This window comes from Gymnodraco acuticeps, unplaced genomic scaffold (genome assembly GCF_902827175.1).
Source record: "Gymnodraco acuticeps unplaced genomic scaffold, fGymAcu1.1, whole genome shotgun sequence".
NCBI classification, from domain to species: Eukaryota; Metazoa; Chordata; class Actinopteri; order Perciformes; family Bathydraconidae; genus Gymnodraco; species Gymnodraco acuticeps.
The window spans coordinates 2,790,175-2,851,122 of NW_022989947.1; the positions used below are offsets into that span (position 1 = coordinate 2,790,175).

General features: G+C 40.6%; 6 protein-coding genes and 1 non-coding gene across 9 annotated transcripts; 5 read left to right on the top strand and 2 right to left on the bottom strand.

The window, feature by feature from the left end:
- Nucleotides 1-9,233: 9,233 nt before the first annotated feature.
- Nucleotides 9,234-14,188, top strand: LOC117542598 (transmembrane protein 42). The gene is made up of 3 exons (XM_034210361.1): nucleotides 9,234-9,667; nucleotides 10,244-10,390; nucleotides 10,649-14,188. The coding sequence occupies exons 1-3, from the start codon at nucleotides 9,491-9,493 to the stop codon at nucleotides 10,790-10,792; spliced, it is 468 nt and encodes a 155-aa protein (XP_034066252.1). The 5' UTR covers nucleotides 9,234-9,490; the 3' UTR covers nucleotides 10,793-14,188.
- Nucleotides 14,189-14,793: 605 nt separating this feature from the next.
- On the bottom strand, nucleotides 14,794-20,721 carry LOC117542597 (palmitoyltransferase ZDHHC3-like). Its single transcript, XM_034210359.1, is given in 7 exon segments — nucleotides 14,794-17,331; nucleotides 18,159-18,289; nucleotides 18,587-18,668; nucleotides 18,931-19,027; nucleotides 19,857-19,981; nucleotides 20,418-20,648; nucleotides 20,650-20,721. Coding segments are annotated over 7 exon segments (897 nt in total). The 3' UTR covers nucleotides 14,794-17,172.
- Nucleotides 20,722-27,867: 7,146 nt separating this feature from the next.
- Nucleotides 27,868-33,884, top strand: exosc7 (exosome component 7). The gene is made up of 8 exons (XM_034210412.1): nucleotides 27,868-28,004; nucleotides 30,871-30,972; nucleotides 31,200-31,294; nucleotides 32,304-32,469; nucleotides 33,029-33,099; nucleotides 33,245-33,368; nucleotides 33,460-33,615; nucleotides 33,718-33,884. Exons 1-8 carry the CDS (start codon nucleotides 27,948-27,950, stop codon nucleotides 33,820-33,822), a joined length of 876 nt encoding a protein of 291 aa, XP_034066303.1. The 5' UTR covers nucleotides 27,868-27,947; the 3' UTR covers nucleotides 33,823-33,884.
- Nucleotides 33,885-35,392: 1,508 nt separating this feature from the next.
- Nucleotides 35,393-47,737, bottom strand: cdcp1b (CUB domain containing protein 1b). 2 transcript variants are annotated; one of them, XM_034210266.1, is made up of 13 exons: nucleotides 47,653-47,737; nucleotides 45,440-45,664; nucleotides 44,546-44,887; nucleotides 43,258-43,470; nucleotides 42,456-42,797; nucleotides 41,589-41,804; nucleotides 40,774-41,130; nucleotides 39,507-39,866; nucleotides 38,800-38,997; nucleotides 38,195-38,551; nucleotides 37,302-37,658; nucleotides 37,123-37,204; nucleotides 35,393-36,594 (listed from the first exon to the last, which is right to left on the bottom strand). In XM_034210266.1, exons 3-13 carry the CDS (start codon nucleotides 44,745-44,747, stop codon nucleotides 36,087-36,089), a joined length of 3,192 nt encoding a protein of 1,063 aa, XP_034066157.1. In that variant the 5' UTR covers nucleotides 44,748-44,887; nucleotides 45,440-45,664; nucleotides 47,653-47,737; the 3' UTR covers nucleotides 35,393-36,086. The 2 variants fall into 2 exon arrangements, with proteins under 2 accessions (XP_034066157.1, XP_034066156.1); XM_034210265.1 differs by lacking the exon at nucleotides 47,653-47,737 and adding an exon at nucleotides 47,426-47,646.
- Nucleotides 47,738-50,076: 2,339 nt separating this feature from the next.
- limd1b (LIM domains containing 1b) lies at nucleotides 50,077-52,058 on the top strand. Of its 2 annotated transcripts, none has more exons than XM_034210242.1 (7): nucleotides 50,077-50,219; nucleotides 50,398-50,499; nucleotides 50,681-50,748; nucleotides 50,874-50,936; nucleotides 51,420-51,550; nucleotides 51,718-51,769; nucleotides 51,886-52,058. In XM_034210242.1, exons 1-7 carry the CDS (start codon nucleotides 50,186-50,188, stop codon nucleotides 51,967-51,969), a joined length of 534 nt encoding a protein of 177 aa, XP_034066133.1. In that variant the 5' UTR covers nucleotides 50,077-50,185; the 3' UTR covers nucleotides 51,970-52,058. The 2 variants fall into 2 exon arrangements, with proteins under 2 accessions (XP_034066133.1, XP_034066135.1); XM_034210244.1 differs by having other exon boundaries at nucleotides 51,429-51,550.
- A 414-nt stretch (nucleotides 52,059-52,472) lies between these two features.
- nrm (nurim) lies at nucleotides 52,473-55,376 on the top strand. The gene is made up of 4 exons (XM_034210441.1): nucleotides 52,473-52,638; nucleotides 53,239-53,432; nucleotides 53,573-53,749; nucleotides 54,382-55,376. Exons 1-4 carry the CDS (start codon nucleotides 52,488-52,490, stop codon nucleotides 54,682-54,684), a joined length of 825 nt encoding a protein of 274 aa, XP_034066332.1. The 5' UTR covers nucleotides 52,473-52,487; the 3' UTR covers nucleotides 54,685-55,376.
- On the top strand, nucleotides 52,919-52,991 carry trnak-cuu. Its single transcript has one exon. It is a non-coding gene; the product is annotated as a tRNA-Lys (tRNA).
- Nucleotides 55,377-60,948: the final 5,572 nt, after the last annotated feature.

A 60,948-nucleotide genomic window follows, 5' to 3' on the forward strand; every position in this document is an offset into this window, starting at 1 on the left:
CGTGACGGACATCCCAGTTTCCAGGGCTTTTCTCCACGAGCCTTTCCACCAGAGGAGGTTTTCCAGCCAGCGGATTCGGTCCGTTGGAGGACAGCACCTCCGCCTGATGCAGATAAACCCATGCAGTTGGGAAGGACCAGGCTTTCCATGGAGGAGAGACAGCGCCGGCTACGAGAAGGGTGTTGTTTCTACTGTGGCCAGCCGGGTCACCAACTTGCGTCATGTCCGGGAAAAGAGCAAGCTTACCAGCCAAGAGGAGGGCGCTGGTGAGCAAGTTTCCCACAGACTTTCCTCCTCGTCCAGTTACCAAGGTAAACATTTTTATTAATGATCAGGTCATTACCCAAGGAGTGCTAATAGACTCAGGAGCGGACGAAAGTCTTATGGATTGGGGCATAGTCAAACAGCTTGGTATAAAGACTGTTCCTCTATCTTCCCCCATTAACGCCAGTGCTTTAGACGGACGTTTGTTGTTTACAGTCACCCACTGCACCTATCCAGAACCTATCCAGATCACTGTAAATAATGACCACACTGAAGTTATGCAGTTTTACATTTTTGAATCGGCTCAGCATCCGATTATTTTGGGTTTTCCGTGGTTAAAAATCCACAACCCACACATTGACTGGCGCTCAGGAAAGGTTAAGGAGTGGGGAGAGGATTGCATTAACAGGTGTAAACATTCACGCTCTGTTAAAGCACCAACAGACCCTAGTAGGATCGTCATAGATCACCCAGACTATCCTGACCTACAAAAAGTACCGTCATGTTATCATGATCTAAAGGAAGCCTTTAACAAATCAAAAGCCATGTCGTTACCTCCTCACCGACCTTTTGATTGCCCCATTAATCTCTTACCGGGGGCTCCCATTCCCAAGGGAAAACTGTATTCGATCTCAAGGCCAGAGAGAGCGGCAATGGACGACTACATTTCCTCTTCTCTTAAATCAGGGATTATCGTCCTTCATCTTCCCCAGCTGGAGCGGGGTTTTTCTTCGTAGGAAAAAAGGACGGTTCTCTGAGACCTTGCATAGACTACAGCCCTCTTAATGACATTACGGTGAAAAACCGCTATCCTCTGCCACTCATGTCCTCTGCTTTCGAGCTACTTCAGACTGCCAAGATTTTTACCAAGCTGGACTTAAGAAATGCATATCACTTGGTTAGAATAAGGGAAGGGGATGAGTGGAAAACAGGGTTTAACACTCAGAGCGGTCACTATGAATACCTTGTGATGCCTTTTGGACTGTGTAATGCACCGGCTGTGTTTCAAGGTTTTGTGAATGAGGTTTTGCGGGAATTTTTGAATGTTTGTGTACCTTGATGACATTTTGATTTTCTCACCAGACTCTAAGTCCCATGTTCACCATGTCCGTCGGGTTCTGCAGAAACTACTCGAAAATCAATTATATGTCAAGGCAGAGAAGTGTGAGTTTCACGTAGAAAAGGTGGCCTTTCTAGGATATATAATCTCACCAAACCAGATGCAGATGGAACCTGCTAAAGTCAGTGCAGTTTCCAAGTGGCCAACACCAGACTCCAGGAAGAAGGTTCAGCAGTTCTTAGGGTTTGCAAACTTCTACAGAAAGTTTATAAGAAACTTCAGTTCTGTAGCTGCTCCTCTGCATGTTCTGACTTCTTCCAAAGTTCCCTTCAAGTGGACTCCCCAGGCTGACTGCGCTTTCCAGCTCCTCAGGGAGAGGTTCACCACAGCTCCAATTCTCACCATTCCGGATCCCCAGCGCCAGTTTTTGGTCGAGGTCGATGCTTCCAATGAGGGAATTGGAGGCATTTTGTCCCAAAAATCCTTGAAGGACAACAGGATACACCCATGTGCCTTCCTGTCGCGGAAGCTGACGACGGCAGAGAAGAACTACGATGTGGGAAATAAGGAACTGTTAGCTGTAAAAGCTGCTCTTGAGGAATGGAGACACTGGTTGGAGGGGGCAGAACAGCTGTTCTTAGTTTGGACAGACCATAAGAACCTGGAGTATATCAGAAAGGCTAAACGCCTCAACTCTCGGCAGGCCAGGTGGACTCTATTTTTCAGTAGGTTCAACTTCACTCTCTCTTTCCGCCCCGGATCTCAGAATCAGAAGCCTGATGCCTTGTCTCGCCTTTTCGAACCAGAACCCTTTTCTGTAGAGCCCAAGACCATCCTTCCATTAAACCGTATGGTCGGAGCTTTTCCTGGCAACTAGAGTTGGACCGTTAAACAGGCTAACACATTAAACCCAGTACCTAGCAAGTGTCCAAACCACCTGCTCTTTGTTCCTGTGTCTCTCCACTCCAAGGTCATCCACTGGGCCCACACGTCGGTGATCTCGTGCCACCCTGGAGTTAAAAGGACTATGTACAGGATTAAGCAGCGTTTCTGGTGGCCAGCCATGAAGAAGGATGTGCAGGAGTACGTAGCGGCTTGTCCGGTGTGTGCCTGCAATAAAACCCTCGTCCCAGGTCAAGATGGGTTTGCTCCAACCACTGCCGATTCCTCAACGTCCCTGGTCACATATATCTATGGACTTTGTGACAGGTCTCCCCTTGTCCAGAGGCAAAACTACAGTTCTGACAGTGGTGGACCGGTTCTCCAAGATGGTTCATTTCATTCCGCTAACCAAGATCCCCTCTGCCAAGAGTACCGCAGAGGTCATGATGAACCAGATATTCAGGATCACGGATTTCCAAATGACATTGTTTCCGACGGGGGTCCACAATTCATTTCAGCCTTCTGGAAGGAGTTTTGCAGACTCATAGGCGCTACTGTCAGCTTGTCTTCAGGTTACCACCCTCAATCAAATGGACAGTCGGAGCGCCTGAATCAGGAACTGGAGACTGCACTACGCTGTCTCGTTTTCCAGAACCAGACCAACTGGAGCGACCACCTCACTTGGGTGGAGTTGGCCCACAATACTCTTCCCACGGCGGCCACAGGTCTCTCGCCTTTCCATTGTGCCAATGGTTATCAACCGCCGCTGTTCTCAACCGACGAAGGGGAAGTTACGGTACCATCAGCTCACGCCTTTATTAGACGCTGTCGCCGAGTTTGGGCTGGAGCTCGCCAATCTCTGCTTCGAAGTTCGACTCGGATGAAGGCTGTAGCAGACGTCCACCGCAGGGCCGCTCCCATCTACAAACCGGGTCAAAAGGTGTGGCTTTCCACCAAGGACCTACCACTTCAGGTGGCTTCCAAGAAGTTGACTCCAAGGTTTGTGGGGCCTTTTCCGGTGTCAAGAGTCATCAATCCGGTGTCTGTGCGCCTAAGACTTCCCAGACCCATGGGGGTACATCCTACATTCCACGTCAGCAAGATAAAGCCAGTTCATGAGAGCACGCTTATTCCCGCCTCCAAGCCCCCTCCACCACCCCAGTTCTTCGAAGGTGGCCTAACGTACAAGGTCCGCAAGTTGCTGGAGGTCCGCAATAGGGGTCGAGGAAAACAATTCCTGGTGGATTGGGTGGGTTATGGTCTCGAAGCAAGATGCTGGGTCCCTGCGAGGTTTATTGTGGATAAAACCCTGATTCAGGATTTTTATGATGGGCCGTCAGGAGTCGGCCCTAGAGGGGGGGTACTGTTGTGCACCGTCAAAAGTGCTAGTCAATCATGTTTCATGTTTATTTTGTATTGTTTTTCACTTCCTGTTTTGTTTTTGTCACGTCTCATTTCAGGTCCCTTGACTCCATTTCCTCATGTGTTCTCCCGCCCTCATCAGTATCAGCCCCGCCCCTGATTGTGTTCACCTGTGTCTTGTTGTTGAGTGTTTAAATTCCCCAGTCTCCCAGCGTTCAGTGTCAGTTCGTCTTGTCCTGTCCTCATGACAGAGCTATGCTTTTCAGCTCGTTTTGATTCAAAGCCTATGTTGGCTCCTGAAACTTATTATAAGTTTAGTTCCTCACGTTGTGAGTGATTTTCTGTTTTGCCTTGCTCAAACCTTTTTTGTCATCTCTTAAGAGTGATCTTCTTTTGTTACCTTTTTTGTGGCTCCCGGGTCGTGCATTTGAGTCCTTATCCTTGTGTAACCAAGTTCATAACAGGTACTAAATAAATAAAAAATGGTTTTATACATAAATTGCAATTTATTTAAAATGCCAAGTTCAAGGAACTGCCTTGTCACTTTGATCACATGGAAGTGGAGCATATAGTTTTAATTAAAAAAAAAAAAATTTCAATAAATAAATCTAATTTACATAACATTACAAGCATTAAATATAACACTGAAATGGTAAAAAAACGCAAATTATTATTAATCATATCAAATAAATGTCAGTCACCCAAAATTACGTCATTGGTGTTGTACTGCTACACAAAACGCTTTTATTTTTGAAATAATGTATATGTCTCTGAAGTGCCTCCTGTAACAAGAGATCATTTGAGGCAGTGCAGTGGACAAAGACATAAGGAACGTCAGATACTTCTTACTTTGTTTGTTAAAGGTGTCATTTTATCTTCAAATTTTACATGCGTCTTTCAAGTCTGTCATTAGTGTTACTAATTTCATAGCCCATAGGGCAGGGGTGGCCAACCAGTCAGAGGTTAAGAGTCACATTTTTTCTATGGTACTGCAAAGAGCCACATCAAACACACAGTCACTGATACCGCTTGTTTCAGTTTTTTGTTTTCTGGAGACAAGATTTCAACCACGTCACTGATGCATTTTTGTGGCATTGGGATATTTTTTTTTAAAATCCTCTGGAGCAGAGAGAGGAGCTGTGGATTATTGTTATTGATTAATGCATCAGTGTTTCTTAGGGTCAAAAACACTAAACTCACAACTTCAAATGAAAGCGTTTAGTTTATTTAATAAAAGAGCACATGTTCAATGTGAAAAGTGACAGTAGTTATAGATTATTTGCAATTCGGTGCGATATATATATTTTTTTTAAAATTATATATATTTTTTAAACACCTTGAATTTCAGGGGGGGGGCGCGGGGCTCCGTTGGCGGGGTGCAGCGCCCTTCCAAGACAATGGTAGGGGAAACACTGGATAGTAGTGTTTAATCAACGATAGGTTTTCCCCCCCTCAAAAAGTGATTGGTTCACTGCATCGCAGGTATTATTGTGATTGGCTCTTGGGCCACATCAAAATTAGACGCGCTGTCATCCTCTCATACTGACACCTGACACCACACATACACACGTAGGGAGAGCCGGGACGAAAGTAACACGGGACGAAAGTAACACGGAACGAAAGTAACGGAGCAATTTGATCCGAGCCCAAACAACTTTGACCGGCCAAATTACGTCAGAATTATCAGCATTCAATACTTAACAGACCTACTAAATATCAGGTTTAACTGTCGTGTTGTCACGATACCAACATTTTGGTTTCGATACCAAGTCAAGAATTGCGATTCCGATTATTTTTCGATACTTTTCTTAAAAAAAGGGAAACAGTCTTAAATGTAATTATTGTGCTTTATTTCAGACCAGAACCAGAACATAACACAACCTTTAAACAATGAGAACAATAAATACAATAAATGACAAGAATTCGTATTAAATACAATTAATACATTTCTTACAGACAGGCCTCGTGGTGTCCGTAGGCTTGCCCTCACTGTCAGAGATATAGCTAAAATACTTCCACATTTCGCTTCTGGCGTCTTTTTTGTCAACAAGCCGAGGGGCAGCGGCAGTTGCACTCCCACTTGCAGCCATGCTTCTCGTTTTCTCACATGCTCTGGCAGCTAGCGCGTGCACGAGAGCGGGGAGGCACTTGAGCGTGCTTTAGAGGGGCGGGACTGCAGGCACGGCTGCAGAGCAGGGAGTGGAAGCAGAGCGCTGAACACACACGGCTCTTATTTAAACGGCGCTTTCTCACCGGAGTACTTTCCGCCGTCATTCTTAAACGGAGGAATCGTAACGTTTTTAACGGCAGGGTATCGCGGTATACCTTTCAAGTATCGGTACACCGTGCACCACTAGTCAGGAGTCAGTGTCTCTCCCCCAAACTCACACATATAAAATTCAATATGAACTGAAGAGCCGCATGAAACTAGGCAAAGAGCCGCATGCGGCTCGAGAGCCGCAGGTTGGCCACCCCTGCCATAGGGTGAACATTGAATTGGGAAAATGTATTGTATTGAAGAGTTAAACGATTTTGATATTGAGTGAAGCCATATTTGGTCTGACACATTGCAGCCATTTTGTTAAAATGGTAGTGTTTTCTCCAAATTGTCACTGGTGTTACTCTTCTTCCTGGTAACACGTAACACCAGTGACATTCCTATACAAATAAGCTTTGTATAAAGTATAACAATAATCAAAATAATAAAAATACTTTAAGCTCTACTTGTTGTGGATTCATCAAGGTAAGAGTTAGTTATTGTTATTTAACAGGTTTTAGATGTGTTTAGAAGGAATATATTTCAGCAGATTTGTATCACCCAGATTCCACCTTTTCTGTAGAATGACTCTACTACTCTGAAGCACTTTAGAGACATCTACTGGCCAGAAAACGAATTGATTGAGAAATTGATGAGATCAGAGTCAAAACACAATACTGGATTCAATATAATGTTTTTGCACCCCTACAGTGCATGATACAAACCACATGTAAACTGAAAATTAGCGATTAAAAACCCCCCAAAAAGAATAAAAAAATAACAATCAGACAGAGACCATAAAATACATTAAATCATGTTCAAGTATGAAGAAAAGTAGACGTGAGCTAAATAATAAAAATAGCAGCCTGATATTTTCACAGTATTAGGTTTACATCTTTGATTTTCCTACTATGAAAAGTCAAAAGGTTGCTTTTTTTTATTGGAAGTTAAAAAGCCTAAATTATATATTTGTATAGTAACAATGTAAACATTTTGACAATGTCAAAAGTACAACACCCTGTTCAGTGAATTTAAGTCCTGGATGAGTTCAGTCGTATATGTGGTGATGGATGACTTGCCAAAGGCTTTCACATCACAGCCTCAGGTGTCAAAGAAAAATCTATTAAATTGACTTTTCACAACCTCAACAGCACCAAACCACCCAAACACACACACACACACACACACACACACACACACACACACACACACACACACACACACACACACACACACACACACCACACACACACACACACACACACACACACAGTTTCGGAGCATTTAGCAGCTAAAGGAGTTAGTATAGACGGAGATGTCCAGATTCACGCACTGACTTGGAAGAAAGGTCTTTATGTCCATCATTCATCTACCCTGCCGAGTCTGATGAAGAGACGGACGTCTGCCTCTGATGAATGTCTTTATTACAATGTTCAGATGAGTACAGTCATTACAGGCCCATACATTCATGACCATGACTCTTTCTGCCTCTCTGACAGGGGCCCTTCTTTCTGCAAAGGACACCAAGGAGATGACTTAAGTCCTGCACGCACGCACGCACGCACGCACGCACACACACACACACACACACACACACACACACACACACACACACACACATACACACACACACACACACACACACACACACACACACACACACACACACACACACACACACACACATGAACATGCACACGCACATGAACACACACTCTTACCTCACCAGCCCACTTATACCTGGTGTGTTTTAACACCTATGGTTTGCAGGGACGTGCACAGGTACGGGCTACTGTTGCCCGGGCAACGGCCCTTTTGCAATTTTTAGCTGACCTGCCCCTCTGGAGAGAGCAAGAGGTTTATGTTTTTTCTGTTGTGGCCGAATAAACATGATAAGCCCACAATTAGTATTGTACCGTCTCGCTGCGATAAAACACACCTTGTCAGTGCTGTCATCTGCCCCCAGTCACGTGACTTTGTTTACAATCTGACAGCTGAAAGCAAAGGACAGCCCTCCGGCCTCATATGGCTATGGTGATCATACCAAATGCCCACCATGGCTTTGGTGGCAAATCCCCGGGTAAATCTGTCCCCGGAAATGTCCCCGTTTTTAAATATACTTAAATTGATTTTGAGTTTTCTCATGGCAGTTAGAGTAGGGGACAAACCAGGGGACTTTACTTCCTCTTGACACGGTCGGTTATTTACACCCAAAAATCTAAATAGGCTATAGGCCTACTTGTTATTGTGCTTCTGTCTTTCTGTGTATTTTACACTGCTCCGTAAACTCCCACAGCTCTCTCTCTTTTCTTGATCGCCCTCTCACGGGTGAACAGTTCACTGCCCCACTTCATTCTAGGATTTCTACCATGTCTCTACTTCAGTTTGACCATCTCTGTTACTAAGTTATGGAATACTAAATAAATAAGTAATTAGATACCTTACCGTTACTGCGCTCATAGAGAATGATAAGAATAAGAATAATGCTTATTGAACTGGTTTCATTAATTAGTGAGTCTAAGGCAATTATAGAAGCCCTATTTTATCAGTATGTCTGCACAGCAGTTACAATGATCAAACTACATTAAAACATAATTGTCCCCATTTTTTCTTTAATAGTTAGTAACATTAGACATTTTAATGAGATATGGACCTGGATTTCATTTAGAAACAAATTCAAAAGGTCTTGGGGGTGGGGGGGCTTTTTCTAGTTTAGAGCAATAGCCCCTCCAAATGTCTGTGCACTTCCCTGGTTTATCGTAATGAGCCTTCATGATGCAGCTCATCAGTATGCTGAAGGGAACAGAGGTCTTGTTCAACTGAAGTAAAATTGAACATTAAATTAGCATTGATTGTCCTCTATGCCACCCAGTATTTATAGCACAGAAAAGTATGGGGGACTTCAGTTTACTGTCTATTAATGATCTGCTTAATTTACTTCACTCAAAATGCCTGATTGAAATACAAATATGCATATCTATCTATCATTATGTAATGTAATAAGAAAAACCTATTTAATTCCCATTGTAATAGCCACTTTAAACAAAGCCAACTTTCATTGATTTGACGCAGATTTGCTTACTTGCTCTTATTCATTTGTGATATTGTGTGTTTGTAATGTCATATTGTCTTTTATGAGTCTATGTATTCTTGTTTTTGGTGAGGCAATAAGCTAAGACATTTGTTTCTATATGTATGCGATTGACAATCAATTATTTGAATCGTAAATAATTTTGTTTATAATGCTGTCAGTATTTGGAGTCACAGCTAATGCATCAAAGTCATCATTCTCTCAGCTAAGGTTATGAAATTATAGAACCACAACTCCCAGAATGCAACAGGGGATTTGCAATCCAACCCCAGCGCTGCTCCGGTCGATCATGTGTTGTTCATGTGTTGTGTGACTGCCACCGGACGGCTGTGTGTAGGCAGTGCAGGGAAACGTGCCACACGGTGACACACACACACACACACACACACACACACACACACACACACACACACACACACACACACACACACACACACACACACACACACACACACACACACACACACACACACACACACAATGCAGCAGGCAGCTCAACAAGAACCGGCAGCAGCAGCAGAAACGTAAAAGATGGACTGAAAATTATGTGCCTCCGCCTCGGATCATCATCAACATGCTCCCGGGAGTTGTCTATGCACTGCTGGCGGGTTTCCTCGGAGCCGTGGCGTCGTCGTCTGCCAAACTGTCCCTCGGAGCCGACTACCTGAAGGGAGTCTGTGAAACCGGACTCCGGACGTGGGGAGAGCAGCGGAAATTTAGACAAGCGGACGAAACTACCGCCTGCGACCGGGTGAGGCATGGCTGAGATTAATTATTAACACAGTGAGGCTGGCTGTGAATAATACAGCGTGCATGCCTGCAAGCAGGGTGGTTTCTAACGGAGGAAGTTGGGGGGTTATCCCCGCCCGCCTCTCCTCTCTGACTCCCCTCAGCATTAGCACCACCACTCACCATCACTAAGGGGGAGCCCATGCAGCTGCTGCGCCCTCGTGCTGTATCCTCGTGCTGAATGACATTGCAGCTTGTACGAGTGTGTGTGCGTGTATTGCGTTGTTGTGCAATTGTCTTACAGTGGTTGATGTGTTGAAGGTTGTGGAGAAGAGGCTGGTTTCTGTAAAGGGGGATCAGGTTTCTGTGTGACCTTCACGCTCTCTGCACACGTCACAAGATGATGTCAGAAACATCTGCAGGCAGCTGTCTGGAAACAGTGACCTTTAAACTGATGGCTATTTGAAATTGCAAATTAGGTATGCAGCCCTGGTGAATGCAAAACATATGATTTTGTTATGGACCATGAGGTTTGATGCGTCATAAGACTTTCAGACATAGTGTCTTTGCTTATAACACTCATGCTGTTTGTTTTCAGCTCCATATCCCTCTGAGGCTGCTGTGTGGGGGGCTGCTTTTCACCTGCAATGCTGTGATGTGGACCTTTCTTGCCAAAGCACTTAGGTACTCCTCTTCCTCCACCCAAACCACTGTGACCACCACGGCCTCTAACTTTATATCTTCCGTAAGTAACCGTTTATTTTACAGGATCTAGCCTACCACTTGTCCTCTAATCATAATACTTGCTGTAGTGGAGTATGTTATTTTCAAAGTGACCTTTCGTCCTTATACTGTAAAAGCTGCTTTATTTTAGAAACTAGGCTAGGAATATTTTCAGAAATAACTAAGTTCACCTCCTTGTTTGACATATCCCCTCAAGGCATCATTAAAGAGACTGATTTACTTTGTTAAAAAATAAACCCTAATTTGTTTCTCCCTGCAGGCTTTCCTGGGCCAGCTGATCTTTGGTGAAGCCCAGATAACGTTGTGGTGGGTTGGGATCTCCCTGACCTTCTCTGGTCTGTTGGTACTGCAGAGGGTTTCACCGCAGGATGCACAACATGACGCAGGACACAAGGACGAATGATATGACTGGTCTCCACTAGAGTTGGGCCTGGCTCCAACTGGCCTATTACTGTGGTAATAGGAGTGTTTTGGTTGGCATCTCCTCTGATTTGATCTAGCCAAAGAAAATGTCATTTAAAAAAACATGCTGTCTTCCCTCCCTCAAAGTTTTATTAGAGAAATTGTATTCGGAATAACTAAATGCCACTCAAAATGAATTATTCTTTATGAAAAGCAAATGCTTTATTTGTATTGTTAATATTTATCCTTTAGGTTGCCGTTTGGCTGAGGAACAGCATTGTTTAGGTCTGTTTTAAAATCAGAGGAGGCGTTGGCCTTTAGTCAGTCTGGCCATGCCCAGCTACAATCTGGCTAGTGGAGACAAGATAATGGATGTCTGTGCCCAGTTTCCCAGATGCTCTAAAATTATCTTTGCAGACGAGCTTATAATAAAGCAAAAATGATACTAGATTTATGCTACTTTTGGGAAATCTTTCTGTCAACAGCAGCAAAAAAAGCGTGTGAGCTAACAGAAAAGGTGTGAGGCAATGGAAAAGGCTACAAATAATTTGACATTTTGGGAAATGCACTTCCGACAGAGAGTTAGATGAAAACATTGACACCATGCACTCCTATGTTTGCAGTAAGCTTAGCATAACAAGTGGCAGAGGGTAACAGAGAGCCTGGTTCTTCTTGAACTTAAGAAGATCTGCCTACTAGTATCATCAAATCTCTGTTGTTAACATGTTATACCTATTTTTTTACTCATTCGGTAAAACCACAAAGTCTTTGTTTTTCAATATGGTATTGTATGGATTGAAAAACAAGTCAGATATTGTTAGTTTTGTACAGAGCCAGGCTAGCTATTTTCCCTTTTACTGTCTTTGTGCTAAGCTAAAGTTCTTTAGCTGCAGCTTTGTATTTGACAGACAATTGAGAGTTACAATCTTCACGAATCTTCATCTAACTCTCTGCAATAAGGAAGTCATTGCATTCAAAACTATTTCATTAAAGGAATAGACACAAAATTATTAACAGATATGTAGCCTATGTATACTTTGAAAACCTGTGGCCATATGGTCAGACTGATCTCTCGTCAATCTTTGGTGTTGTGTTCATGAGAAATGGACAAATAGCATAATTGGCCATGCTCACAATGTCACTATTAATCAGCCAGTGCATTATGTATCGTAGCCGTCAAATCACCAAAGCTTTCTTAATTCTGACATTTCCTTAAATAACTAAGACAGTCACTGTAAACATCTTACACTGACGTTGCATTTTATGCATGCTTGAGGCAGGTTAATAGGGAAGCACTTAGCTGAATAAATCTTATTTTCACAAGAAATAATACTTATGTAGCTTTGAAAGTTTCATCCTTTGGTTCTTTAACAAACATATGATTTGCCTTTCTTGACAGCTTGAACCTCAAGATAGGAGCATGACACATTTTATGATTCAGAGGAAGATGCTCTTCCACTTTATGTTGGACGTTGCATGTTTCTACTGAAAATGTAACTAAAATCTCTCACACCAAAGCATCCTGGAGCGTCAGTCCACATCAGAGGGAAGTCCCTGTGAGCTGAATAATGTTATTAAATTCACAATCATGTGACTAAAGTGTCCAAACCGTCTCTTAAGCATCAGAGACATCACATGGCCTCTTTAATTGCCTGTTGAGCTTTATGCGTGCGCCATGCATTTACAATCTTATATTTTCCTGTCCATAGATAGACCATCATCACTCTGGGTTTAACCTGGCTTTATTAAAAGCTCCCTCTACATCCCTGGAGTTGTCAGTGAGAGTGCAATAACATTATTCACCTTTAAATCTCATAACACTGTGATGTGTATAAAAGTGAATGATGCTTTGAGTATTCATGATGTAATGTAGAAAATGATACATGTAAAAAATTCTGCCTGCTAGAGGGACGTTTCGGTAAGCGTAAATCAGCCAAGTACAGGGGTTGGACTGAATATGACATGAAAGGTTGCTTTATTGAACTGTTTTAAGATCACACTTTGCTGTTGTCTAGATACATATCATAATATAAATGCAGAATGGTAGCTCTAATACCTGTATGTAATGTTCCACAGCAGCAATGCACAAATATATCCTTCCAGCTGCTGCTGTGTAGGGTTTGTATCATGTGATTTACATGCATCTCTATTAATGTGACTGCAGTGACAATGTGATTATGAAGCTCTAAAGTTAAAGATTGGCTGAGTGTTGTTATATTTCTTAAACAGTGGAGATAACTCACAGCCACAGAGAAGTGAATTTGCTTTCTTGTAGAGAGTTAGATAAGATTGATACAACTCTTATGTCTGGTCTCACAATATAAACTGTAGATGTTAGCAAGTTAGCTTAGCTTATCATCAAGACTGAAAACAGGGGAAACAGCTAGCCTGTCTCTATTTAAGGGGAATAGGAGGCCTTCCAGTACTACCAGTAGGGTGTAATTTGGCATTTGAACAGAGAGACAGGCAGTTTAAATAGTCTATGCTAAGCTAACCAGTCTAGCTTCCTATTTACTTGACAGTAGGGCTTAATGGGAGGTTATCTGCCAGACTATTTCTCACTACTTGACAATTTGACAGTTTATTTTGTATTTGTGGACTACCGGATTGCTGCATATAACTTGTGAATATATGAGTTTAGGAGGTGCTGTTTGGTATGTTACCACAGGCTAGCTCTTTACAGTTGTTCTGATAAGCTAGGCTGCTAGCTGTATAGCATCAAAGTAACAGAAAGACATGAGAGATCTTCTCATCAAACTCTCAGCAAGAAAGGAAATAATTGCATTTCCAAAAATGTCAAACTATTTCTTTAACACACCTTTGATATCTGTAATATTTTTCTTTACATTCTGAAGGGTTATAATGTGCCTGGCTTTTCCTCCAGTTATTGGCATGATATGATGTTAAACCATCTACCTGTGAATCCACTCCCACTGTAATATAACCAGCTGGAGCTTGGCAGTTGCCACATTTAAAGCTCCATGACAGCCGCATGGCCCTGGGTGTGATGTATTTATGTGCACTTAAACTGTAGATTGGGTTGTACAGAGAGATTAGAAAATCACTGAGTTATAACGTGGACCTCACACGGTGTGTGTCGCATTGATGAGTTAATGTGCTGCACTGCTATAAAACAGTAAATGTATGAGTCCTTTTTCTGATTCAGTAAAGTTTTGACTCATCTCATGGTAGAATAAATGGAAAGACACCGATTTTGCAGTAGTTTGTTGGTACAACTTAGATATAAAGATTAGGTATCAATTTATTCTGAAGGTTTGTAAAAGGGTAAATATATTCTCTTCATAGGAAACACTTTAAAGAACGTATCAATTGCCATCCTCACTGAGAGAAGAAATACTGTTGAATTATTAAATAAAACATCTTATCTGACTATCAAGATTCTCGTCTCCATCACTCAGATATTATTGGCTGTGAGAAGATGTTAAGTACGTCTTCAAGACAGCTTTCGTCTTTAAATAGAGTAGCTTTATAGAGCCATTCTACTTTCCAAGGTTGAATAAGTAAATGGCCTGACTGTTTTTCTACAACAAACAGGGACATTATACTCATTGGGCTCAATTTCCTAAGTAATGTATGAAATGTGTTCTCACTTTATAGGGCTGGATGTGATGTTAGCCCTGAGCTAGTCTACCTGTATTCACACGGTGATGCTTCATTAGACCAGCCATTTCTTTAAATACCTCTTGGAAAAATGGCAGATGAAACTTAAATCCCTTTATAGCCTTTTCAAATGCCTTGCACCCCAGTAACATGGCAGATAACAGCTTGGACAGAATTGTATAATGTATGTGTTTGAATATAGTTATTTGACAATAGTGTCAAGTATAATGTTTTATTCCATCCCTGTAATAAGCAAGCCAATTATCTCAAAAAGGAATACCTTTCTCTCTTTTTTTTTTTAAAACACCCGAATTAGTCAAAAATGTTCTGCCAAAATATAAAGAAAACGGATGGCAACAATCATTAACCATAACATTTGAAGAAAGTTGTGTCACATACCATTTTATTTCATTCCCCTTTAAACAAATACCAGTCAAAAATAAAATGTGGTCCACAGTAAGTACTAAAAAAGGCTATTCATACCTGACCACAAAGGACATATTAAACAATTCTAGAAGAAAGCTGGTGTACAGTATGTGTAAACTAGACAGCAACCATAGCATCTCCATATGATCAAATGTTTGCATTTCATAAAACCTGTTTGTTTTTTTAAATCGTGAGAATATCTCGATCTTGAAATGGTTACTTCAATAAGCATTCAATTTGGCAACATGTATGTTCAAATGTGTCCTTTCATCACCCTTAAAACACTTGTTTTAAATACAGTAAGGCTTTCGAACACATTTCAGCAAAGGCATTTTTAGTGTTAAATGCTTTGAAGTGAACTATTTCCTATCTGCACCAAATTATTCCCAACAAAAGTGAAACATCCTCCTCACACTGGATGCTCCAGTGCTGTTAAAACGTGCATTCCTAATATGATCTTTCAGGCCTCGGTGAACATTTTACACTGGCCTAAATTCAAACCAACATTTTATCCTGCAGGCTTTTCCCCTCTAGTCAGCCTCACAACTACAATCTATGACAAACTGGATTATCGAAAAGCAAATTCCATCAATTGCTGGTGACCGATTTAAACTGGTACGAAGCCAAGAGGTCGACTAGATTCGCTACATAAGAGTTGTCAAATAATCAAAAAGACACTGGTCAAAACAAACTACTGGATTATAAATACGATCGACATTTAAAAGCTGCAGCGCTTCTTGGACTAGACACAACTGCTTACCTTCCAAGTGATTTAAAAATTATAATTCATAGGATTTCTATGAATTTCAGCTCAAGATTTATACCAAGTAACCATTTGATGTAAATTAATTCAGTTATTACCTCTCCGTATAGTGTTTTTCTTTGTCAGAGGCAAGTCTGCCTTTCTTGCCACAAATTGAAATGACCAATAAGCGACTCAAAGCCTTTAATCTTATTTCATTAATAGTCACAGTGTGTTTCGATAAAAAATTCAAGGAGGAAAAAATATATTGCTGCAGATTAAAACTCAGGAGTAGTCTGAGGAAGGCTTAAGTAGGGGTGCAGGAAACGCTGAAGGGGCCAAAGTTAGCCCTACTTTACGCCCCTGATCCGATTTGGCAGTGTGGCTGCTGTGATCTGAATCACCAGATGGTTCCTAGTTAAACTTTAATTATGTTATCATGTTGCCTGCTCTCATCTTCTCATCCACTCCTCCTGAAGGACAAGCCCCACACACTGTTTATCTTAATTCGCTTGAGGTCCAAACATAAAATCAGAGCACAGCTGATTATGGTGCTGATTGTTCATTTTGTTTGGTAGCTACTGCTGCTTGTTTTGGTCGTATTTCTGACAAAATAGCTGCTCAGCGAGGGTTCACTGTAGTATTATAAATTGTGCTATGGAAACCATTGACTGTTGCCATATCAACCAGAGTATAACTTTAACTAAGGCAGTGAACTGTCCTACAGCCTTTGGATGTCCTTCACAGCTCCGGTTTTGGCTGGAAATTAGCTAATGGCCCGTCCAAACAACAAAAAACAAAAAACACATACCTAACCTGTTTGTATATGATAAGCCAGAAAGGCGGGATAAAGTGCAGACTAAAAGTATGTAAATCAAAACATAAATTTGATCAAATGTAGTGTCAAGTTACAGTTCCTAAAATACCTGGATTTATCCACCTATCTGGCATCAAAGAACAACAAGACAATCTCATTTAATAAAATATGTAACTAATAAGATCCTGTCTCACCCTGAATGTCTTGATAAGGCAAAAATAATAAACATTTCTTTAAACAAAAAAGCAGAGGCCAACGTTCACTAATGCACTGTTCTAAGGCAAATTACCCGCAGCATTTAGCAAAAGACTATTGCAACAACAGGAATACAGCATATAAAGAAGAGACAGGATTACAATGTTTACAGGAAGACAAACTCCGGAGTCCATTTTGTCACACGGACAGTGAAACTTTCTGGACTTCGGTTTCGAGTTCACATTATTGTCTAGTTTTGGAAGCAGGAAATGATCAGACATACTGCAGGAAGAACTCCGCCTCTGGCTGTGGTTTAAGTGCTTCTTGTCAAGTTGTTGCAACAACTCTCAGTCAGCACCAGCCAAACAAAAATAAAAAGAGGGTGAATGTTTTAAAAACCAAAAGATGTTTGACAACGGAACTCACAACAGAACACCCTGATAATATTGATCAACAAAATATCCATAAATGAAAGAAAATGTAGAAGTGGTAAAGAGGAGTTCATGCTCGTTGAGGTCCAGCCAATAGGAAGGGATATCGGGGAAGTCCACAGCAGCAGAGCTCAGCCAGGCTTCAGTTTTCACACAATGTACTGGTACAAGTTTGCCTTGCCGTGGTCGGGTGTTGCAAAGGGGCTCAGCCAGGCTATAGAGAACGGATGGCCAAACACCACCTTCAAATTCATCCATTTGGACCTTTTGGCCCATCGTCTCTCCTCCTTCTTAAGCTGTTCGATACCCTGCAGGTAAAGAAGTGACAAACATCATAATCTGACAATCTCCAGAACTGATTAAAGCTGAATATATAGCTGTGTATCCAAATGTTAAATGAACCATTATAAAGTAACCAGTGACAGGGATGTTTTGTATTTGTACTTTTTTTTGTGGTCTGGTTCAGCCATCAGTAACTCCCCGTGTTACCTTGAACGCGTAATTGAAATTCTTGGATGCCTCCACGGTGAACGTAGAATCAGAAAAGCAGAAAAAAAAATACTTTGCTCAACCCTTAGAGATTGTATTCATCGGAGCCATTGGATGAAAAAAGTTTTCTTCAAGAGTTACAGATAAAACAGGGTGAGTAATATATTTTAAAATAATCAACAAGTATTCCTTTAAGTATGATTATGGTGACTCACTGTCAGCATTCCCTGGTGTCAAAGAACAGCACACAGGTACAAAATGGACTGAAGTAGATGATCTTTGTATAGAAGATCAAGCCGCCGTGAGTCATTGTTGTGGGTGGTTGAGCCGACACAGTATGGGAAATAATCTCACCTACCTGGAGGCTGCAGAGTAAGCAAATGACCTGCTCCTGCTATCATCTGTGCTATGATTTAGTAAACAACACACAGGATGAATTCATGACTTATTTTAAAAAGTCAGAGCGGCAGAAAGGAACCTACATGTGTGTCAGGATAACTTGCTGCCTAAACTCAACCAGCCCAACACATACTTATACAAAAACAGATTTGGTTGTAAGGGATGCACCAGGTGTAATTTCCTTGGCTGATTCCAATTTGGATTTTTTAAAGTCTGACTATTTAATGACTTTTAAGTTTTTACTCACCGTCTCATCGGAGCAGATGGAGTGGACCTGGGTCCCAAACATGACTGCAGTGAAGATCAGGAAGAGGAGAGCCTCAAAGCAGAGGAGGATGAGGAGGATGACGGTAGCCGGTGGAGAGAAGTTACTGCACTCTGGAAAAGAAGAGTGAAGAAAGATTTGTCAAGTTGTAAAGGAGTATTTTATCCATGTGAAAATGCATAGCAACAAAATGGAGTCAAGCTCTTTCCTAAAATCTCTCACAGGACATAAGAATATAACTACTAATGGTACATTCTGGATATGGTTGGTTAGAATGTATTATACGTTTGCAGCTTTGCCTCTTTAAAATTCTCCGTTGGATATAATCAGCTATATTTGCACATTAATGGTGGTAAAACAATAAAGTCCCTGTGTACACTGAGCAGCTGCTACATCAGTTCATCACGTACTTGTCCAGTCTTCTTCAAAGCAGAAAACAAAATGGAAGGCCACCAAGATCAGGGCATGGAAAGATATGAGTGAAATATACATCTGTCGAGAGAAAAAGAGCAAAACAAAGCATAAGATAATCATAATATCAAGACATGTATCTAATCTATATTTCATACCAATGTTATTTACATAGGGGTTGCATATAAGTTGAGATAAAAACAGTAAATATAGAATGAAGGCGGCAGGTACTTGTTGCATTTCTGCTCCTCCTCAATATTTTTGCTTACATATTTAGCCATGCAATACAGCCAACCCTATTACTTGTGTAAAAGCATATTGGTTCAAGTGTTTTAAGACTCACTGTGAAGAGCACAAAGTATTTCTGATTGCTCTCTCCGACACAGTTATTCACCCAGGGACAGTGGTGGTCCATCTTTTTGATGCAGCGTTTACACACACTGTGGGCACACAGACACACAAAGATAAAGTTGATGAAAATGAATACAAACATTGCAGGCAAAATACCAATCTGAAAACAGAGTGTATTTTTCTAATAACAGTAAGATAAGGACACAATCAAAGTGAAGTGAGAGACAGGATCGTTGTGCTCTCAATCATGGTGGCTGGACTATGTCCGTTTGTGTGTGTGCGTGCGAGTGCTTATTTATCTCGCAGAATTACATTTCTTATGCATCTCAAGTAAGGTCTGACAATTCAGAAGTTGTCATCTGACGAATCAGAAAATCCTGCTAGATTTATTCATGTGCCTTGTTTACACGCTCTCTAAGCTAAATCTATATTTACAAAGCTGCAATCTTGTGTGTAATATATTTTCATCCTATTGGTCACTAGAGACAAGGGTATCATTACAACTACCCACAGGAATGACTCATAAGAAGAAGATATCATCTTCTTAATTTAAACTGACACCCATTTTTCTCTCAGACAGAATGAGTCACTGGCTTTACAATTCAGTTACGCTGAAGTGTTTTTGTGCTTTTCATGCCTGAAGATCCCAGGGTACCACTGAGCTTCCTCGGAGGGAACTCCTTAACATCCACCTGCAAAGCCTGCAGGGAAATGCTACGCTCAAAGAAAAACACACACAGTAGAGGCCGGCGATTCATCAGTGGAACAGATGAGTAAAGAAGTGAAGACACGCATGAGGACTTTCCTCTGCAATGTGCAGACTTCAGCAGAAAACTCTAATCGCCCAGACCCACATCTTAGAAGTTGTCAAGTTTGTAATCTTCCCTACAATCTGCACTATCACAGGGAGTGCCGTACCTGCAGTGGTGAGCTCGGTCAGGCTTTATGCTGCAGCACTTGGGACACTTGTAGACCACCTGTCCGGGTTTGAGCTGCAGGCTTTCGATGAACTCTTTGGTAGCGTTCCCTTTAGGCACGGCTCCCTGAAGAAAACAGAGGCATTGACAAGGAATACAATTGTAGTTTCTGTACCTGTGGATGTTTTACAGGGTTTTCCTGTCATTGATTTAGCTGGAGACGTTCCATAAACATAGGAATTACCCTTTAAAAAGGAAACATATCAATGGGGCAGGATAATGTCAGTAAGTGGTCCCAGGTAATATGTAAGCAGTGGGTCCAAAACCAAACTCTACACTGGAATACCACAGAGTTACCACAAGTTAGCTGTGTCTCATTAAAGTCTGTCATAATTACATTAAAACATATGTACCATAAAGGATCAACGCAAATATTATAGTGACATTAAAACTAGATCTAAAAACATGCATCTGCAAACGCTACAACCATTTTGTATCTACAATCTGTGTGTTATTAGAGTACTGGGTGACAGTAAAGTAACCAGATGAGAGTGTGACTGACCGGGTCTGTGCACATGGCCTTAGCATGAGAGGCGAGGGCGAGGACCCCGAGGGCGTTGAAGATCAGCCCGTTGAAGAGGCTGTAGATCACGCTCTTGGCAGGCAGCAACACGACGAACACCACCACAAACTCGGCGTAAAAGACCAGGAACCAGGTGATGACGCCGCACACGATGCCGCAGCCGTCGTGGATGAACCACATGGTGTCGGAGCCGTAGCGCAGCGGGGGGGGGGGCGCAGTGCTCGGGCCTCAGGTAGCCAGCTTGCCTCTCGATGTCCCTGGTGCGGTGCGCCGGGCTCTTCATTCTACAAAACCTGCGGCTCCCACCACATGCTGCGAGGAGAGACGGAGGACAGATGGAGAGGAAGTAGGGGGGCAGAGAGATGTGGAGAACATAAAAAGAAAGAAAGAAGAGAATTAGATAGTAGATAGGGGCTGAAATTAACTATTATTTTTCACTTAACTGATTGTTGACTTTCTGGTGTAAATCTACAGTTCTCCAGAGTCTTAAGCGATACATTTCTTATATTTTTCTGACCAGCAAACCAAACTAATACTCAGGGTCAAATATTGATATTATATCAGAAAAGTGATACGAGACTGGATATCATCTTAGAGTTCTGATATCGAAATTTGTGTTGTCTTTTCCTGGTTTTAAAGCTGCATTATAGTAAAGTTATTCAATGTTCTGTTCTAGAAGGTCTATTTTTCTTTATCCGCCTAGTCGTTAAATCTTCATTACTGATGATTATGTATCATCTCATTGTGGAAATATCTTGTATAAATTAAATATTGTCATATAGGATTTTCTTTACATCGACCAGCTGTTATCCAACACCTTAAAATCATAGATTTGCTGTCATGTAAGACAAATAAAATACTAATTCTGAAAGAACAAAGCTGAAAGAAAATATGTTTGGTATTTTGAATGATCTAAAAAAGTCAATTCTCAAAATGAATGCAAATAACTTTGATCTACAAATTGATGAATTTCCCAAGCTGTATAGAACTGCCCTGTCTTCATTAAAGCAATATCAATGTGTATGAGTGTGGTACCAAAGCAATTCAGAGTCCGAGTACATTTTCCTAAAAAAGTGCTCTATTTCCTCAAGGAATATAAACAAAGATAAGGGGTTTATAAGTCCGCAGAGTGAATCAGCAAATATCAGCAGAAAGCATAAACTGAAGGAGAAAAAACAGTGACTGGCCTAATCCCAACAGGCCAAACAACCTCACCAAATTCTCTCAGAGAAACGAAGAAGCTGCTGAAGGATTAGGAAATGGCAATTTTGGCTTTAAAAGTGAAACAAACAAAGCTTCAACAGAGACGCCTCCAGTAGCCTGAGCCGCACGGGGCCTGAGTGTGTGCCAGAGCCTCATGAATAAGCAATGGAGGAGGTCTGAGTGTGTGTTGATAAAGATGTTTGGACTTCAAAGGGCATCAAATGTCAGAAAACCAAAAGAAGGCCTCACTATTTTAAGCAGATAACACAGACTGAGTACAAATGCAAATTCCCGGAGGACGGCTGATGGACCTCGGCGCCGTCTCCTCACTAAAACCTGAGCTTATAGGAGGAGCAGCCAAATTGGTAATTCCTGAGGATTCCATCTATCCATTAGGCTTAACTGAGCAATGACCTAATCTTTACTTTTACGTCTGTATTAAAAAGATGTGGCATTCCTACAGCGCTTCTGGGATTAAATTAGTAAACGGCCGCCATCTCTGGTTTGAATTTAAACACCTCAGTTAATTAGAGCCCGACTCCAGATCACTAACCAAACCCTCTTTGTATGCTTCGTATTATCCAGCCCATCCTACTGCACACAGCACCACACCCATCTGGCCTCTCACTCACAACACATTTAAAGATCAATCATGTTGAAGAAATCATCTGAGCATTTGTGTTTAATGATTGTATTTTGTATCCGTTTTGTCATCCTCTATTAACTGGTGTGCCGTCTTTGCCAAGTCACCCCTCCCTGTCTCGAGGCACTTCCTGTATGAATAAGGCTTAGGAGGACCAATCCCAAGGAGTTTGCCAATCCTTTAAACTTTTCCTCTACTGCCCATTCCAGGTAAATGTGTGATATAGTGCATGTATGAATCACCATGCAATTTGGAACCAGTAAATTGTGTTTACTGCTAAAAAGCAAATGTAAGCCTGCTAACAAGCCGTACTAAGACAATGGTTACGGCACATTATACTTACTGAACATCAGCATGTTAGCCTTTTCATTGTGAGCATATTAGCTCAAAGCACTGCTGTGTAAAGCCAAGTAAACCCATCTAAACACAATCCTTCAAGTGTGACTTGGATGGACTTTTTGACAATTAAATGTATTATTTTGACATAGCTGCCGTCTCAACCTATCTATCTACCAATCTTTTGAAACACAAACCTTTTTGTCTGACAAATATGAGGAGAACATTATCTACTATTCTGATATTGAAGGCATTTGGGATACTTTCTTGGGGAAAAAATGTACTTTCTGTATTTTAAAATAATGTATGCCCGAACACAAACCAACCCTCTTTACCCTTTTCACCAGCCGTGTCATCGCGCAGATGAGTCAGGCGCAGAGGGAGGTCAGGTTAGACGTCTGGTGTGTCTGCGAGTATCACTTTCACCAGGAGTCTGGGATTACTGAAGCATGCGTCTCTGCTCCGGTGGTAGTAAACAGAAACAATAAGTACGTTTTAACACATGCTGTACTGTCATTTTAGGGTGCTGGTACTTAACTAAAAATACTTTCAGGAAAATTCCAACAAAAACTGATTCATCATCACATTACTTGTTGTAAATGTTTATAAATCTCTGAACGTTTTCAGATTATAAAACGGACTGTCTTTTACCTATCATCAGGTCAGCCATCAGCCCTCATCATTCAAACTAAGAGACCTGGAGGAGCAGGATTTAGTTACCATGCCTTGACTTTGGCCAACTTTAAGTTCAGGTTACAGATCTCCATTTTACTGAAATTTAACAGGCATTAAAATGTTGCCAACATGTAAATGCTTTAGATATAGTAATCAGATAAAACCACATCTTAAAAAGGGGAAATCATTATTCATTGCTAGGGACAACTGTAAGACCTTTGAGAAAATGTGTACATAAGTACTTCCCTTTACTTGTCGGTAAATCACTAAGTTTAATTTCAATATCTTGGATGGAGTATCTTTGTTAAACAGGTTCCTAAACGTATAGTTATGCATGTTACCAGTGTATATCTAATTCAGCTTGAAGAGCAGACCATTTCAAGAAAAACTTGTTTCAGTGAGGGGGACAAGAGACATTTGTTAAAGGTTGGTATGGTAATGTGTTTGTCATGTGGACTGTTTTTTTAATGTTTCAGGCCATTAATAACAAAGACCCTTAGATGGCTCTAAAAACGGTGTCTTGTGAAAGACCTGGAGTGAAACTCGCTGCAAAACCAGAGTTTATTAACAGAAACTAAATCAATAGCTTATTTTTTGTAACACGGAGAACGAGTCAATAGATTTCTCTCAGTGAATTGCTGCTTCTTTTCTTTTTACAATGGGAATTAGTAAATTACTTGATTGTCACAGAAACAACTCAAAGAAACAACAGTTAGTAGTTTCTGTACTGAAATGCCACTATCAGCATTCCGATGCCACTGCAGTACTGATATATTAGATACAGTATGTGAAAAGGCCTGATGTATCCTGTATTGGTGACTCAGGGACTCAAAATATATGCATGGCAGAGTCAGATACTAAATCAATGATGTATGGGGTAGGTTTGATAGTCTGCTGCTAGAATGAATTTCAAAGTAAGAGACTGATGGTGGAAAATAATGCAGACAGGCTGGATGAGGAATGTGATGTAGAGAGGAGAGGCAGCTCATTTGACCTCCTGTTGAGATAATTAACACTCTAATGGATTTTCTTTTTTACCAAAAAATAAAAAAACACATTTTTCAAAGACTAAAGAATTATATTTATATTCAGGTTTACTAGCAAAGCTTGATTCAATAGTGTAGAGATTGATGTGACCCTCCCGACGCTGTGAAATTGGAGGATTAACTACATGAAGTTAATAACTATAGTGAAGTGTGAAGCAGATATTGATTGAAATGTGGGCTGTAAATAGTGCTCTACAGAGGGATCAATACCATCAGCTTTTCCCATCAGAATTTGATGAAGAAAAAGCTGAAATTCTTCAGAACCCGTTTTTGGTAACCAGTGAAGTTATCGTAAAAAAAAAGGTAAAAGTAGTATCGACATGGTGCATCTCTCTGTTAAGCACACACATTAACTTCCTATTGAAAATGTGTCTTTGGTGACATGACACATTTTAATGCCAAAAAGAAATATCTTTTAACTCAAACCTGGTCCCCAGCCTCCTCCTCTAAAACAATATCTGGGTTTTGGTTTTGCTAAATGCTTGGCTTTCTAATAATTTCAGCTGTAAATAAGTGCTATAACAATGCCAAACACTGTAATCACGTGTATAGACCATGGTATAGACCAGGGGTGCCCAACCAGTCGATCGCGATCGACCGGTCGATCGCGGGGAGATTCTCAGTCGATCGCGAGATGTGTCTAAAAATAGAACAACAATATTCAGTTTTATCGTTAACGTCCTATAACATAATCTTCCTGTGCCAGAACAATGCACTTGAACGCATCAAAGCTTTGTGATTGGCCAGCGTGACCTCATGTGTGGGGGCGTGGCTGGTGGGCAGTGCACTAGTTCGCTGACATTGTCCGTGTCAACAGGAGTGACAGTCCGCACACATACAAGACCGCAATTATGGCAGAAGCAAAAAACCCCAAAATATATCATTTTCACTCCGAGTGGGAGGATGATTATTTTTGTATCTATTCCAATTCAAAGTCCATCTGTCTCTCATCTGCAATGCGAGCGTGGCTTTATCGAAGAAGGGTAATTGAGGAGCGGCATTTCAAAACAGTGCACAAACGCGACGAGACGGAATTCCCTCCTAATTCTGCCCTACGCTCCAAAAGGGGAGGGGCCTGAAAGGACAGCTAAATGCACAGCAGTCCATTTTCTCCAGGCCCAACATCAAGAGCAAGGCTGCTACCAGAGCATCTTATCGTGTCAGTCACGTTCTTGAGAAACATATGAAGTCTTTCAAAGACGGCGAAATTGTGAAAGAAGCTTTCCTGGAGGCTGCCGACGCGCTTTTGGGGGACAATAAAAATAACAGTAGCATTTCAACAGGTTTTTGATATAATAAAAACTCAAGTTAGATACCGTTATTAATCAGCTGTAAGTTTTAGTTTGTTTGAACTTATTCATTATAATTATTGTACAAAATTGTATAAGAATGCAAACTTAAATTGATTATAGTCTATTATCAATTCAGGTTAAGAAACTAGTGTTGCTTGCATCCTATTTTAAAAAAGGCATTTATTTTTATAATCTACTAAAATGCAACAAAAAAAGGGTTTGATTCTATTAATTTTGTCTTTTTTATTGCACTTTGGCAGCAGATTCCTGTGTAGCTTCAGATCTGAGTTGTCTTATTAGTAAGCCTAATTTTAATGGCAAAGAAAGGGTTCAGAGTCTTTTCTTTTCCCCTGTGTTATATGTGGCAGCACTGTTCAATGTTTCTTGAAAACATTACCCACTGTAGTATGTGACGTGTCGTGTGAATAAACTCAAACTCTGTATCAACAACATTGTTGTGTAACTTCAGTTAAATACTTGTATGTAGATTAGGAAGAGGTAAGATAAAGCATCTGCAGTATTTTATGAAGTATTAATCGTACAAAGGTCAGTTTTATACAAGTAGAAGTGTGTATTTACCTGATAGTAGGCTGTCAGTAATGGCTATGCCTCTCTATTTGGACTGGTAGATCTCGGCAGACTGGCAACTTTAAAAGTAGCTCTCGGTTCAAAAAAGGTTGGGCACCCCTGGTATAGACCTTCCGCCTTGCACTACTTATGAGCAACTCATGTTGGAAATCTTAAAGGTAATAACTAGGGAGTCAACATTTCTGAAGTGCCCTTGAGCAAGACTCTAGCTACATCAACCTCTGACCTCCCAAAAGATGGGTGAGTAAAAAGGGGAAGTATGTTGTCATAACCAATGGGGTCTTTCCAGTTAGTGATCAGTGATCCACGATTAATTAAATAACTTCCCAATATGATAATGCAATTAACGCGAACAGGAAGTAGCTCTGGCACCTGGAGCAGCATATGGATAGCTGATTGTAACCGCCTTAAAGCGTTATCCACGTTACAGTAAAATAGCATTATTTAACGTCCGCTGTTTTTCACAAACATACCTCACACTCTCCAGGTATATCTCCAAAAGTTTCTTGTAATTCTTCGTCTGAAGCCTGATAGATAAAAACACGGAACTGAGTCCCCTCCTCCTGTTAGCGCAATCCCAGCTAACCTCACTGCTCTGCGGACAGATGCTCTCCGCAGCTCGCCTCGGTGTCGAAGAGGTGTTAATTCACCTTTTAAGTACGCTACTTACAGCAGGGGACTGAGCCTTAAAACAGGCCGTAACCTAGCTAGAGCTTCCCCCTCTCCAGGCAGCTTTACAGGAGGAGCAGAGCAACAGAGGCGACCAGGAAAGTCCGATACTATCTTCCTGGGCGTTCGTGCCCTGCGCTGAGTCTGTCAGGCGGAAGATTCACCCAGCCTACTGATACACTGCCCTGCACTATAAACTGTTTCACATTGTTTCTTATGTTGTTCATGTTGTTTGATTCATCATACACCAAAGCAAATTCCTTGTATGTGTAAACCTCTGGCAATAAACTTGATTCTGATTATTTGTATATATAACATATTGTCATAATAGGCTGATTATGTGCTAAATTAAATGTTAACAAATGTAGATTGTATTAGTGCTGTTTTGAAATGCAAAGCGTTTAATTGCCATTTAGAGGCAGGGGTGGATTAATGCACATCCTGTCAATGCTGCTGCCTAGAGAGGTTCCATTAGTGCAAGGGTCATCATGGATTATCCAGATTATGTTGTACTGATTAAAAACAAGAATTCAGAGAAAGAAACAAACTTGACCCCTATCAGCCCATGACAAATATTTAACAACAATTTGGTGTGGGACCCTGGCCACTTTAATCTGCCACTGATCAGTGTACAGGTGCCTGATAAGGACACTTTGTCTATCTTGGATAAAGCTCATTCTGAATGTATTAGAATAGCTATTTCCCCAAAGGTAAAATAAACTAATATACTGCTAGTCATACTAAACAAAAAAAGTGACTCCTTTGCATGATTTACAAATGATTTCAAATCATTTTTTTCACAAATGAAAACATTGAACTCACTTTTTTATTGTTTTGATTTGTATCACAAGCCATGCTTATTTAATACATAATGTTATTTCATTTAGTTTGATAACGTATGAATTAAACTAATTGTTTATGTATGTATTTCTGCAAGATCTATGTTCCCAACTGTGTTCAGTTGTTCATAGAAGGAAAAAAACTCGAACTGCGTCGTCTCTTGATGACGTAGAAGAAGAGCGACCGACACACACATGCTAGCAGTGTTTTTCACATAATGGCAACAGTACAAGTTAGCGAGGCTGAAAAGGTGTATATCCTTCATGGTATACGGGTAAGTTGGTATCATCTATATTTCAGACTTTAACTCCTGTTAACCCCAAAACATCGACACATGCCACGAGGGTGATGTGCTCTGCAGCGGTAGGAACTGTGTAGCATTAGCTCACTAGCAATTGACCATTGACTGTATATGGGCCATTCGACCGAATTGGTGCAAAGTCAGGTTGGAAATGTTTTGTATCTAAATTACACATATCTAGTAAAATAACCGTACATTTGTACATCGTATTTTCAGACTGTATTGGAATGTTCTTCCTCTACCAAAAATGGTCACTACCGAAACGTAGTTAAATACACTGTAGTAAAAAAGTATTATATTCAGGGGTGCACATAACTTTTTTGCCCTGGTTCTCAAAGGAGCACCTGGAGATGTTGCTTGGTGCTCATCCTTAAAATGAAATAAACCGTAACTTTTGAGGGGGTCTTCACTTTATTTGCCAGACACACGGCACTGAACACACTTGCAGAGGTGAACACAGAACATGCAGAGGTGAACACTGAACACACATGCAGAGGTGAACACAAGACAACATTAGCACGACCAGTAATCCTACAAGCTGTCATCACTACCCTCCTGACTGTTCTCCTCACTGTCTTCCTCTCTGTCAGACATGGTAGCTGATGATGTAGGCCTACTACTTTCTCTCTGGTTGAGTCTGCGATTAGCTGCTTGCATCCACAAGTCAACAGCTGGGTTTGAGTCGAAAGTCTCTGTTGTCATCTTAGACAAGTGGATGTAATCAAATAAGTATGTGAACATAACCAATAGCCTACCATAGCCAATAACAAATTAATGTAACTTATTTTATTTGTGTTCATTCATATCTTATTTTACTTTAACATTTATTTATTTATGCATTTTTTTTGTATCTCTCCAGTTTTAAAGGATATTTTTGGTTACTGTCCTATAGTATACATTGGAATGATTTAAAACCTGTTTATCCCAATAATTACAAAGGAGTGCCTTGGAAATATGTGTTTACATAAATTGTGACCAAACCGTTTGAACTTAGACTAAGAGTCCTTTACCTCACTGAGCTGTAGTTAACTCATCAGCCTCTCAGTCTGACTGGAGAGGACTCTCCCTCCACATTATTGAAGAAACATCTTCTTATTATCTCCGTTAGAGCAGCTAGCACGGCACCAGATTATAATAACAACAGCGCTGGTACCACCCTCCCTCTCTCCCTCGCTCACTCGCATTTTGTCTGTGAGCTGCGGGCGCCAGATAAGCCAACATCCCCCATTTTCATCACTTACAGCGCCCATCGTACATGGCAAATGAAAGGTGGAACCGGGGTGAAAAGGGTGTTACATTTACTTAATTGTGAATATTGTTACATCAAGTCCGAAAATTAGGATGAGCCCCAACGGTCAAAATGGTTTTTTCCCTCCCAGAACTGCCAACGCAGCGACTCCCCAGATCTGGCGCCCTAGGCGAACATCTAGCCAGCGCTACGGGCCGGCCCTGAGTTCATATCATGGTTCATATGCAACTCGCAAATCTCTCTCTCTCTCTCTCTCTCTCTCTCTCTCTCTCTCACCTCACATCTCACATCTCTCCTCTATTTTCTCTCTCCCTCTCTCAATGTTGGTACGCAAATGCGCTTTGTTTCAAATGACCCGGTGCTTTTTTTTGGCGGAGGTGCGCATGCGCACCTGCGCACCAGTTATGTGCAGCCCTGATTATATTAACCTGTTAAGATTGTTTTACCTTCCCTTCTCTAAATAGTATTTTAACAAATATTTCTTGAGGGTTTTCTCAATTAAATCAATGCAATGCATTTTTTTTATCAAATTTCAAAGTTCAATTTATACAATTCATAAAAATCATAATGCAAACTTTCTTTGTGAAATGCATAATACTGATCATATTGATTCCAGAGTTGATGATTGTTGGAATTGAACATACATTAAACCAATCAGTATCATATCATTTTAGTTGATAACTCAATATACTTAATTTTTTACAAAACATCCAGTGTTTCGTTAGTGACCACAGTATTTTGTTCTCAAGCTTGTATCATATTCCCTCAACCTTATTGCTTAATCTTAAATCATAACATGCCTTATGTTGAAGTGTGAATATTTGAAAGCTACTGACCCAGAATCAGCCCTTTAGTAACAGGCTGAAATAGAGGGGAATGAGGATAGAATGCATGATCTGTTTGGTATTTTGAGCAAAACACTTCATAGACATGTTTTTTATATATCTGAGACCTATAATATATGCCTACAAATAGTATAATAAGAGACCTTTAAATTAACACACTGATTTTCAGACTTTAAAACACATTTATTTCAAAACTATGGGATTTACCTGCTTACTATTCAATTTTGTCACTACCGAAACGATCATGTAAATTGCCGAAACGTAACCATATGTTTCGGTAGTGACTGTTTCAGTAGTGACGATTCTAGCTAAAAATTGAGCATAACTAAAGAATGCTAGCAAGTACATGGCTAGCATACACGTCTTTGAAGAGGTTTACACACTTAAAAACATAATACTTTGCATGAAACCCCAAAAAAGTTTACTTAATTGAAGATAATATGTGTTCGGTAGTGACAATTCTTAAGGTTACACGCCGATTTTCTGATTTTGGAAATTGAAATGTAGATGTCCGGGTTGGGGACAGCTACTTCCCAATAGAAAGTACCCTATAAATGATGTTTTTGTATATATTAAGCTTATCACTATATAATTGAATGCCTTGTGTTTAAATAGACCATAACATATTCTTAGTAAATATCTATGTCTGAATACTTAATTGTTTTGTTAAATAGTTTTTCTTGTTGTGCTTTGTACTAATTCGGTAGAATGCCCCATATACAATAATGTGCATTATTTTATTCAGGATGACTTGCGAGTGGACGGAAGAGGCTGTGAGGACTACAGACACATGGAAATAGAGACTGATGTGGTGTCTAACACAGACGGATCAGCCAAAGTCACACTGGTAATGTCTCATAATATTTATTATTAATCATAATAATAATAATAATAATGGGGTCATAATGTCACCCCAACAATGAAACTAATGGTATTAAAGACCATCAAACTATGGGCCAGAAAACAGTTTAGATTGGCTGGAGAGAAGGAGCGTCTCACCCAGGAGATATTATCCAAATTGCCCAAGACTTATTGATTATTTTACTACTTTCTGATGTTCTGTTTGTCTTTCAGGGGGACACGGCGGTTCTAGTCGGGGTTAAAGCTGACATTGGAAAACCGAGGCCCAAGGTGCCAAATGAAGGCTACGTGGAGTTCTTTGTTGACTGGTAGGTTTGGTGCATGTTGTCATGAGTGAAGTAAGACTTTGGCTTGTTAGAATGAGGTTTACTTTTAAAGTGTTGGCTTCCAAGCCAATCAGTTATTATAGCAATTCTAATTACAACCTTTTAGGAGGCATCAAAGTATTTTATACCATAGTATAACATATCATGATATAATAATGTTTCTGGAAAGTCACATGGAAATGTGACTTTCTATAATAAGCCTATATAATCTCTCCATATTTATTTGATAGTTCACTCTATATTATTACTGCCCACAATAAATAAATAAAAAGGTATCATGGCATGAACACTAAAAAGTGTCCCAAAAAGACAGACATTTTATCTGATCCGGAAAACCAGATCAGGAGTCGAAGCTTTGCATTACCAAGCTCCCTTGCTTTGGAACCGACATTCTCTTTTTATTAGGGAAGCAGACAATGTCCAACATTTTAAGAGCTTGTTTAAGACTTTCCTTTTTAATAAACTCAGCTAGAGCCGGTTTTAAATGTCCCTGTGTTTGTCCTCCCAAGTCCTACATTTTATTGTATTGTTTTTACTGTCATACATTTTATTTCATGGTCTATCATGATTGTTTTTGTTTCTTCTTGTAATTTTAACTATATTTTACACTCTCATTCATGCTTGTTAATCTGTAAAGCCCACTGAGACAAACGTGTTTTGTGATATTGGGCTAAATCAATAAACGTTGATTTGATTTACCAACAGGAATGGATAAAGAGACATTTCTTCTTTTGTAATATGCGAACAGTTTTTGGGACTATTTTGTATGCAAATCCTTCCACCAGGGTGTGGTGTTGTAACATATGTTCATGCATCTCCAACACATCCCAAGACAAAAAACACATTAGTAGGGAAAATACGATCATATTTATAACAACACGTGTGCAGAAAGCTAGTGGGTCAGCAGGTTTCCACCTTCTCAAGTTAGAATAAATCATATCGGACTTAGAGATATTCTGTTGGCTCATGTTTCTTGTCTCCCCATCTCTAGCTCAGCCAATGCAACCCCTGAGTTTGAGGGCAGAGGAGGCGAGGAGCTAGGCACGGAGCTGAGTAACACACTCTACAAAGTCTTCAACAACAAACACAGTGTGGACCTGAAGAGCCTGTGTATCAGCGCAGGAGAGCACTGCTGGGTCCTTTACGTGGACGTACTGGTGAGTAGCATCTGATAAGGTCTTTCAGTATCCCTCATGGCAATTCAGCATTAAGCCCCCATAGCTCGGCTAATGGCCAGGTGTGCCTCTCTCTATCTCTCTTTTATCATTCTTCACATCAAAATCAGAAATCCTGACTACCTATGCCATTCATTTTGATACAAATATTTGGTAATTAGCTTGAAAGTGAGAGCAATGTTCTGTTCTTTTTTTGTGAAAGTTTAATAACATATTGTTGCTAAAATCATTTAATCTCAATGTTAATAATTGAGCAGCACTAATGTGTCCTAAAACATATCTAGAAATCCTCTGTTTTTTTAAAAATCATATTTGCTTTACTTTTTTTCCAATTGCTATTTGTATGACACAATGATAACTAGTTATTGCATGTCAAATACTGTTTGATAAACCATGCAGAGCAGCAGCGCTTCTTTCCTTGTTTCAGTGGAGGAATAATCAAATTTGCATAATTGACCTCAGAACAGCTAATTTTGTCAATGTATATTTAGTTCCCATGATCGTATCTAAGATGAAATCTCACACTGGCATGTTTCCACAGCTTTTGCAGTGTGATGGAAACCTTTACGATGCCATCTCAGTAGCCATCAAGGCTGCTCTCTTCAACACAAAGTAAGAAAAATGTTATCCTGTTGTTTTTTAGGGGTCTTTGTTGATCAGACTGCGAAATAATATGATGTCTTACAGCTGTTGTGCGTCTAATTCTTATACAGTAAAGTGATATAACATATATATCTTCTGATTACCTTACTGACAGAATTCCCAGAGTGCACATATCGGCCGACGAGGAAGGAGGGAAGGAAATTGAGCTGTCAGACGACCCTTATGATTGCGTGAGACTCAATGTAGAAAACGTTCCTTGCATCGTGACGTTGTGCAAGGTGAGCTACCCTGCTGATACTCAGGAGAAAAATATTTTTAAAGACCATCATCACACAAACAGTGACCTTGACATTGGCTGTTTTCCTGCAGGTGGGCCACAGGCATGTGGTGGATGCGACTCTGCAGGAGAAGGCCTGCTCTGTGGCCAGCCTGATAATATCTGTCACACACAAGGGCACGATCACCTGCACCAGGAAGGTGGGCGGAGGCAGCCTGGATCCGGAGAGCATCTTTGAAATGACAGAGGTGAGTGTGGCCCTCCTCTTCGACTCTTCCAGGTTCTGAATATGTTTATGTTTGAATGAGGATGTGTGGTAGAAATGTTCTAAAAGGTTGTGTTGTCTGCAGGCAGGTAAACGTGTCGGGAAGGCCCTCCATGCTCCGCTCATGAAGCTGCTGCAGCAGGAGGAGAGTTTGGGGAAAGCACGACAGAAAGTTGGCTTCCTTGGTTAACATCATTTACATTTTATGTACATGTATTTAGATTTTTCTAATAAAAATTCATTTCTACTGCCTTTCCTCTTTGTACTTGAATTATAATACCTTTTTATATGGTATTTAATATTTTAGGATTTTAATCCCTGTACAAGGGACTATGTTGCAAGTGGCTGTGGCAACAGTATATCTTTCACAAAAACGTTTATAAACTCTTATTCCCTCCTATCAAGCCTAAGTTCAGTTTTGTTTAGTAATGAAACAAAGATCACAGTCTAACTCCAAAAATAAAGTCCAGTCTGTCTATGTCCTTTTGTTCCCGCCACGTGTCGGTCTTCCAGAAGGACCAGATGTGACTCTGGATCACTTCCACTCAGACTGTTGTGGGGTGTGTGTGCTGGCTGAGAGCAGACACGTCCTAAACAAACTCCTATGGGCAGAGGTCCTGCAGCAGATTGGGCAATATAACATGTATACAGAGAATAGTTCATAAAGTTACACAACATTTAAAGGTCCCCTATTGTGCAAAATCCACTTTTTCATGTCTTTTATGCATAAACATGTATAAAGAGATTCGCTCTCTTTTTGTCCCGATCCATTTATATAAAAACCTGTCTGAAAATGAGCTGATCAGATTTTGCCCACTTTATATATATATATATTATATAGGATTTGTTCCAAATGAGGCCATACCTAAAGACTTCCAAAAATATTTTGGCCAACAAAGTTGTATTCCCATCCTTTTATTCAGGTTTTAACTACTCTTTAAAGCCAAGGAATTGTAACCAGATTTTTAAGGATTTATGCAGCACATGAGTCAGGATTTGTTTACTTATTTTATATATACACTTTGATGAAAGTTGTCTGCCAGCCTCCACATGCTTTCCAGGCATGGTTCTGGTTTGTATTGGCTTTCCATTTGAAGGGTTTGGAGCCAGCTGAGATGCATGCACGCCATCCTTTAATGCTCCTGAGGTCAGTTTGTTATTCCTGCAAATGGCAGTTTTTGACATCAGTATTTTTCCTTGTTTGGAGAGATGAGAAGGAGGGTGTGAGAAAGAAGAGAGAGAGGAGGTGAATCAATTCTAAGCATCCACTGGAACAGCCTCATTTAACAGGTCTCATCATGGACATTGTTAAATTGAACAACTGCAGCTGCAATAAATGTGGTACAACTATGTAATCCTGGCTCCTCATTTGTTGTCAGATCCTGCATTTTAGCCATGCCTCATTTCGCTCTACATGCTCTTTCCAGCGCTGTTTTTGCAGGGGGCTGATTCTGTGAGCTGCAGCTGACCACGCCCCCCTGCAGGAGAGGGGAGCGTGCTTTGAGATCAGCTGCTGGGCTGCAGCGGAGAAGAGGGACAAAAAGAAGCGAAGCGTAGAAAATAATTCAAATCTGGATCAGTCTGTATCAGATCCGTTGCAGCCCCGTTTTTAGAGATTTGGGTATGGAGGAAAAGAGAGAGGGTTATGTTTTCTGACACTTGGTGAGTTCCCTGACACACCGGGGAAACATATTCATGTATAAAAGACGTACAAACGTGCATTTTTAATGATAGGTCACCTTTAAGTAAACAGTTTCAGACCATTTTTCTAGAATTTATTGCAAAAAAAATTACATTATATTTACAGGTACAGAAAATCTCTTTAAAAGTCAAGTAAACAATATAAAAACACTAACAAAACAAGGACCAGAGGTACTTGCACATTTGGCACTGTCCCTGCTCCTGAATCCATGCCACATAGGCAAAGATGTAATAAAACTAAACAAATCAAACATTAAAAAGGAATAGTCTCTCATTTTTTACTAACTTACTGAAAGTTGGATGAGAAGTTACATTTTGACTCCTTTTATCTATGACATCTTAATTGTATCTATATATCTCCCACTTACCAACACCTCTAAAGCCCACGGATTATAACATTATATCTTGTTTGTTGAATCCGTATAAATCATTAAGAGCTTTAGAGGTGTCTTTGTAAGGTATATTTACTGGGCAGACTTGAAAATGGAATCGATTTTCTTGTTCACATTTCTGCAAAAAATCTAAAAGGTATCTCCCAAAATGCCTAACTTTCTTTAAAGAAGAGGGCTTCACTTGAAGCTTTAGAAATAGCGGACAAAGAGGAGATATTCATCACATTCAGAAACTCATCGATCTCAGATTCCCTGAGTGTGATCGAGGCACGGAGTTCACATCAGTACAGTCTAAAGATACTCGGCACTCTGAGGATGATTCAGTAACAGCGGTCCGGCAGGCAGCTACAGTCCTGACACACTACAAGGAGTCCTCTAATATAATGGGGGGCTGTGAATCCATGTCGACACCAGACAGCCGGATGGTGGTTATGTCCCCTGTGCTCTTGAATGTGTACAGTTCATTGTCCACCATCCTGCGGTCCTCGAAGCCGATGCTGTCCTGCCGGTTGATGGGAGTACGTGGACGGGGCGGGAGGAAGGACTGGGACGGGTCCAGGAACGAATTGAACTGATCCATCTCAGGCTCGTGGTCCGGCTCTTTGATGACAGGCAGCTGTGCATCAGTGGGACCGGTGAATGTCTGATAGGAGTCTGTCTGCACCCCGTTGTAGTGGTCCTGCATGCTGTCCGCGTAGCTGACGTCGCCCAGCAGGTGGCCGTACACCCTCGAATCGTCTATGGAGTCGTAGACGTGGGACTCGTTATCAGACCGAGTTTTGGTGAAGTGCCTGTCACTAGGGCGGAACATGTTCCCTTTGCCCATGTAGATGGACGACTCTATGTTCATTTTGTCCTGTTTCTTTTTCCTGTTTGACAAGATAAATGCAGACCATAAACAATGAGAAAGAATCAAAAGACGTAGGTGGTTACAGACTAATCTTACAGAATATAGACAAAAATATCACTACACACCTAAGAATGCAATCAAAAATATGAAAAAATACATAAATAACATTTAAAAGTGCTTTTTTGAGGGGTATTAAACTATTAATAAGTGTATAATTTCTTTATTTTGTTCCATTTCTGTATTTGTTAATATTTTTGACTGACAGAGCCAATTAGAATTTAACTCCTTTTATAACTAGGATTTAACCAGTTTTGGGTTTTTCTACAAACCAAATGAGATTGAAATGTTCTATAGTTGTATATGTGCAAAACCTTCCTCTGTACTGTATCCATATGGGGTGTATTTATTTCCAAAGTTACAAGAATACTCAAAAGTTTTTATTCTTCAGTTTGTGATGTAGGATTAAAATGGTAGGTTTGCTACTTTTATATTTAAGAATTTGGAAAATACAGCGCCGCGATGTTAACAAAGCTACCGGTGTACTCACTTTGTGATGAAGCAATAAAGGCCCAGCACTAAGAGCAGCAACAGAAGAGCTCCTGCTATCCCAAGGAAGATGGCCAAGAGATCTGTAATAAAATAAAATAACAATAAATAAATTAAATCCTTTACTTTAGCCTAATGGAATATTTTTGTAAAAGGCCTGAATGTGTCCTGCTTTCTTACTGGATTTATTCTGCAGAACGATTTTGGTCAGTAAAGCAAATTCCCCTTCCTCAGGTATACAGTTGGACATGTTGAGATAGAAACTTTGCGGCACGGTCAGCTTGTCCTCCGCCTGCTCATCCTCCCTGCGGCTCATCATCTCCTCCTCCGCCCCCAGCATCCTCACCTTGATGGAGGTGTGCCTGTCTTTGCATTTGGGCTGGCTGATGTTGACAAATTGCACGTGTGCCTCGTACCCACTCGGTACCGTGACGATCCAGGCCACGGTGGACATAGGCTTCATACCCTGAGGCCAGTTGGGGGTGGCCAGCAGGGTGGGAGACAACTCCTTTGGACTGACTCTGTAAATGATGCTCTCTAAAAAAAAAACAGATGGCCTTATTGCTGAGTGTCAGGACTGTATTCACCAGGATCTGTGGAACAATAGTGCCCCTGTGTGGAACTTTGAAGTAAAAGGAATGTGCTCTATTAATTACACTGGAAAAACACAACATATAGCAGCATTACAAATGTCAGAAGAGTGCAGATAGAAAGCTACATTTATTATTTTGGTAAATAAAAATCCACTCAACTTGATTAACATGTTAGCACTTTCTTATTTCAAATCCAGCCATAAATAAAAAGGACAACATTGTAGAGCTCGAGCTAAAATGCCCACAATTCTCAGATTCAGGCTTTTTTAAATAAACAATTTGTTGCCTTTAATATATATGATATTAAATGACATATCTCTGGTTTTGGATTGTTGGTCCAATAAGACATTTAATCAAAAAGGTGCAGTAGCTGTAAAGAAAGATACATAAGAAAAACAACTCATTAACCCATTGGCCAAAAAAATAACCTGCAGATGAATCCATATATAAATAAATATAAGGAGTGTATTCATGATGTACCTGGGATATCCTGACTGTAGCTGACATTGAGAAACTGCCCCCCGGTCTTGCTGAAGTCCCGGCCCGTGGCTGTGACAGAAACATTGCCTTGCACCTGGACTTTCTGGATAATTCCTTGAGCACAGAAATCTCCAACAGGAAACCCATCGCCCTCTGCCACGTGCAGGGAGACGGACTTATTACACTCCTGGCCGGGCAGCGACTGTCTGAGGCTTCCTGTGGGCGACTTCAGCTCCACGGTCCTGTCCTGAGGGGCGGACAGGTGCCAGGTGAAGCTGTGGAGGGGCATCGGTAGACAGGAGTCCAGTTTGGGTACAGTGAGGAGGGTCGTAGGGCAGGAAGTCACATTTTGGCACCCTGTTATTGAAACAGAAAAACAAAATGATATTACTTTTCTGCCTGTCTCCAGTTTTCATGCTAAGCTATGCTAATGTTCTTAAAGCTCTGGCTCATATTCATACAAACATGAGTGTTTAGAGATGCCATTATGAACGTTATACCTTTAATATTTCTTTAACAAGGAAACTATGATAGACATGACTTAAAAAAAAAAAGTTACAAGAAAAACTAAAAAAGCATAAACATGTAAAATAAAATCATCTTACCAATAACTGTACTGGCAGTCAGGCGTACATCTTCAGTGGGACAGTCGAGGAAGGAGAGGCTGGCTTTAGTGCCTGCAGCCACGGTTATCTTATTTTCTACCTTAGAGTTAACGCTCATCTCACAGTAGGGATCAGAACCCACTTTCTCGATCTGCAGGGACACTCCTGTGTGTTTGGTAAGATCCACTGCACACAGAACTGTAAGAAAGACAATATTTAAAAGGAGTCTTTTATTGGGAAAACTGTATACAAAATCATGTTAAAACAACACTTGGTGGGATTTATTTTTGTCCATTTTCTGCACATATTAGATGTATTTAAATGCAATTCATAAGAGAAATAAGTACTCAAATATGACTAAAGTTAAAGTAGAAATACCATAAAAAACACGTGAAAAAAGTGAATGAAGTAAAAAGTACAAAAGTAGTATCAGAAACATGTACCTTAAGTGTTAAAAGTAAAAGTACATATAATATAAAAGCATGCATTGTGTTCTAACCATCTAACAGATATTCTGTCTGCTGCATTTACCTGTTTCTCAAGCAGCCACTGCATTTACCAATAAAAAGTTGCCGGAACATTACAGTATATCTATTACATACATATCATATCCTTTCCTTGCCTTTTTTGTAAGACACAAGCACACTTCTCATCACGTTTCTCTGAGTTAAATAACTCTCAGAGGGTCGGAAGTTTAAACACTCTACCTGGATGTCCACTCCTCATCACAGACACCCTGTAGTTCAGGCTGAGTCCCTCCAGCGTCTGGTTGGTTTCACAGTTCTTCAGCACCATGTTGAAGTTGCCCTGCTGGTGCTGCGGCTGAGGATCCGTCAGACTCACTTTGGTCCCCTTCTTGCCCTCTTTCTGGTACACCACCTCCACTTCATTGTTGAGGCACTCTGGAGCTGTGTGATCAGTGATATGCATGGTGTAGTTGTGCATGCCGGGCACCGTGAAGTCCCACTGCATCTGCTGTTCATCAGGGAAGTCCCGCGGATAGTTAGCAGAGATGAAGTTTGTCTCTGACGCACCTCGCGGTAGGTTGACCTTCACTATGGCCACCACTGGAGAGAAAAAAGGAGAGAATAGTGTTAAAAAGAAAAAGGCTTTAGTGTTTATTATGTCAGCTATTTCTTTATTTAGTCTAAGTCCTGTGTGAAATGTCCTTACGTTTTTATTATATTTAGTCAATTTATTTCTTGTCATGCTTTATTTGACTGAAAAAAAGCTTGGTATTTTAGACTTCTATCTTAGTCAAATAAAAACGTTTTCATTATAATAAAGTTTTTGTCAATAAAAACTGTTGCAGTTTACTTTCTTTTTAATTTACATTAATTATGTCAAGCTCTGCTGTTAACGTAGGTAAGTAAGTTACTCCAAGGATAAAAGGCAGGCTGTATCAGTGGATTCTTTCAAAGCTAACCTTGAAACATACTTCTTAGTACACTCCCTACCCTGATTTCACCAGACTCTAGTTTTTATTTATGTTTTAAGAATTCTTCCTTTTTTAAGTTGTATGTTTTTCAGTTCTTATTTTGCTATTGCTGTACCTTTTCTTCGTTTTCTTTTCTTCATGTAAGCACGTATGGATTGTTTTGATAAGGATTTATAAAATAAGATATTATTTGTATTCTTCTTATTAATATTATTATAATTGCTCTGAGTTCTCCTGACTCATTGTGTGCTGTGTCTGAAGTCCCAATAAGGACACACAACATAAAAACATTTAATATTTAGTTTCTTATTTTCTGTGGTATCATTTGTAGAAGTCTACATTACTTAAAACTATATTTAAGTTTTGTGTTTTTTGGTGCCAACTTGCTGCTTGTGTAAAACAGAATGAAGACTGGATGTCTTGTAACATGATGGATGATGATTGATATGAAGTGATGTCTTCCATGTGGGGTGGGATGGACCAAACATTTGGCAGGGTACAGAAATATCATCCAACCAAGAAATCTTCTAACTTACTGCTGGTCTCAGGTCCAACATTGAGTTTGAAATCAATGGGATTCAGCTTCCTGTCTCCAGGCACCTGCAGAGACATGCGGCCCTTATAGCGAGCCAGGACGGTCGTCACAGTTCCTCCTTTGCAGAAGGTACCAATGGTTGCTGGCCCCTTGCGCAGATATGTGACGAGAGAGTATGTGTGCTCATCTGGGCAGGTCTCCTCGTTGGGAATCTGTCGCATTCCCGGTTCGGGAAAATCCAGTTGGAAAGCCTTAGTGGCAACAACTTTCAGATCCCAGGTAAAGGTCCGGTTGAAGTCGGGGAACAGAGAGGATTCGGCCTGAACGATGTTTCCAGAACAAGCGGCCTCTGTGCAGTCTGGATTCGTAGGAAAGAGAATATAAGGGAGTAAGTATTGTCCCAACCAGATAACTGTGTTCTTAATACATGCAAACAAGTAACTTATCATTGAGTGAAGGAGATTATTAAAACATATAATCTACAATAATATACTATGCCATGTGAAAGTGTCTCGAAAAGAGCAAAACATAGTTCAAAACTGAATGGATTTTATTGTCAAACTTCCATAAAGACAAACAACATTTAAATAATTAAAGAAAGTGAATCAAACTAACTTAAGTTGGATGTTGATTAAGTGAAATGTGAAGAGACCTAACAGGAATGAAGGTTGCAGTTTTCTACATTGAAAGTGAACGTGATAGCAAAATGGTTCGCTATACTTTGACCTACATGTTTGCTTGATTACCCTTATTTTTTGCTTCCTCGTTGCTCGGAAATATACTTTGAAAAGTATTAAAACATTTCTACATTCATACCAATTTCTCTGTTGATCTCCACAGTGAAGACATCCTGAGGTTGAGGGCAGGTGAACTCTACTGTGGTGTCGCCAGGATCTCTGAGTGTAAGGACATTTGGTTTGCATTTCTGTTTGGGCCCCTTGTTCTCACACACACTGCAGTCTGGCTCTGTGGTCACCCTGCTGATGATGATGATGGTGTTGGGATCGGGCACAACGGACATCATTCTGCTACCTAAAGAAAAACAGAATTAATACCAAGATCACAGAAAATGTCCCATGAAATGTGGTTCACACATTCCTGTTCCCCTTTAGGATGAATTGTCTTGTAAATGTTCTCTGTACTATACTACAGATTAGATCCTCAATTATTTTACAAACTAGCATCAAACTTATTTGTCTTTATGGTTTAGTACCAAGTGAAATAAACCAAGCCTTAAACAGGGTGGTTGTTGTTTGTATTTGTGTGCTTTAATTGTTATTGTGAAGGAGTGTACATTGTATATTTAACTGTTTTGTTTTCCCTTTCCTCCATTTTGTCTTCCGTATTTTTTAAACAGTATTGGGAAACATGTTAGATACAGTACAATTGTTCTCTGCCTGTATTTCCACCAACAAAAAACAATTACAATACCCTGCTCACATTTACACTTCTTTTTTTCCCTGGTATCTAAGAGAAGCTTCCCTATGAAATAAAACCCCAAAACAAAAACTAGGATATGCGATACATTAAAGCTTTAGTTACCAAACTGTGCCCACACACAAATATTTGTGTTATTTAAAAAGAAATAGCATCTGTTTATATGTATATTTTATGATATTTGTATTTAACTTCTGTTAACAACATATTGTTCTTTATCATGCCACAGACTGAGGGAATACTTGCCTCTTGGTGCTGCTTTGACATTGAATGGGCCCAGTTCACCGTCTTTGGGAACTTCCACAGTCACAGTTGTAGCTCCAAGCAGATCCAGACTAGTGACCGTCCCGCTCTTACAGTATCTCTTGGTTTGAGTATTTCCGTCACTCTTAGTCGTGCTCACTGAGTAGTGGTGGCTATCTTCGCAAGTTTCGGCTGCAGATATCTCCTTCAATCCACCAGGGAAGTCCAGAGTTAAAACAGTCCTCTCTGGTACAGTAATGTCCCATGTGAAGGATCTTTTGAAATCCTTGAAGGGGTCAGGTTCAACTTCTCCTGCAGCAGGAGTGCAGGAGCTCTGGGTGCACTCTGAGGAATAGAAGTAATACATTTTAAATGTAATATAGTTAAACAGGTATTTCTATATGTATTGGATACAGAGCAGAGAGTCTAGCCTGTATGTTAAATAAACAAGCTTATACAGTATACACACCAAATATACGGTACATGTAAATGCTGAAATATATATAAAATCTGTCCAGGGACTACAGTTGAAAAATATTATCTCTCTGGCACATCTACAGAAATGTTAATATATGTGCACTGTCCCTGTTAAATAAATAAAATAAATACAAAAATAAATAATTAAATAATTGATTAAATAAATAGTCAGTGATTGTGACATAAATAATTAAATGTTTTATTCATCTTTACATATCTTTCTTAGTTTCTGTATTTTGAAGTTTCAACCTCATTTCAAAGTGTAATATCACAAATCCTAAAATTATTAGAGTAAATGTTGGCACGTCGTAGCCTCAACCGTTCTCACCTATTAGCTTCTTCATCTTCACGCTGTACACATCCTGAGGTTTCAGGCAGCCGAACTCCAGCGAGAGTTTTTCCACGTTTGTCAGGGTCTTCTCTGAGGGGCTACAGTCAGGAGTGGCGCCTCCGACAGAGCACACTTCACATTCTGGCTCCTCGTCCCGGCTGAGCAGCACTGTCGTGCTTGAATCCACAGTTATGACCATTGTTCGGCCCTCTACAGGGGTAAATAGAAGAGTGATACAGAGACCAGGTTACACAAGGTTACACAAGGTTACAGACCAGTAACAATAGCAATTTGTAAATCCATCAGAAATTTGAGGGTTTTCCTTCCTCAAATCTTTGTAGCAACTCGCACATTTTAAACAAAGTAAATTTGTGTTGCACATATTAAAACATAATGGAAAGTTAAACATTAAGGGAAATAGGCCAAAGTAAGATGAGGCGATTGATACCACTGCTTTACAAAAAGTCTTTACCAGATTAATTATCTTAGCACAAAGTCTAGAACACAGGGGCACAACGTTAGCATTGATTGGTCCAGAGGTAATTACAAGAGCCTACCAACACTTCTCTATAACTCACTCAGTATCACAATTGTTTAATCCTATTTATTTGTTTTGTGCAGATTAAACAAACAACATATAAATTGCTTCCCCTTGGTTACCATCTTTAGAGCTAAGCTAAATTAACCTGCTGGCAGTGGCCAGTAGTGCTAAATAGAGAGTAGTATTAATCTTCTCCTCTAAAGCAAATAAATGTAGCAGGCTGTATCCAAAAACGTCAAACCCTTCTTTAACTCTTCTATATTCTAGTCAATATGTTGCCATATCTGTAGTGTATGATCAATGGAACAAATATTGATGTAGCATTATATTTCAAAGGAAAAATGATTAAACCTGGAATTAAAATTCACTGTAAATCATTAATAAATGTAGATATATGACTTTGCTTTATTTAAACCTGAATAGATTGAGAAATAGGTTTTAAAGTTATAGAAAATGTTCACGCAATTCAGAATGAGAGGGAAATATCCAGTTATGCTAACTAACATTTAGCAGCATGCTATTTGCTATCTGTGTAATGTCTGTGTATATTGTGTTAGAAATGTTACTAACTTTATTAAAAGCATTTCCATCAACAATACCATACGATTTCAAAATACTAAATAACATAGCTTTACTAACACCTAAATTAAGGAATTAGATGTTCAGCCATAAGTAAAGGAACTTGAGATATGCAGCTCTAAATAAATGTTACTACAGACTTTGTATTAAGACATTTGTTCTTACTTAGCGGTCCAGCGGAGGCCTGGAACCCCACAAAGTCGACCTTAGCCTGTGGTTTAACTTGCAGAGACACAACAGCTGCATTGAGCAGGTCCAAACGAGTCACAGAACCTCCTTGACAATACTCAGTCCGGCCGTTGGTGCTTGTTTTGGATGTTGTCACCGAAAACTGAAATCCATTAGAGCATGGCTGTGCCGTCTTCATCAGCCCGTCTCCAAGGATGTCCAGACTCACAACTGTCTTCTCAGGAGCCTTTAACTCCCAGGTGAAGGTCCTGCTGAACTCTGTGAGGATGGAGGGTTGAGGTTGTACTGTTGTAGGGGAGCAGGTGTCCTTGGTGCACTCTGGAATATAAATAAAAGCAGGAAAAGGAGGCACAGATTGGTTTAAAGTTGGGAAAGGCAACTTTTGAGAATCCAGCAGAGTAAACTAGACTTCTTTTTCACTCTTTTTTGATTGTTGTCGGAGCATTTAATTTATTGATGTAAAAACGGCATCTAAAATAAATTGCCTTTCTAGCTTTAAAAATGTCATCTCTGGTGAATGTGTAGTTCATGTAGTTCATGTGTAAGTGTATCAATTATATTTTGATGTGTATTGAACATCTTTATGTCATAGGAATTGTCTTATCCCAAGAATGTACGATTTATCAAAAGTCACCATGATGTTAGGGTTGGAGGAAGCTAATGCTGGTTTTCAGGTCCTTTAACTCAAGGTAGCTGTTGAGAAGGTTGACCCTTGAAAAGTGAAATTATCCCACCTGTTAACAGCCACAACTATACAACTCTTCATCAGGGGTTTCTCATTTCAAAATCTATACATGCCAAGGAGTTTTCAGAGTAAAACTTTACTTTGTCCTTTAAGTCCCTGAACAAGAGCAACTCTAGAAAACTCACCAATGATACTGGCGATCGTCACAGTGTAACCCTGTTCGAGGGGCTGGGAGCAGTTGAACAGCAGTTTGACCTCCTCCTCAGGTACCAGAGCCAGAGAGGAGTCGCAGGACGTCTGTGTGTCGTTCACCCCACTGACTGTACACACAGCACATTGATCCAGCGACAGCTCAGTGGACACCGTCACTGTCGAGCCTTTGTCAGGTCGGACCACCGTCTGTAAGCATTCTGAGGGAACAGAGCACAGAGGGTTATGCAAATTCCATGAACATTTTATTTACTGTCATCGTAATCTAAATATGTGATCTATGATTGGATTAGGTTTCAATAGGACGTCAGATGTTGGATAGTGTGCAAAGGAAGATAACCTCATTTGGACTCGAGTCTTTGGATGTTGCACATAAGCATTATTGTTCCATGTCATAAATAACATGGATAACATGGAAACATTAAGTTGATAAATTGATTAGTGGATCAACAAAATGAATCTGCAACTATTTTGGCAACAAATTAATCATTAAGTCATTAAGGTACTTCTTGGATAAGCTAGCTAGCTCTTAGTATGGAAATATCTGTCAGTTCGTTGACTGCTTTGTTCCAGACTGATATATCTCAACAACCATTGGAGGGATTATCATGAAATGTAGTTATAACTGTTTAGCATGTTTGATAAAGACATAAATATAAAACATTCTTTGGTTTAAGGTTCTTGAGTATGAGTGTTGATCATATGAATCTGCTGAGGGATCAGTTTGAGCAGCTCTCCTGAAAACTATTTAATGTAAATTCAACCCCTCAGTAGTATTTAGGCTATAAAAGGTCAACACTTGCACACACAAACACTTGCACACACAAACACTTGAGCAAACAGAGTGGTATCAGGCACACCTATCCCCATGGTGTGTAGTGACAGACCAAATCAAATGTATTGACTTCACATTCATGTGAGTCACCAAAGTGCTGGGTAAAGAGAGAAACTCGAGGTGGACCAGTTTTAAACAGTTACTGCTGTTTTGTAATATTTGACTCTAAAAAAGGTGGGAAATGCCAACTTCTCCCTTTAGGAAAATTGCCTTTTACAGACTTAGATGACAATGTTAGTTCCATCTAAATGTGATACACCAGCAGCTGTAAAGCTATATAGCAGCTGTAGTTTCACTGGAAAATACTTACTGTTTTTAAAGCATAGTGCAGTTAGCTCACATATAAAAGAAGCAAATAATTTACCATTTGAACTTGCAAGGACTTGAAAGCACCACAGAGCAACAGTGCAGTACTGTTTCTTGTAACAGTAAACATTGTTTGGGTCAAGGGAGTCACAGGGTTCAAATAGTCATATTTAGAGGGAGAAAGGAAGTTCATCTGATCATTTGCACAACAACTATAAAAGAGAACAAATCCTCCATTGTGCTTATGACATTTCCCCCAAAATATGAATTAGCGAGGGGAAAGCACTGAGTTTAAATCTAGCAAAAACAATGATAAAACGCCTGCCAGATTGATAGCTCAGCAGCAGATTGCAGGTCAATCATTGATGAAGCCATGATGATTTCATGCCCCCAGGAAGTTCCATAAATGCCTCATAAACCTTTTGAAAATGGAGGTCCAGAAGTCACAAACAGACTGTGTTTGTGCTGTAGCCTCTCATCTCCACTGTCAAGCCAGTAAATGATACATAAAGCTAACGTAATGTTTGCTATCATCTTTTAATTTATTGAGCTTTTAAAACGGCTGGTTTTAGCCAGAGTGCTTTCCATGACTACTTATTTGCTTGAGGTTTCGCCTGAGTGCGTTTCCCCACAATAGACAGCATGCACTCAACTCATTTGTATGTTTGACCCAATTCGCACAAACTTGAAATTAAGACACAATGTTTGTTTTAGCAGTTTCTTTAAAAAGGAAAAGTGAGAGCATTGACAAACAAAGCTTCACAAAACAGCATAAGAACATATGTTTCTTGCTAAAACAGTTTATTATCCCGATTCCCACCTGATGAGTCGAAGACAGTCAAAAACAAAAGTCCCAGGAGCGCGTAGGTCGCACAAAGCCACATGTTCACTGAAAATGGGATTTTCCGGTTGTTTAAAAAGATAGAAAAGTTTTTAAAAAAAAGATAATATATAAGGTGCTGTTTCTCTCCTAAATACACGGTTGCATTATCATTCATGTAGCAGCGACAACGACGGCGTTGACAGCCACTTCCTGCTCTGCATTACCTGTGCGCAGGAGGGCGTGGACCTCAGGCACGTTACGGTTACCTGCCCAAACTTGATGGGTGAGGAGGATCTGTCACTGCCGTTGTACCCTTGAGCCGAGACACTGCAGAGCTGCAAAACACGGTTAAGACTTCTGGGTCCTAATATGATTCCCTTCACTGTGTGGCACAATGGATGCCCTATTTATAAAGAGCCAAACATGCCAGGGATAGTTGGCATGGTGCGGTGTTTCCCCAAAATGTGAAGGCAGAGCAGGGGTGTGGAAACTAGAGCTCAAAATAGAGGATGTTTGAATTACCCAAAATCAATAGTAGCCTAATACCTCTAATACCTCTAATCTGATAGTATTATTTGAATAGACAACAGGACTTAATTAGAATGATGTCATACGTGTGGTGACAGTTTGAATGAGTAATGTGTTTACATTTAAAAGTCAGGTTTTGTTTAGTCAGTTGCATTTTTTTCCCATGGTGAAATGATAATGAAAATGTCATTTAGTGTGTATGCTTGGTGTCAAGATAGTATGTCTATGCTGTGAATAATACTTCCATGTCACAGAGGCTTTCCTCCTGCCTCCACATGCCTTATCATGACGCAGACATTCCTGCACAGAAACAAACATAGCTACCTGAGGGCAAGACCACGTCTTGCAAACACACATTTGTGGTACAGTTTTCTAAGCTTAACCTATTTATCATTAAATACGTTTGAATGTGACATGTCTGAAACTTATCCTCAGTATCGGTTCCCCCCCCCCCCCAAGCCATTTTTTCAACATTATCATTCGTTCCCCTTTAAACCCCTAACTTAAATCACTCAACATAGCCTAGGAAGGAATACAAATGGTAAAAAGGAAAGAAAGAAAGCGCTCACTTTTTGTGTTTTGTGTAAGGACATGTTGGTCCCCCCAATCACACATGTTTACATTCAAACAAAAATGACTCCAAGCTTTTTGTTAAACCAGTCTGACAGAGTGCAGAGTGGGCGGTGTGGTGAACAGCTTCAGTGGGTCTGAACAAGAGACTTCAGTGAGGAATCAGCAGCTGTCATACACTTCCCCTCCACTGTTACTGTAGCAGACCCAGGAGAGCCAAACATGTGCTGTAGGGAGTTTCATGGCGTATCAGATAAGATCATTGACAATGTGCTATTGATGCAGTGTACAGAAATAATAGGTTGCACAATGTGTCAAATAGTGTTATGAATACTTGTTTATTGTTGATGATGCAGATCAATTCCAAGACAATGTGAGGAAAAACTATGAGAAAAGTAATGTTTAGAGTCATTCAATTCAAACTAAATTCAGGCAACTAAATTGTTTAGCTACAATTTGTTCTGATATCTTGGCTCAAATAACAGCATTTGTTATTTGGGCGGGCCTGGTTCTAGGTCATAGGATATAAAATGCCTGAACAGTCCACATGAGGGCAGTAACACAAGATATATGAGCAGCATCAAGTTGTAATGTCTGAAAGAGGTTTCAGGGCTCCTGTTCAAAATGTTCCTCATGGATATACAGATTGTTGAGTTTACAGTAATACATAGAGACTCATCGCTCGGGGTAGTATGACCACACCCATTGGCACACTGTAAAAATAATGATGTGGAAACCTACATGTCAGACGGCCCACACGTGGAATACTTTTGGTCTAGAGTTGCATGTATGCTGTTTTATGTAATCTAAACCTGTAATCCTAGTTAACATTATGTTTTACTATCCACACAATTACATTTTCCTTGCTTGACCTCTGACCTCCTAGAGGATTGAAAACCAGTGCACAAAACTACCTGTGCATCAAGTCATTCAACCAAGCTCCATCTCTATCAGTTTCAACAGAGAAAGCTGCTTTTCTAATTAATGCATTAATAATATTTATTGTAACACTCAAAGACAAAGGGCCTTTTGATACTGAAAATAGGAGATACGCAATATTTGAATTGTAGTACTTTGACAATCATTTAACTTACTCAAGGGATCTGAATACATCTTGGGTGTGTGGTGGGAAATAACTATTTTTCAAGTTCTGTAGAATGTTTAGGTTCTTCTTCTATTTGCTTCTCCATTCTATTACTTCAGAACATTTATCTGATAATGAATTTGAACATTCAGATTCATAACATAACACAAAACATTATCTACAAATAGATTATGATGTAATATTATAGATATACATTAAACTGAACCCTAGGGGGGGAAACTAGCCAGCAGAATATAAAATGATAAAATATACCAGAAAGTGATACACACAATATCAATAAATATTATCCAATGACATCATTTATAAATAAAGATTATGTATCTCTAAATTGTGCAAAAAGGTACTAGTTGGTCTTGCCTGTTGCCACCCACTCCGCCACCATGGAGAAGTCAGAGGGTCTGAGGAAGTCTCAGAGCAAAAGCACCGAATGCAACACCCATGATCCCAGATAGCAGCTCCACTTACAGCTGTCTGCCCAGCACATAAAATTAGACCCCAGACAGTTGTAACGTAGCCTCCAGCAGGCAGAGACAACTGGAGAAATACTCTAGAGGATGGACCCAAGTTTTAGTCCCAGTCTTTACTTTGGTAAGAAATTAACATTCTGGAAATGTTCTTGATATATTTATTTTTGGTTCTCAAAATGTCAACGTTTTGACTTTATTCTACACATTTGTTAATTCTTGGATGGCTTGGCACCTATACTCTTCTGTAGGGTTCCCCGTAACCAGTTTGTTTGTGTTTCTCTTCTTTGTTGTGTGTTCAGGAAGCTGTACAGGCTGCAGGAAAGCGGTGTACGGGGAAGGGAGAGCGTGTCGTGCGATGGGACATTTATTCCACGACACTTGTTTCACCTGCTGTGTTTGCAGTGAGTCATCTTGATGTGAGGGTGATGTTTTGCATTTTAAATAACTTAAACCCGCTTGTGAACGTGAATTGATGTGTTGTTTTCTTTATCAAAAAATGACTTTTTAATATTTTTGTATGTCATCAAATGTTGCATTATGCAAATAGGTCACCTTGTGTTTTGTCCTTTGTTTCATGTTCAGGTGAAAAGCTCACAGGAAAGCCGTTTTATACAGTGTCAGGAAGAATTTACTGTGTGAAAGATTTTATGGTAAGAACATCCTTTATTTAGAGCTTACCTTTATACTGAGTAAAATATTACACAAACATGATCGACCTAGATTATTCAGAGAAATATTGGCAATTAACCATATAAAGTGTTGTTATCTAATGTAGTACCCAGGGGTTCATCCATCCTCAGAAGTGTGTAACAGCTGTGGGTTTTTATTAATGGACATGGTGAGTATGTATTACTTTACTGTGTTTTATACTATATGTGGTGCATGACCTCATCGATGGTGGAGCAAGTTATCAGATCTCTTAAATGAAAGTGTCAATACCACAGTGTAACATAAATTCCAGCATTCAGAATATTACTAAAGTAAAAGTACAAACATATTAACACAAAAACTATTTTAGAGTTTCAATTTATTGTAACTGAATTAGAATATTTGATGCATTAATATGTGTTGTCATTCTATATAGTGTTTGGGATGAATACAGTCGTATCTTTTTTCAGTTGTATATGTTACAAATATTTTTTCAATAATATTCTGAATATGCAAAGCAATATAAGTTATAAAATAAATGTATTGTAGTTAAAAGTGCAAGTACAATGACTTTATAATTGTACATAAGTAGGCCTACAGTGTTTGAGAAAAGGCACTTTACAACTTTCCACCAGCTCTCACGTTGTGTTAAAAGCTTGTTTTACATTGTCAGGTCTTGCAGGCTCGTGGGAAGTCCTACCACCCGTCCTGCTTTTGCTGTGTGGTCTGCAGACAGAGCCTGGAGGGGCAGCAGTTCACTGTGGACGCAGAGAGCAGAGTGTACTGTGTCAGCGACTACCACAAGTGAGTTTCTTACACAGAACAACAACAATGGGCCAAGCGTTTATATTCACACTCCAGACAAAAGAGGAAACCAAACCGTGCCAGACAGACAACAGATGAGTCACACCCAGAGTGTCTTCACTTCTGAGTTTCTGTGACCTTTTACTGAGACTTCTTTATGGTTTCAGGGTCAAAGCTCCTCTGTGTGCTGCATGCAGAGAGCCGATACTGCCAACCGAGGTGAGCTGAATGCATTGTTAAATTAAGAGGAGACACTACAGGTGTTAAAGGCCAAACATTCAACTGATATCACCATGACACTTCAACAAATTCTCCTTCTTTTTGTATTGTTTCAGGGGTCTCAGGGGTCTATTCGAGTGGTATCATTTGACAGAAATTACCACCCGGAGTGCTACAGGGGTGAAGTTAACCTAATTTGAAGACTGGTGCAGGTTGACATACACCTGTCTGTGTTTTTCTGACATATTTGTTTTGTAAATGTAAAACTAAGAATATAACATTTAAGCTAATGAATGTGTAGCATTTTGAACAATTTCCTGCAATAAAGTCACTCCAATTTTGAGCAAAAGTCTTGAGTTTTGTTTTGTGCTCTTTGTTTCTTGTTAGAGTTGTAGTCAGTATGAAAACAGCAGATAAGTCATGTTTGACTGTGTTTTAGTAAGACACCCTAGACAGGAACTAAGCATGAAAAATAGCCTTTTTAACATGTGTGTTAACTTGAACAGTCCCTTATGTCAACTTAACTAAACAAATGAGTAACACTATCATCAATATGCAATATAATGTTTGCTCTTGTTGGAAGACCTAAAAGGGAAATCAAACCGAAAAAGACTGGTCCAGCAGCGACATCATGTGGTAATACTCGATACTTCCACAAACTGTGCTCCCGGAAGAAACCATTCTGGAAGTTGGTAAATGAATATCAACGCTGATTGAAATGGCGTCGGGCACGGTGCGTAGGTGGGCTCTCGTCGCTGTTTCTCTGCTAAACTTTGCATTTGTTTTCATTTCCGGTGCAGACTTTATTCGGTTTATATCATTCCGAGCCATTTACCACAACATCACTGGGGACACGACACTGTGTCAAGGTAAGCTACTAGACCGCTGCTGCTGGCTACCGGGCGAAGTTAGCTAACTTTAGAGGAGGAGGTCATTAATGAAGTCTAACATGAGATGGCTGTCTGTGCTGCTACGCTGTATCATAGATAGTATTTTATAACATGAAATATGTATTTGAAATTGAGCAAAACACAACTGTTAGGTAAGTTATTTTACGTGATTCTACCACCAGTACAAGTCTCGTTATCAGCAATGAGAGTAGGAATGAGATGGAGTTGAAGTTGTAACAATGCGCCACAGGGGTTCAGTGCCCGGCTAGCTCAGTCGGTAGAGCATGAGACTCTTAATCTCAGGGTCGTGGGTTCGAGCCCCACGTTGGGCGTACAACTTTTCGTTGGCAGCATTGCACGTAGTGTTTTCTTTTTTTTCTATGTTAACGATTTTGTGTAAGACAGAAATTGGCAATGTCAAATCCTGTTTCATAAAACAATATCACCAAGTTCTTCGTGGTGAAGTTGGAAACCAAACGCGTATAGCTTCCTTTGATTAATTCACAACAATATTCATACCCCACTGGTGTTTAGAATATAAAATGACTTTTCTCTTTACGTCATTTGCCCGTACCTAAGACTCCATACCGTGGTCTGTGGCCCTGCGGGACAGCTCTGTCCTCGGGTCTCTCGCTGTGGATCTGGGGCTGCTGGCTCTCTTCATCACACAGCACAGTGTGCTCGCCTGGGCTCCGGTCAAAAAGGCTCTCCAGTCAGGGCTGGGGGCCCTGAACAGGACGGCATACTGTTTCAGCACTGTAGTGGCACTCCAGGTATTGCAACACATTTAAAATATATTCCATGGACATTTTACTGCATTTTGGAAAATAGCATCTTTAAACACCAGTTTAAGTTGAGCGTGTCTTTGGCTTTGTTATACACGTTTCCCTACACAACTCTCCTCCTGTGTTAGATCTTGATGCGTTACTGGCAGCCTGTGACTGACGCCCCCTGTCTGTGGTCAGTGCTTCATGCACCCTGGAGCGTCTGGTTCCCTCTGCTCTGCTTCAGCCTGCACTTCCTCTGCTGGGCCATCATCTGCAGCATCCTCATGATCTTTGATTACCCTGAACTGTTAGGCCTCAAGCAGGTAACTTATTAGCATTTCTTATTAAGTCATTATGTTTGGGATACTTTGCCTTTATATTACAGAAAATAGTTGTACCACTTTAATTCCAATGTATTATGTTTTATAGTATTTTTCTATAGTTTTCAATCTGTCCTATATCAATATTTATTGAATTTGTTACTGCTTTTATTTGTATTAATGTTTAATTTCAGTTTCCTCAAGTTTACTTTGCCATAACTGAGCACATGCATACAGCACAAAGAAAAGTTACAAGTTGAGCAAGATGTACTGTACCATTTAATTCTGAACAATAATTACACAAGGTATTCAAAGAAATGTGCATTAAAAAACATAACTCTGACGACATCTCAAATTGGGATTAGTTTAGATTACTACCCATTTGTGTCTAAAGGCAGAATTGAACTTTTAACCCCAAATATTTCATACCGAACAAACCTGAGCAGGGTCAGATAAAACATCAAGAGGATCAACATTATATTTAATTTAACTGCCAATAATTCATATCTTTATGATATTATAATAGGAACAAACTGGGTGTAGCATACAGGAAGTGTGGAATCTGTGACAGTGATGACATCTTCTAAAAAATGTCTGTGCTGCTGCTTGGCCTTATTTTACCTCTTCTCTCTCAGGTGTATTACGAGTGTCTCGGTTTAGGAGACCCCCTGTCTCACAAGTCCCCAGGTGCCCAGCGCCTCCTGTCTCACTTCCGCCACCCGGTGTGCCTGGAGCTGGGCGTCGTGCTGTGGCTCCTGCCAGCTTTGTCCCTGGATAGGCTCCTGCTGGCGGGGACTCTGTCGTCCTACCTGGCCCTGGCACACTCTCTGGACAAACAGGATTTAGCCTACCTCTGCGTCCAGCTTAACAGCAAGCTGCAGGTCTTTGCTGAGCCGCACCACGGCAGCACCAGCACCAACGACCCCAAGGAGAAGTGAAGTAACGGTCTTCTTACCACTGCGTTGTGAAGCTGCCTGCTGTTTTTTTATATGAATCAAATATTGTTCAGACTTCTCAATGAGCCTAAAGATGATCTGGCCATTTCTGGAAATTGCAAAAGACACACTCAACTTGACACTGTATTTTTTTAAACATTTCACTGTATATGTAGTTTTAGAAAGCGAGAGTTTTAAGGCAAAAGGTTTTACAGTTTGAACAAATGATTGTTACCTCGGCCAAGGAGATTAGATGATTATTGTTTTTGGTTTGTTTGTTTGTAAACAAGATTACGTAAAAACTACTTTTTGGATTTTCATTTTGGAGTGGATCTGAATCCCAGGTCATTGTAGTTTCTTTTATATTTTTGAGAATATTTTTATATGTTACAATTTAAAGATTACTTAAGGTTATCAGGTTAGTCTTTTATTGCAATAATATAATTTTTATTTTATATTTCATATGAAAAGTAATGCAATTTAACAGAATTTATTTTGTTTGTCGTATAGTTTCTTTTTTATAGGCTTTTACTTTCCATGTGCCATCTGCACTTACGCTATATTCGTGCACACTCATTTAAAATGGAATTGTTATTAAATGTCAAACTAAGATTTCACACTGGTAAAAGCACAAAAAGCTGTTTGTTTTTCACAAGTTACAGCTTCAATAATAAATAATTGTATTTCTGAGATAATGAATGTATTTCTTTGTGGTGGGTTCACATCAACAATAATGAACCAATTGAACACAGTTAGTATTCTTTGCCCACATCATTAATCAGATCAGAATACCTTTATTTACCATTTATTATTTCTCAAACTTCAAAGTACTGTTATCTTTGATTAAAAAACAATTGTCGGAGCAGACATTAAATAACAGGGAGTCATATTTAGTCAAATACTGTTTATGTGAATAATTTAAGAAACACATAATGTAAACAAATTGAGCCTCCTGATTGCAAAAATAAAATAATTAGAAATAAACCATGAAATATGTTAAATGCATTACTAGGAAAACGTTATACCTGCAGTTGTCCTATTTACACTTAAATGCCTATTTTGTTGTGTATCATGTTACATTTATCAAGATGTTTACTGGCTTGTTTCCTCTTTTTTTATTTGAACCATTTCAGGTGGATTTAGTTTATATTCACATCTTTACAAATTAAGACCTTAGTCTCGTTCCTTAGATGGCTGAAGCAAGGTTCAAGGTTCTTTATTGTCAAACTAACAGCTACAGAGTAATTATGTCGTAACAGGAGGGAGAGTTGCATGTTGTGTCCTGACATGAAATTGCAAATAATAATTCCTGAAACTAATAAAATAGTCCTTTAAAAACATGCCATCTGAGGGAAGTAGATCAGGCCTGCAGCTTTTATTCACACACCCTTCCACCTCTCTTCCAATTAGCCCTGCAGGAGGATGGGACGAGGCGAGGGTGGGGGTTGTTGCCCGGGCAGACGGCTGTGTTATTTAAACGCCTTTTCTTAGGTCCGACAATATGGTGTGTGCCACTAAACTCTCCTGACAGAATTTAATGTAATTATAGGATTACAGTGCTGCTGCTCCGAGGCTGGAAATATTTACTACTATACCGAGGACGGAGGTGTTTACATGCTCTGATGCACAGTCAGGTCGTGGGGTGATTTGACGTCTTTTAAAAAGCTACTGTTTCGACAGAAGAGATTAATCTGTTTGTGGAAGGAGATTTTGTCCTCGAGGAGGAGGGGAGCGCATTAGCCGAGACAGACACAAGTCAAGATGACATCTGAGGCGGATACACTGATATCTTTGGGGTTTTGGTGAGTTTGATTTTACACACAGAATCAACAATGTTTTTTGGTAATATGTAGCAAACACATTTTAAGTTTATTCAAATGTTTGTGTTAAAAGTTGTACTAAGTTAAACAAACGGTAAACTAGGACAGCAGGTTGTGCTGATGAATGTTGTCCCACAAGGTGATTTTACATTGATTTGCATATTTTTATAATAATAATAATATATAAGGAGTATTTAACATATATCCATTTGATAATACTCTTATAGAGTTTTACATTTCCTTAAAGTTTAATATTTTTGTTGTGTACACCTCTTTTTAACATGGTTGTGAGAGAGAATTGATTTGATTAATCATTTCCTTATTTACAGACAATTCCCAGAGGCCCTAAAGAAGAACAGCGATCGTCTTGTCCCCGACCTTTTCTGTGATGTCTGTCACCTCTCTGCCAGAATGGAAACAACTCCTGCTGGAGAGAAAAAAGAGAGAGGAGGAGGATCGCGAAAGGAGGGAGAAAGAGGAGGAGGAAAAGTATGCCAGCATGCCCGCCTGGAAGCGAGGCATCATCCAGAGGAGAAAGGCGAGGTTGGACAGTTTGGGTGACAGGGAAAAGGAGACGGACGTCTGTCTGCTGCAGGTGGATGTCAGATCTGCTTCTGATGGTCTGAGTGACACCGACAGCTTTGGGACGGTCAATTTGGAAAGCGAACTTTCCTTTAGTCCAGACCCGGGGTTATGGCAAGATGGAGACATCAAACCAGCCAGTCAGGTGTTTGAAGAAGCTATAGTTCCAGTTCATGAAAACCCATTTTTCCGCACACAAAGTGCATGGAGGAAGGGCCAGGATGCAGACGGAGTGGATGAGACAGAAGCCAAGGAGACGGAAAAAGATAAATCAAGCCCAAGCAGTCAAGATGGGGGATTGGGAAGGGATGTAGAGATGAAAATAGAGAGATTCAGAGATGTGAGTGAAGGACGGGAAAAAGAGAGGAGCAGAGACAGGAGTCAAGGAAGAGAAAGAGAGAACAGCAACCAATGGAAAGAGTCAGTTAAAGATGACAACAGGGAGTGGGAATTCCTCAAAGTCAGAAAAGACGGGGAGGAAAAGGAAACAGATCCACAATCATGTTTTCGGACCTTCCGAGCCGACAACATCATCATCATCGAGCAGGACAGGATAGGCAGCGATGAGAGAAGGGGTAGATGGAGGGAGGTGGAGAGAGAGAGGCCTGAGCAGGACCACCAGGGGCAGAGAGGCATGAAGATGGACCTGAGGGAGATCCTGGCCGGAGGAGGGAGCATAACAGAGATCCGAGCCTCTGAGGTTCTGATTATAAAGCCTTCATCAAGCTCTGAAGAGAGGAGTCCAGAAGGAGGAGGGAGAGGGAGAGGATCAGGTAGAGAGGATGGAGAGGTCAAATGCAGCATGGATGAAAGGAGGAAGAGCTTTTGCAGGGAGATCAAAACAGACATGTCTTGGCTGAGAGAAAAAGACAAAGACAGACCATGGGGCCAGGCGACAGTTATAAAAGACGACAGGGAGGAAAGCTCGGACGACAACGTGTTTGTTGAAAGAGGAGGGAGGGTCAGTCAGCTGCTGAGTAAATTTGGACAGCACCCCAAGCCTCCGTCTCGATCAAAAAGCTCTGATAATTTACTCCGGCCCGGGAGAAGGAAATACTCTGGAGATGAAGATGACCAGCAGTCTGTGTCAGATGGGAGAAACTTGATGTTGAAAGGTGTGCCAAAACGCTCATTAAGCTTCTCTGATCGAGTCATCAGCGGTAAGGAGAATGGTTTGGATGACAATGGGCATCATGAAAGGAGAAGGTGTGGGAGGGTAAATTCAGAAAAGAGCGTAGGGGCATGGGTTGACGCTACAGCCGTAGGGAAGGAAACCACAGAAAAGATCAAACTGGGGTGCACATCGCTTTCAGATAAAGGCCGGTTTGGAAAGCTTATAGATGGACAATTACAAAATATGGATAAAAACGAGGGGCCCATGCAAAAGAGAAATACATCAGAAATGTGTGTTGCCGTCGAACAAAGCAACAAAGTTAAGAAAGTGACGCCTGTTGACACAAGGGCTGCGGAAAGGGCATGTGATGCGGATGGAGACGAGGGGTTCACAGTGGCATCGGTCAAGAACACAGAAGGAATCTCGTTTGCTAGAAGAGTTACAATCAGGCAGGACGGGAAAGCAAGAGCTGAGGTAAAGAGACAGACAGGTGAGAAGACTTTAAAAAGGGAAATTAATGATGAAAAAGATTCAGAGGCAGGGGGAAAGATTGAAGCGCAAGTTTGCAAAAGAAAGGTGTCGGATTTCCGCAAAAAGGAGGGATTTGGAGGCATAATCCCACCTTCACCTTCACTGAAGAGTCACGTTGCATCAGCTTTCACAGAGTGCTCCAGTCTCCTCTGTGCTGTCACAGAGAGATCTAGGGACCCCAACAGAGGGCCGGAGTGGAGTGGTACACAAGGACCTTTCCCAACACACTCTGTTTTGTCCCGACACACAGAGGAGCTTATAAATAAAATAGAAAAAATAGGAGACACAACTGTTTATAGCAGAGGAGAAAGGGTGTTTGACAAGTCCCAAGGCTCATATCAGGATATTGGATCAGATAATCTCAGTCATGATGTAAAGCCCAGATCTCCAAAAAGGATTCCACCCATGGGGATCTCTCCAGGGCCCCTTGAGATTCAAATCCCCAGGAGTGTGTTTTATGTTGCCGAAGACATGGCAGAGAGAAAAAAGTCTGTGGCTCAAAGCGGCAACTGGGAAGGAGGTAAAGGGGTTGAGAGGAGGGATAGCTGGAGGATTGGAAAACCCCTGAGCCGCATTGAGTCCCTGCGAGAGAAAATTAGACAAAAAGAGCTGGAGACTCTGAGACAAATAGAGGCGCAAAATGGAAGTGGGAGTGAAGCTGCAGACATAAAAAACACTCCTACAGCCGGGGACAAGCATGACGAGAGCACAACAGCAATAGAGAAAGAGAGGGAAGCTGCACCTCACATGCAGAAGAAGTCGATCGAAGCCGAGAGGGGACAGGAAGACGAAGCAGCGCAGACAACCGCGACTGCTTTTGACGTCACGCAGGAAGTAAGTGTGTTAAAAACCTGCCCTCAACTTCCTGTTTCTGTCTCACAAGCCATCAGAGCTGAGGAAGTACCAAGCGGCTACACAACTTCTACCACCGGAGTTATTTCTGACAGCTTCTTGATATCTGAGGACGAAAATGACCCCCTGAAACATGTGGAAGAAGAGCTAAAGCGACACAGGGCCCAACTTGAGAAGAGAGAAAAAGGAAGGGAGGAGGAGGAGGAGATACAGCAGCAGTCAGAGGAGAAGGTAGAGGAAAATATATTGCCTCTCAATTCTGAGAATTCTCTCTCCCCATTGCAGCCGCACCCCAACACCATCACAGCTATGAGTCGGATCTACAACTTGGAATTAGTGAGCTCGAGGTCGGCCATATGTCTGAGGGACAGGACTGTGGACATCCCATCAGTGCATCTAGTTAAAGTGAAGCCACTCTTATCAAATGCACAGCAGGGGGACAGAAAAGCCTCCTCAGATGAGGACACCCCTGGAGTTCAGACGATACAGCGTCAGATAGAACAGTTTCAGATTAAAGAGAAGGAACTGCTGAAGTCTTGTGCATCACCAAACACTCCTCTTAAAGACAAAGAGAAAAAGGGGCAGCAAAGCCCAAGAGGGGTGCTAAAGTACAAGGTGAATGACAACGTCAAGACCCCGAAGAAAGATCAAGAAACACCAGAATCAAAGGTCAAAGTGTCTCCTTGGCGTGTTTGTTCACCGACAAATCAGCTCAAACAATCCAACCAAAATACACACTCAATTCTCAGGAGCCAATCCCCAGATAATGCTCTGAAACCCTCGGATAAAGCCCCGACCCCGGCCTCCTCACCCAGCTCCACACCGCCTGCTCAGTCTCCTAGTGTTTCTCCATCTCCAACCCCATCGCCCACGCTGTTCTCCATCAGGAGTGCTTCTGGGGGCCAAGTGAGGAGAGGTGCCACCATCACGGTCACCCCAAGAAAGCCTGTTGAAGGAGGAGGGGTGACAGGTCCCGCAGCAGCAGCAGCAGGGTCCAACTCCCCAGCGCAGCAAGCCGAGTCGCCCTCCACTGGGAACGAGCCAGCGAAGAAGAAGTTTCCCACAGTGGATGAGATCGAGGTGATTGGAGGATATCAGAATCTGGAGAAATCCTGTCTAGTCAAGTACAGAGCGACTTCAAAAAGGGTGAGTGGAAGAAGTTAGTTTTGTTGTTTGCCTTTCACAGATAAATTCAAGCAAAGACACATTACCTTACCTAACTATACACAAAGTGGTACCAAAAAAGCAACATGTCTGCTTATTCCAATAACTTTAACATGTCAACTTGCAAAAATGGCGGTTTGGGAGAATACTGATTTCAAACGATTGAGTAAGCCAGAAAGGGAGGGTAATATATCTAAATGTCTT

What these genes read in the sequence shown, in the direction of transcription:
- cdcp1b (XM_034210265.1), bottom strand. Translation starts at nt 47,603, where the DNA reads ATGAATGATAATGCAACCGTGTATTTAGGAGAGAAACAGCACCTTATA. An exon ending in GAAGATGAAGAAGCTAATAG is followed by an intron (nt 42,798 to 43,257) that starts GTGAGAACGGTT and finishes TCTATTCCTCAG; the next exon opens with AGTGCACCCAGAGCTCCTGC. An exon ending in GGAGATCAACAGAGAAATTG is followed by an intron (nt 41,131 to 41,588) that starts GTATGAATGTAG and finishes CTACGAATCCAG; the next exon opens with ACTGCACAGAGGCCGCTTGT.
- limd1b (XM_034210242.1), top strand. Translation starts at nt 50,186, where the DNA reads ATGGACCCAAGTTTTAGTCCCAGTCTTTACTTTG. An exon ending in TTTCACCTGCTGTGTTTGCA is followed by an intron (nt 50,500 to 50,680) that starts GTGAGTCATCTT and finishes TTTCATGTTCAG; the next exon opens with GTGAAAAGCTCACAGGAAAG. An exon ending in ACTGTGTGAAAGATTTTATG is followed by an intron (nt 50,749 to 50,873) that starts GTAAGAACATCC and finishes TATCTAATGTAG; the next exon opens with TACCCAGGGGTTCATCCATC.
- exosc7 (XM_034210412.1), top strand. Translation starts at nt 27,948, where the DNA reads ATGGCAACAGTACAAGTTAGCGAGGCTGAAAAGGTGTATATCCTTCAT. An exon ending in GATCAGCCAAAGTCACACTG is followed by an intron (nt 30,973 to 31,199) that starts GTAATGTCTCAT and finishes TTTGTCTTTCAG; the next exon opens with GGGGACACGGCGGTTCTAGT. An exon ending in GCATCGTGACGTTGTGCAAG is followed by an intron (nt 33,369 to 33,459) that starts GTGAGCTACCCT and finishes GTTTTCCTGCAG; the next exon opens with GTGGGCCACAGGCATGTGGT.
- LOC117542598 (XM_034210361.1), top strand. Translation starts at nt 9,491, where the DNA reads ATGCTCCCGGGAGTTGTCTATGCACTGCTGGCGGGTTTCCTCGGAGCC. An exon ending in AAACTACCGCCTGCGACCGG is followed by an intron (nt 9,668 to 10,243) that starts GTGAGGCATGGC and finishes GTTTGTTTTCAG; the next exon opens with CTCCATATCCCTCTGAGGCT. An exon ending in CCTCTAACTTTATATCTTCC is followed by an intron (nt 10,391 to 10,648) that starts GTAAGTAACCGT and finishes TTCTCCCTGCAG; the next exon opens with GCTTTCCTGGGCCAGCTGAT.
- nrm (XM_034210441.1), top strand. Translation starts at nt 52,488, where the DNA reads ATGGCGTCGGGCACGGTGCGTAGGTGGGCTCTCGTCGCTGTTTCTCTG. An exon ending in GGACACGACACTGTGTCAAG is followed by an intron (nt 52,639 to 53,238) that starts GTAAGCTACTAG and finishes CCCGTACCTAAG; the next exon opens with ACTCCATACCGTGGTCTGTG. An exon ending in GCACTGTAGTGGCACTCCAG is followed by an intron (nt 53,433 to 53,572) that starts GTATTGCAACAC and finishes CTCCTGTGTTAG; the next exon opens with ATCTTGATGCGTTACTGGCA.